General features: G+C 43.2%; 5 long non-coding RNA genes across 5 annotated transcripts; 1 reads left to right on the top strand and 4 right to left on the bottom strand.

Annotated features, from left to right (window-relative positions):
* Positions 1-1,276, bottom strand: LOC149971340 (uncharacterized). Its single transcript, XR_016492138.1, has 2 exons — positions 736-1,276; positions 1-367 (listed from the first exon to the last, which is right to left on the bottom strand). It is a non-coding gene; the product is annotated as an uncharacterized LOC149971340 (long non-coding RNA).
* An 8,837-nt stretch (positions 1,277-10,113) lies between these two features.
* Positions 10,114-11,352, bottom strand: LOC149971339 (uncharacterized). Its single transcript, XR_016492151.1, has 2 exons — positions 10,849-11,352; positions 10,114-10,480 (listed from the first exon to the last, which is right to left on the bottom strand). It is a non-coding gene; the product is annotated as an uncharacterized LOC149971339 (long non-coding RNA).
* A 2,856-nt stretch (positions 11,353-14,208) lies between these two features.
* LOC149971338 (uncharacterized) lies at positions 14,209-15,447 on the bottom strand. The gene is made up of 2 exons (XR_016492150.1): positions 14,944-15,447; positions 14,209-14,575 (listed from the first exon to the last, which is right to left on the bottom strand). It is a non-coding gene; the product is annotated as an uncharacterized LOC149971338 (long non-coding RNA).
* An 8,398-nt stretch (positions 15,448-23,845) lies between these two features.
* LOC149971336 (uncharacterized) lies at positions 23,846-59,812 on the top strand. The gene is made up of 3 exons (XR_016492149.1): positions 23,846-24,614; positions 24,983-25,044; positions 55,854-59,812. It is a non-coding gene; the product is annotated as an uncharacterized LOC149971336 (long non-coding RNA).
* On the bottom strand, positions 41,058-42,296 carry LOC149971337 (uncharacterized). The gene is made up of 2 exons (XR_016492139.1): positions 41,793-42,296; positions 41,058-41,424 (listed from the first exon to the last, which is right to left on the bottom strand). It is a non-coding gene; the product is annotated as an uncharacterized LOC149971337 (long non-coding RNA).
* Positions 59,813-72,089: the final 12,277 nt, after the last annotated feature.

Below are 72,089 nucleotides of genomic sequence, written 5' to 3'. Positions count from 1 at the left end.
GCTATTAACCTTTCTGATCTCCCCATCCCGGATCCGGGTTCGTGAATACAGACTCAAGCTCATTACCATAACGCAACGTTAACTATTCATGAAAATCGCAAATGAAATGAAATAAATATGCTAGCTCTCAAGCTTAGCCTTTTGTTAACAACACTGTCATCTCAGATTTTCAAAATATGCTTCTCAACCATTGCAAAACAAGCATTTGTGTAACAGTATTGATGGCTAACGTAGCATTTAGCATTAGCATTCAGCTGGCAACATTTACACAAAAAAACAGAAAAGCATTCAAAAAAATCATTTACCTTTGAAGAACTTCAGATGTTTTCAATGAGGAGACTCTCAGATAGCAAATGTTCAGTTTTTCCTGAAAGATTATTTGTTTAGGACAAATCGCTCCGTTTTCTGCGTCACGTTTAGCTATGAAAAAACCCCTGTATCCAGGATTGTGTAAATCTATCAGCAAGCTCATTAGCATAACACAACGTTAACTATTTATGAAAATCGCAAATGAAATGAAATAAATATGCCATCTCTCAAGCTTAGCCTTTTGTAAACAACACTGTCATCTCAGATTTTCAAAATATGCTTCTCAACCATAGGAAAACAATAATTTGTGTAAAAGTAGCTAGCTAGAGTTAGCATTTCGCGTTAGCATTTAGCGTTAGCATTAGCGTTAGCATCCAGCACGCAACATTAACAAAAACATAAAAGCCTTCAAATAAAATCATTTACCTTTGAAGAACTTCTGATGTTTTCAATGAGGATACTCTCAGTTAGATAGCAGATGCTCAGTTTTTCCAAAAAGATTCCTTGTGTATTAGAAATAGCTCCGTTTTATACATCACATTTGGCTACCAAAAAAAATCCATAAATTCAGTCCTCAAAACGCAAACTTTTTTCCAAATTAACTCCATAATATCGACTGAAAACATGGCAAACGTTGTTTAGAATCAATCATCAAGGTGTTTTTCACATATCTCTTCATTGATACATCGTTCTTGGACACATGCTTTCTCCCCTGAATCAAATGGTAAAGTAGAAGCAGCTGGCAATTGCGCACCGAATTCGACGCAGGACACCAGGCGGACACTTGGAAAATGTAGTCTCTTATGGTCAATCTTCCAATGATATGCCTACAAATACGTCACAATGCTGCTAAGACCTTGGGCGAACGACAGAAAGTGTAGGCTCATTCGTTGCGCAATCACAGCCATATAAGGAGAGAATGGAAAACAGAGCTTCAGAAATTCTGCTAATTCCTGGGTGATGCATCATCTTGGTTTCGCCTGTAGAATGAGTTCTGGGGCACTTACAGACAAAATCTTTGCAGATTCTGAAACTTCAGAGTGTTTTCTTTCCAAAACTGTCAAGAATATGCATAGTCGAGCATCTTTTCGTGACAAAATATCGCGCTTAAAACGGGAACGTTTTTTATCCAAAAATGAAATAGCGCCCCTAGAGCTCTAACAGGTTAAGTGTCTATAATCAGCATAAGTGCTTTCATTGCGTTCATTGATGGGGTGATCCTGGAAATGAGTCACTAGTTCTGTGTGTAAATGGGCCCGTTTGATATTGTATAGAATGCTGTTTAAGTCTATTTTCTATTGTATACTGGGTTTCCTCAATGTAGTGTTTTTTGCTAAATGTGCAAGTGATTATATACATATATGACATTTGGAGTGTAGAGTGAAATGAAAGACAACCCCCCTCTCCAAAAGTTGGGTCTGTGCTGTTGTGAGTTGAAAAGACTTGGATAAATTCATGATGAGAGGGGGTCAACTACCCCCTCTGCTGGGTAATCTAAGAAAGCAACTGGGGGAGGAAAGGGGGGAGTGTACAGGGGGTTGGGGGGAAAAGAAGGGTGTGGTGTGGGTCCAAATTGTGGGTAGAGCCTATTCTAAATTTAGCTGCTCACACCAATTCTTAAAAATGAGGTCTGCTGTGGTTGTTGTTCAGTGTATCAGGTCTGTTGTGTGGAATTCATCATGTGGTATCTCCAAGAGAAATGGGCCATGTGTGGTGATGTAACCGTTAATAACTTTGAGGTTCCGTTTTCGATCTGGTGAAAGGAGGTGTGAGTGGTTAATAATGGGGATGTAAATAATTGCATTAGGGAAAAAGTGACTCTTGCTTCCTTGTGCATTGATGCATTCTGTTTGATGTTTTGTATGGGTCATTATCCATATTGTTTATGCCCACCGAGAGAACCACTATGCATGCTGGTGTCTAAATGAACCTCTGTTTTCTCCAGGACCTTTTTGAAATGGTAAAATGTTGCTCCAGGGTAACTCTCCACTTGTATGGGTTATGGGTTATGAAATGGAGGGATTCTATTAACATTTGAGTCTCCCAAGACTAGTATTGGTTTATTTCCCTTCAAATTCCAATCTGCCACCTTGCCATTTGGTGTAATACTTAAAGGCCCGTAGATGTCCTCCTAGGATCATAAATTAAACTGAGGTAAGCTCCAAGTTGCCTCTTTTTCTGGGTGGCAGTGCAGAAGTCGATGTGGTGAGAGATTCATTCAACCATAGTGTTGTTAAATATGAACATAAACGCCATATTGTGCATTTAAATGGTTTCATTGTTTTGTTAAAGGAAAGGAAAAACCTAAAAGAGGAAGTGCCAAACTAAAACCAAACAAACCATAAATATATAGAGTAGAAATAAATTATGAATAAAACCATGTTCTTCTCCATCCATTTTCCTGTCTGTTAAAACCCATTTTCTAATACAGGCCATTTGGTGTTATTGTCTGTAGGTTCTGGATCCACTCCCGTGCTGCCCACAGGTCCAGAGGCCCACAGGTCCAGCCTATATGTGACTGTAACCCTGATATGGTAAGGTGAGTGATGGGGTGCTCCTGGAAGTGGGTTATGAGTAAATTGTAGGTTGATGTGGGCACTTGGCCAATGCAAGTTCAAAACAGACAGTGTGACCCAATTAAAGGCACTTCCGGTTGGCACAGGAAGCTATACGTAAACACATATCTTGCTTGGGGTATTCTCTTACAGAATCCTGAGTTTAAAGTCTTTATGTTAAAAATTGACTGATCTAGACAGGGTTGAATGCAGTCATTTTCACATTTGCAGGTTATGTACATCAAAATACCTTTTGGGTGAATTTAACCACTTCCGGATGCTCCAGGATGCTTAGATTCGACACAGGTAGACCTCATAGTGGTCTGATGGACTGTCATAGAAGACAGGTTCATAAGGCATTCATAACCCACATAGGCTTCAGGTTGAATTTAGAGGTGCAGGCAATGTATTCCTATGGGGAGAGAAGTCAATGCAAACTGTTTGAAGTAAACACCTTCTTTTAACTGCTAAGGGTTAATGCCACACGGCCAAGGTTAGGCTTGCACGGATCGGGAGGACCTCAGGAACGTACCTGAGGTCGAATTGTGCTTCTCACCCTAGCAGTTCTCTCACTGTCACCCAAAACAAATGACATTTTGGGCCTACTTTTCTCATGGTCGCTGCGCTCAGACCGAGCGAGCTACGGGATATCTCGTTGAACTCTGCACGGCCTAGAGATTATGTTTATGCCCTTGCCTGCTCTCTGTGTCTTTCAGCACCACACCTTTTCACTCCATCCTTGCTGTGTGTGTGTGTGTGAGAGCTTTTCTTTGACATCTGCTGGCGGAAATTACTGATTTACAGTTTAGGAGGGTTACCTAGTCACACATGTGAAGTTTTGGAAAGATGTGACTTTTTTAACCCTTCAAAACAGACAGTGTGACCCAATTAAAGGCACTTCCGGTTGGCACAGGAAGCTATAAGTAAACACATGTCTTTATTGACATAGCCACTTACAGAATCCTGAGTTTTAAGTCTTTAAGTTAAGAATTGACTGATCTACACAGGTTTGAATACAGTGATTTTCATAATGACAGGTTATGTGTTTCAAAACACTTTTAGGGTGAGCTAGCTTGATAGTTAACGTTTGCTTTAGTTTGCGCGCCAGCTCTGCAAATTCAGCAGGTGTGTGTGAAGGCTTCCACTGCAGGTCATTAGTTTTGTTGGATCAAACCATTGTGAGGCAAAGGGCGGGAGTCGCAATCTTTTGAAACTTAAAAACGCGCTATTAAGTGTCTATAATCAGCATAAGTGCTTTCATTGCGTTCATTGATGGGGTGATCCTGGAAATGAGTCACTAGTTCTGTGTGTAAATGGGCCCGTTTGATATTGTATAGAATGCTGTTTAAGTCTATTTTCTATTGTATACTGGGTTTCCCCAATGTAGTGTTTTTTGCTAAATGTGCAAGTGATTATATACATATATGACATTTGGAGTGTAGAGTGAAATGAAAGACAACCCCCCCTCTCCAAAAGTTGGGTCTGTGCTGTTGTGAGTTGAAAAGACTTGGATGAATTCATGATGAGAGGGGGTCAACTACCCCCTCTGCTGGGTATTCTAAGAAAGCAACTGGGAGAGGAAAGGGGGGAGTGTACAGGGGGTTGGGGGGAAAAGAAGGGTGTGGTGTGGGTCCAAATTGTGGGTAGAGCCTATTCTAAATTTAGCTGCTCACACCAATTCTTAAAAATGAGGTCTGCTGTGGTTGTTGTTCAGTGTATCAGGTCTGTTGTGTGGAATTCATCATGTGGTATCTCCAAGAGAAATGGGCCATGTGTGGTGATGTAACCGTTAATGACTTTGAGGTTCCGTTTTCGATCTGGTGAAAGGAGGTGTGAGTGGTTAATAATGGGGATGTAAATAATTGCATTAGGGAAAAAGTGACTCTTGCTTCCTTGTGCATTGATGCATTCTGTTTGATGTTTTGTATGGGTCATTATCCATATTGTTTATGCCCACCGAGAGAACCACTATGCATGCTGGTGTCTAAATGAACCTCTGTTTTCTCCAGGACCTTTTTGAAATGGTAAAATGTTGCTCCAGGGTAACTCTCCACTTGTATGGGTTATGGGTTATGAAATGGAGGGATTCTATTAACATTTGAGTCTCCCAAGACTAGTATTGGTTTATTTCCCTTAAAATTCCAATCTGCCACCTTGCCATTTGGTGTAATACTTAAAGGCCCGTAGATGTCCTCCTAGGATCATAAATTAAACTGAGGTAAGCTCCAAGTTGCCTCTTTTTCTGGGTGGCAGTGCAGAAGTCGATGTGGTGAGAGATTCATTCAACCATAGTGTTGTTAAATATGAACATAAACGCCATATTGTGCATTTAAATGGTTTCATTGTTTTGTTAAAGGAAAGGAAAAACCTAAAAGAGGAAGTGCCAAACTAAAACCAAACAAACCATAAATATATAGAGTAGAAATAAATTATGAATAAAACCATGTTCTTCTCCATCCATTTTCCTGTCTGTTAAAACCCATTTTCTAATACAGGCCATTTGGTGTTATTGTCTGTAGGTTCTGGATCCACTCCCGTGCTGCCCACAGGTCCAGAGGCCCACAGGTCCAGCCTATATGTGACTGTAACCCTGATATGGTAAGGTGAGTGATGGGGTGCTCCTGGAAGTGGGTTATGAGTAAATTGTAGGTTGATGTGGGCACTTGGCCAATGCAAGTTCAAAACAGACAGTGTGACCCAATTAAAGGCACTTCCGGTTGGCACAGGAAGATAAACACATACGTAAACACATATCTTGCTTGGGGTATTCTCTTACAGAATCCTGAGTTTAAAGTCTTTATGTTAAAAATTGACTGATCTAGACAGGGTTGAATGCAGTCATTTTCACATTTGCAGGTTATGTACATCAAAATACCTTTTGGGTGAATTTAACCACTTCCGGATGCTCCAGGATGCTTAGATTCGACACAGGTAGACCTCATAGTGGTCTGATGGACTGTCATAGAAGACAGGTTCATAAGGCATTCATAACCCACATAGGCTTCAGGTTGAATTTAGAGGTGCAGGCAATGTATTCCTATGGGGAGAGAAGTCAATGCAAACTGTTTGAAGTAAACACCTTCTTTTAACTGCTAAGGGTTAATGCCACACGGCCAAGGTTAGGCTTGCACGGATCGGGAGGACCTCAGGAACGTACCTGAGGTCGAATTGTGCTTCTCACCCTAGCAGTTCTCTCACTGTCACCCAAAACAAATGACATTTTGGGCCTACTTTTCTCATGGTCGCTGCGCTCAGACCGAGCGAGCTACGGGATATCTCGTTGAACTCTGCACGGCCTAGAGATTATGTTTATGCCCTTGCCTGCTCTCTGTGTCTTTCAGCACCACACCTTTTCACTCCATCCTTGCTGTGTGTGTGTGTGTGAGAGCTTTTCTTTGACATCTGCTGGCGGAAATTACTGATTTACAGTTTAGGAGGGTTACCTAGTCACACATGTGAAGTTTTGGAAAGATGTGACTTTTTTAACCCTTCAAAACAGACAGTGTGACCCAATTAAAGGCACTTCCGGTTGGCACAGGAAGCTATAAGTAAACACATGTCTTTATTGACATAGCCACTTACAGAATCCTGAGTTTTAAGTCTTTAAGTTAAGAATTGACTGATCTACACAGGTTTGAATACAGTGATTTTCATAATGACAGGTTATGTGTTTCAAAACACTTTTAGGGTGAGCTAGCTTGATAGTTAACGTTTGCTTTAGTTTGCGCGCCAGCTCTGCAAATTCAGCAGGTGTGTGTGAAGGCTTCCAACAAAACTAATGACCTGCAGTGGATCAAACCATTGTGAGGCAAAGGGCGGGAGTCGCAATCTTTTGAAACTTAAAAACGCGCTATTAAGTGTCTATAATCAGCATAAGTGCTTTCATTGCGTTCATTCATATTATTGAAATTACATAGATATGTTTACAGTGATATATTGGGGGGGGAAATCATATTTTTCCCAGGATAGGGGGGTCGTGTCCCCCCCTGGGATTTCTGCCTATGCACGTGATATCTCCTCACTCACGTGGTTGATTGAAGAACTGATTTGTGTTGATGGCAATTACCATATAAATTCAAAGATGAAGAAGGAGGGATGACTAGAAACGATTCAGTTGACCGTTTTATGTGTGGATTAATTGTCGGAGTAGAGGAATTTGTGTAATTCAGGTAAAAAAATAACGCAATGTTTATATCACAGGACAAATTAGCTAGCGGGTTAACTCGCTAAATTGCCATACATGTTTCATGCTTTTCGGCCTGTCCCCAATTTAATGCCATTGGTCACATATTTTGTTTTGATATTTTAACCTGCGTGTCTTTATCGCGTCTGCAAGCACGCAGCTGGTATGTTTATAATGAACTTTATCTGTCGAAAATGGAAATTGTGAGGTTTGAGGTCTTGTGGTGGCTTACTACTTTGTCCCGCTCCGGGATGGTCTAGCAACCATCGCGTTTTTGTCCATTTGGGATCCTGTGTATGCGGTAGATTTTTGCCGTGTTTGCGTCCACTTGGGAAATGGGAGATACGGGTCCGGAAACCTTTTTTTTTTTTTTTTTCTAGTGATTTGTTGACCGCTCGGTGTAATTGTAGGTCTCTTACGGTCCACTGCTTTTTGCCGCCCACTGGTCCACCCAGAACACGACTGTAATCCTGATATATTGAGGTAAGTGATGGGGTGATCCTGGAAATGAGTCACTAGTTCTGTGTGTAAATGGGCCCGTTTGATATTGTATAGAATGCTGTTTAAGTCTATTTTCTATTGTATACTGGGTTCCCCCAATGTAGTGTTTTTTGCTAAATGTGCAAGTGATTATATACATATATGACATTTGGAGTGTAGAGTGAAATGAAAGACAACCCCCCCTCTCCAAAAGTTGGGTCTGTGCTGTTGTGAGTTGAAAAGACTTGGATAAATTCATGATGAGAGGGGGTCAACTACCCCCTCTGCTGGGTAATCTAAGAAAGCAACTGGGGGAGGAAAGGGGGAGTGTACAGGGGGTTGGGGGGAAAAGAAGGGTGTGGTGTGGGTCCAAATTGTGGGTAGAGCCTATTCTAAATTTAGCTGCTCACACCAATTCTTAAAAATGAGGTCTGCTGTGGTTGTTGTTCAGTGTATCAGGTCTGTTGTGTGGAATTCATCATGTGGTATCTCCAAGAGAAATGGGCCATGTGTGGTGATGTAACCGTTAATGACTTTGAGGTTCCGTTTTCGATCTGGTGAAAGGAGGTGTGAGTGGTTAATAATGGGGATGTAAATAATTGCATTAGGGAAAAAGTGACTCTTGCTTCCTTGTGCATTGATGCATTCTGTTTGATGTTTTGTATGGGTCATTATCCATATTGTTTATGCCCACCGAGAGAACCACTATGCATGCTGGTGTCTAAATGAACCTCTGTTTTCTCCAGGACCTTTTTGAAATGGTCAAATGTTGCTCCAGGGTAACTCTCCACTTGTATGGGTTATGGGTTATGAAATGGAGGGATTCTATTAACATTTGAGTCTCCCAAGACTAGTATTGGTTTATTTCCCTTCAAATTCCAATCTGCCACCTTGCCATTTGGTGTAATACTTAAAGGCCCGTAGATGTCCTCCTAGGATCATAAATTAAACTGAGGTAAGCTCCAAGTTGCCTCTTTTTCTGGGTGGCAGTGCAGAAGTCGATGTGGTGAGAGATTCATTCAACCATAGTGTTGTTAAATATGAACATAAACGCCATATTGTGCATTTAAATGGTTTCATTGTTTTGTTAAAGGAAAGGAAAAACCTAAAAGAGGAAGTGCCAAACTAAAACCAAACAAACCATAAATATATAGAGTAGAAATAAATTATGAATAAAACCATGTTCTTCTCCATCCATTTTCCTGTCTGTTAAAACCCATTTTCTAATACAGGCCATTTGGTGTTATTGTCTGTAGGTTCTGGATCCACTCCCGTGCTGCCCACAGGTCCAGAGGCCCACAGGTCCAGCCTATATGTGACTGTAACCCTGATATGGTAAGGTGAGTGATGGGGTGCTCCTGGAAGTGGGTTATGAGTAAATTGTAGGTTGATGTGGGCACTTGGCCAATGCAAGTTCAAAACAGACAGTGTGACCCAATTAAAGGCACTTCCGGTTGGCACAGGAAGCTATACGTAAACACATATCTTGCTTGGGGTATTCTCTTACAGAATCCTGAGTTTAAAGTCTTTATGTTAAAAATTGACTGATCTAGACAGGGTTGAATGCAGTCATTTTCACATTTGCAGGTTATGTACATCAAAATACCTTTTGGGTGAATTTAACCACTTCCGGATGCTCCAGGATGCTTAGATTCGACACAGGTAGACCTCATAGTGGTCTGATGGACTGTCATAGAAGACAGGTTCATAAGGCATTCATAACCCACATAGGCTTCAGGTTGAATTTAGAGGTGCAGGCAATGTATTCCTATGGGGAGAGAAGTCAATGCAAACTGTTTGAAGTAAACACCTTCTTTTAACTGCTAAGGGTTAATGCCACTCGGCCAAGGTTAGGCTTGCACGGATCGGGAGGACCTCAGGAACGTACCTGAGGTCGAATTGTGCTTCTCACCCTAGCAGTTCTCTCACTGTCACCCAAAACAAATGACATTTTGGGCCTACTTTTCTCATGGTCGCTGCGCTCAGACCGAGCGAGCTACGGGATATCTCGTTGAACTCTGCACGGCCTAGAGATTATGTTTATGCCCTTGCCTGCTCTCTGTGTCTTTCAGCACCACACCTTTTCACTCCATCCTTGCTGTGTGTGTGTGTGTGTGTGTGAGAGCTTTTCTTTGACATCTGCTGGCGGAAATTACTGATTTACAGTTTAGGAGGGTTACCTAGTCACACATGTGAAGTTTTGGAAAGATGTGACTTTTTTAACCCTTCAAAACAGACAGTGTGACCCAATTAAAGGCACTTCCGGTTGGCACAGGAAGCTATAAGTAAACACATGTCTTTATTGACATAGCCACTTACAGAATCCTGAGTTTTAAGTCTTTAAGTTAAGAATTGACTGATCTACACAGGTTTGAATACAGTGATTTTCATAATGACAGGTTATGTGTTTCAAAACACTTTTAGGGTGAGCTAGCTTGATAGTTAACGTTTGCTTTAGTTTGCGCGCCAGCTCTGCAAATTCAGCAGGTGTGTGTGAAGGCTTCCAACAAAACTAATGACCTGCAGTGGATCAAACCATTGTGAGGCAAAGGGCGGGAGTCGCAATCTTTTGAAACTTAAAAACGCGCTATTAACCTTTCTGATCTCCCCATCCCGGATCCGGGTTCGTGAATACAGACTCAAGCTCATTACCATAACGCAACGTTAACTATTCATGAAAATCGCAAATGAAATGAAATAAATATGCTAGCTCTCAAGCTTAGCCTTTTGTTAACAACACTGTCATCTCAGATTTTCAAAATATGCTTCTCAACCATTGCAAAACAAGCATTTGTGTAACAGTATTGATGGCTAACGTAGCATTTAGCATTAGCATTCAGCTGGCAACATTTACACAAAAAAACAGAAAAGCATTCAAAAAAATCATTTACCTTTGAAGAACTTCAGATGTTTTCAATGAGGAGACTCTCAGATAGCAAATGTTCAGTTTTTCCTGAAAGATTATTTGTTTAGGACAAATCGCTCCGTTTTCTGCGTCACGTTTAGCTATGAAAAAACCCCTGTATCCAGGATTGTGTAAATCTATCAGCAAGCTCATTAGCATAACACAACGTTAACTATTTATGAAAATCGCAAATGAAATGAAATAAATATGCCATCTCTCAAGCTTAGCCTTTTGTAAACAACACTGTCATCTCAGATTTTCAAAATATGCTTCTCAACCATAGGAAAACAATAATTTGTGTAAAAGTAGCTAGCTAGAGTTAGCATTTCGCGTTAGCATTTAGCGTTAGCATTAGCGTTAGCATCCAGCACGCAACATTAACAAAAACATAAAAGCCTTCAAATAAAATCATTTACCTTTGAAGAACTTCTGATGTTTTCAATGAGGATACTCTCAGTTAGATAGCAGATGCTCAGTTTTTCCAAAATGATTCCTTGTGTATTAGAAATAGCTCCGTTTTATACATCACATTTGACTACCAAAAAAAATCCATAAATTCAGTCCTCAAAACGCAAACTTTTTTCCAAATTAACTCCATAATATCGACTGAAAACATGGCAAACGTTGTTTAGAATCAATCATCAAGGTGTTTTTCACATATCTCTTCATTGATACATCGTTCTTGGACACATGCTTTCTCCCCTGAATCAAATGGTAAAGTAGAAGCAGCTGGCAATTGCGCACCGAATTCGACGCAGGACACCAGGCGGACACTTGGAAAATGTAGTCTCTTATGGTCAATCTTCCAATGATATGCCTACAAATACGTCACAATGCTGCTAAGACCTTGGGCGAACGACAGAAAGTGTAGGCTCATTCGTTGCGCAATCACAGCCATATAAGGAGAGAATGGAAAACAGAGCTTCAGAAATTCTGCTAATTCCTGGGTGATGCATCATCTTGGTTTCGCCTGTAGAATGAGTTCTGGGGCACTTACAGACAAAATCTTTGCAGATTCTGAAACTTCAGAGTGTTTTCTTTCCAAAACTGTCAAGAATACGCATAGTCGAGCATCTTTTCGTGACAAAATATCGCGCTTAAAACGGGAACGTTTTTTATCCAAAAATGAAATAGCGCCCCTAGAGCTCTAACAGGTTAAGTGTCTATAATCAGCATAAGTGCTTTCATTGCGTTCATTGATGGGGTGATCCTGGAAATGAGTCACTAGTTCTGTGTGTAAATGGGCCCGTTTGATATTGTATAGAATGCTGTTTAAGTCTATTTTCTATTGTATACTGGGTTTCCCCAATGTAGTGTTTTTTGCTAAATGTGCAAGTGATTATATACATATATGACATTTGGAGTGTAGAGTGAAATGAAAGACAACCCCCCCTCTCCAAAAGTTGGGTCTGTGCTGTTGTGAGTTGAAAAGACTTGGATAAATTCATGATGAGAGGGGGTCAACTACCCCCTCTGCTGGGTAATCTAAGAAAGCAACTGGGGGAGGAAAGGGGGGAGTGTACAGGGGGTTGGGGGGAAAAGAAGGGTGTGGTGTGGGTCCAAATTGTGGGTAGAGCCTATTCTAAATTTAGCTGCTCACACCAATTCTTAAAAATGAGGTCTGCTGTGGTTGTTGTTCAGTGTATCAGGTCTGTTGTGTGGAATTCATCATGTGGTATCTCCAAGAGAAATGGGCCATGTGTGGTGATGTAACCGTTAATGACTTTGAGGTTCCGTTTTCGATCTGGTGAAAGGAGGTGTGAGTGGTTAATAATGGGGATGTAAATAATTGCATTAGGGAAAAAGTGACTCTTGCTTCCTTGTGCATTGATGCATTCTGTTTGATGTTTTGTATGGGTCATTATCCATATTGTTTATGCCCACCGAGAGAACCACTATGCATGCTGGTGTCTAAATGAACCTCTGTTTTCTCCAGGACCTTTTTGAAATGGTAAAATGTTGCTCCAGGGTAACTCTCCACTTGTATGGGTTATGGGTTATGAAATGGAGGGATTCTATTAACATTTGAGTCTCCCAAGACTAGTATTGGTTTATTTCCCTTCAAATTCCAATCTGCCACCTTGCCATTTGGTGTAATACTTAAAGGCCCGTAGATGTCCTCCTAGGATCATAAATTAAACTGAGGTAAGCTCCAAGTTGCCTCTTTTTCTGGGTGGCAGTGCAGAAGTCGATGTGGTGAGAGATTCATTCAACCATAGTGTTGTTAAATATGAACATAAACGCCATATTGTGCATTTAAATGGTTTCATTGTTTTGTTAAAGGAAAGGAAAAACCTAAAAGAGGAAGTGCCAAACTAAAACCAAACAAACCATAAATATATAGAGTAGAAATAAATTATGAATAAAACCATGTTCTTCTCCATCCATTTTCCTGTCTGTTAAAACCCATTTTCTAATACAGGCCATTTGGTGTTATTGTCTGTAGGTTCTGGATCCACTCCCGTGCTGCCCACAGGTCCAGAGGCCCACAGGTCCAGCCTATATGTGACTGTAACCCTGATATGGTAAGGTGAGTGATGGGGTGCTCCTGGAAGTGGGTTATGAGTAAATTGTAGGTTGATGTGGGCACTTGGCCAATGCAAGTTCAAAACAGACAGTGTGACCCAATTAAAGGCACTTCCGGTTGGCACAGGAAGCTATACGTAAACACATATCTTGCTTGGGGTATTCTCTTACAGAATCCTGAGTTTAAAGTCTTTATGTTAAAAATTGACTGATCTAGACAGGGTTGAATGCAGTCATTTTCACATTTGCAGGTTATGTACATCAAAATACCTTTTGGGTGAATTTAACCACTTCCGGATGCTCCAGGATGCTTAGATTTGACACAGGTAGACCTCATAGTGGTCTGATGGACTGTCATAGAAGACAGGTTCATAAGGCATTCATAACCCACATAGGCTTCAGGTTGAATTTAGAGGTGCAGGCAATGTATTCCTATGGGGAGAGAAGTCAATGCAAACTGTTTGAAGTAAACACCTTCTTTTAACTGCTAAGGGTTAATGCCACACGGCCAAGGTTAGGCTTGCACGGATCGGGAGGACCTCAGGAACGTACCTGAGGTCGAATTGTGCTTCTCACCCTAGCAGTTCTCTCACTGTCACCCAAAACAAATGACATTTTGGGCCTACTTTTCTCATGGTCGCTGCGCTCAGACCGAGCGAGCTACGGGATATCTCGTTGAACTCTGCACGGCCTAGAGATTATGTTTATGCCCTTGCCTGCTCTCTGTGTCTTTCAGCACCACACCTTTTCACTCCATCCTTGCTGTGTGTGTGTGTGTGTGTGTGAGAGCTTTTCTTTGACATCTGCTGGCGGAAATTACTGATTTACAGTTTAGGAGGGTTACCTAGTCACACATGTGAAGTTTTGGAAAGATGTGACTTTTTTAACCCTTCAAAACAGACAGTGTGACCCAATTAAAGGCACTTCCGGTTGGCACAGGAAGCTATAAGTAAACACATGTCTTTATTGACATAGCCACTTACAGAATCCTGAGTTTTAAGTCTTTAAGTTAAGAATTGACTGATCTACACAGGTTTGAATACAGTGATTTTCATAATGACAGGTTATGTGTTTCAAAACACTTTTAGGGTGAGCTAGCTTGATAGTTAACGTTTGCTTTAGTTTGCGCGCCAGCTCTGCAAATTCAGCAGGTGTGTGTGAAGGCTTCCAACAAAACTAATGACCTGCAGTGGATCAAACCATTGTGAGGCAAAGGGCGGGAGTCGCAATCTTTTGAAACTTAAAAACGCGCTATTAACCTTTCTGATCTCCCCATCCCGGATCCGGGTTCGTGAATACAGACTCAAGCTCATTACCATAACGCAACGTTAACTATTCATGAAAATCGCAAATGAAATGAAATAAATATGCTAGCTCTCAAGCTTAGCCTTTTGTTAACAACACTGTCATCTCAGATTTTCAAAATATGCTTCTCAACCATTGCAAAACAAGCATTTGTGTAACAGTATTGATGGCTAACGTAGCATTTAGCATTAGCATTCAGCTGGCAACATTTACACAAAAAAACAGAAAAGCATTCAAAAAAATCATTTACCTTTGAAGAACTTCAGATGTTTTCAATGAGGAGACTCTCAGATAGCAAATGTTCAGTTTTTCCTGAAAGATTATTTGTTTAGGACAAATCGCTCCGTTTTCTGCGTCACGTTTAGCTATGAAAAAACCCCTGTATCCAGGATTGTGTAAATCTATCAGCAAGCTCATTAGCATAACACAACGTTAACTATTTATGAAAATCGCAAATGAAATGAAATAAATATGCCATCTCTCAAGCTTAGCCTTTTGTAAACAACACTGTCATCTCAGATTTTCAAAATATGCTTCTCAACCATAGGAAAACAATAATTTGTGTAAAAGTAGCTAGCTAGAGTTAGCATTTCGCGTTAGCATTTAGCGTTAGCATTAGCGTTAGCATCCAGCACGCAACATTAACAAAAACATAAAAGCCTTCAAATAAAATAATTTACCTTTGAAGAACTTCTGATGTTTTCAATGAGGATACTCTCAGTTAGATAGCAGATGCTCAGTTTTTCCAAAATGATTCCTTGTGTATTAGAAATAGCTCCGTTTTATACATCACATTTGACTACCAAAAAAAATCCATAAATTCAGTCCTCAAAACGCAAACTTTTTTCCAAATTAACTCCATAATATCGACTGAAAACATGGCAAACGTTGTTTAGAATCAATCATCAAGGTGTTTTTCACATATCTCTTCATTGATACATCGTTCTTGGACACATGCTTTCTCCCCTGAATCAAATGGTAAAGTAGAAGCAGCTGGCAATTGCGCACCGAATTCGACGCAGGACACCAGGCGGACACTTGGAAAATGTAGTCTCTTATGGTCAATCTTCCAATGATATGCCTACAAATACGTCACAATGCTGCTAAGACCTTGGGCGAACGACAGAAAGTGTAGGCTCATTCGTTGCGCAATCACAGCCATATAAGGAGAGAATGGAAAACAGAGCTTCAGAAATTCTGCTAATTCCTGGGTGATGCATCATCTTGGTTTCGCCTGTAGAATGAGTTCTGGGGCACTTACAGACAAAATCTTTGCAGATTCTGAAACTTCAGAGTGTTTTCTTTCCAAAACTGTCAAGAATACGCATAGTCGAGCATCTTTTCGTGACAAAATATCGCGCTTAAAACGGGAACGTTTTTTATCCAAAAATGAAATAGCGCCCCTAGAGCTCTAACAGGTTAACCTGTTAGAGCTCTAGGGGCGCTATTTCATTTTTGGATAAAAAACGTTCCCGTTTTAAGCGCGATATTTTGTCACGAAAAGATGCTCGACTATGCGTATTCTTGACAGTTTTGGAAAGAAAACACTCTGAAGTTTCAGAATCTGCAAAGATTTTGTCTGTAAGTGCCCCAGAACTCATTCTACAGGCGAAACCAAGATGATGCATCACCCAGGAATTAGCAGAATTTCTGAAGCTCTGTTTTCCATTCTCTCCTTATATGGCTGTGATTGCGCAACGAATGAGCCTACACTTTCTGTCGTTCGCCCAAGGTCTTAGCAGCATTGTGACGTATTTGTAGGCATATCATTGGAAGATTGACCATAAGAGACTACATTTTCCAAGTGTCCGCCTGGTGTCCTGCGTCGAATTCGGTGCGCAATTGCCAGCTGCTTCTACTTTACCATTTGATTCAGGGGAGAAAGCATGTGTCCAAGAACGATGTATCAATGAAGAGATATGTGAAAAACACCTTGATGATTGATTCTAAACAACGTTTGCCATGTTTTCAGTCGATATTATGGAGTTAATTTGGAAAAAAGTTTGCGTTTTGAGGACTGAATTTATGGATTTTTTTTGGTAGTCAAATGTGATGTATAAAACGGAGCTATTTCTAATACACAAGGAATCATTTTGGAAAAACTGAGCATCTGCTATCTAACTGAGAGTATCCTCATTGAAAACATCAGAAGTTCTTCAAAGGTAAATGATTTTATTTGAAGGCTTTTATGTTTTTGTTAATGTTGCGTGCTGGATGCTAACGCTAATGCTAACGCTAAATGCTAACGCGAAATGCTAACTCTAGCTAGCTACTTTTACACAAATTATTGTTTTCCTATGGTTGAGAAGCATATTTTGAAAATCTGAGATGACAGTGTTGTTTACAAAAGGCTAAGCTTGAGAGATGGCATATTTATTTCATTTCATTTGCGATTTTCATAAATAGTTAACGTTGTGTTATGCTAATGAGCTTGCTGATAGATTTACACAATCCTGGATACAGGGGTTTTTTCATAGCTAAACGTGACGCAGAAAACGGAGCGATTTGTCCTAAACAAATAATCTTTCAGGAAAAACTGAACATTTGCTATCTGAGAGTCTCCTCATTGAAAACATCTGAAGTTCTTCAAAGGTAAATGATTTTTTTGAATGCTTTTCTGTTTTTTTGTGTAAATGTTGCCAGCTGAATGCTAATGCTAAATGCTACGTTAGCCATCAATACTGTTACACAAATGCTTGTTTTGCAATGGTTGAGAAGCATATTTTGAAAATCTGAGATGACAGTGTTGTTAACAAAAGGCTAAGCTTGAGAGCTAGCATATTTATTTCATTTCATTTGCGATTTTCATGAATAGTTAACGTTGCGTTATGGTAATGAGCTTGAGTCTGTATTCACGAACCCGGATCCGGGATGGGGAGATCAGAAAGGTTAATAGCGCGTTTTTAAGTTTCAAAAGATTGCGACTCCCGCCCTTTGCCTCACAATGGTTTGATCCACTGCAGGTCATTAGTTTTGTTGGAAGCCTTCACACACACCTGCTGAATTTGCAGAGCTGGCGCGCAAACTAAAGCAAACGTTAACTATCAAGCTAGCTCACCCTAAAAGTGTTTTGAAACACATAACCTGTCATTATGAAAATCACTGTATTCAAACCTGTGTAGATCAGTCAATTCTTAACTTAAAGACTTAAAACTCAGGATTCTGTAAGTGGCTATGTCAATAAAGACATGTGTTTACTTATAGCTTCCTGTGCCAACCGGAAGTGCCTTTAATTGGGTCACACTGTCTGTTTTGAAGGGTTAAAAAAGTCACATCTTTCCAAAACTTCACATGTGTGACTAGGTAACCCTCCTAAACTGTAAATCAGTAATTTCCGCCAGCAGATGTCAAAGAAAAGCTCTCACACACACACACACACACACAGCAAGGATGGAGTGAAAAGGTGTGGTGCTGAAAGACACAGAGAGCAGGCAAGGGCATAAACATAATCTCTAGGCCGTGCAGAGTTCAACGAGATATCCCGTAGCTCGCTCGGTCTGAGCGCAGCGACCATGAGAAAAGTAGGCCCAAAATGTCATTTGTTTTGGGTGACAGTGAGAGAACTGCTAGGGTGAGAAGCACAATTCGACCTCAGGTACGTTCCTGAGGTCCTCCCGATCCGTGCAAGCCTAACCTTGGCCGAGTGGCATTAACCCTTAGCAGTTAAAAGAAGGTGTTTACTTCAAACAGTTTGCATTGACTTCTCTCCCCATAGGAATACATTGCCTGCACCTCTAAATTCAACCTGAAGCCTATGTGGGTTATGAATGCCTTATGAACCTGTCTTCTATGACAGTCCATCAGACCACTATGAGGTCTACCTGTGTCGAATCTAAGCATCCTGGAGCATCCGGAAGTGGTTAAATTCACCCAAAAGGTATTTTGATGTACATAACCTGCAAATGTGAAAATGACTGCATTCAACCCTGTCTAGATCAGTCAATTTTTAACATAAAGACTTTAAACTCAGGATTCTGTAAGAGAATACCCCAAGCAAGATATGTGTTTACGTATAGCTTCCTGTGCCAACCGGAAGTGCCTTTAATTGGGTCACACTGTCTGTTTTGAACTTGCATTGGCCAAGTGCCCACATCAACCTACAATTTACTCATAACCCACTTCCAGGAGCACCCCATCACTCACCTTACCATATCAGGGTTACAGTCACATATAGGCTGGACCTGTGGGCCTCTGGACCTGTGGGCAGCACGGGAGTGGATCCAGAACCTACAGACAATAACACCAAATGGCCTGTATTAGAAAATGGGTTTTAACAGACAGGAAAATGGATGGAGAAGAACATGGTTTTATTCATAATTTATTTCTACTCTATATATTTATGGTTTGTTTGGTTTTAGTTTGGCACTTCCTCTTTTAGGTTTTTCCTTTCCTTTAACAAAACAATGAAACCATTTAAATGCACAATATGGCGTTTATGTTCATATTTAACAACACTATGGTTGAATGAATCTCTCACCACATCGACTTCTGCACTGCCACCCAGAAAAAGAGGCAACTTGGAGCTTACCTCAGTTTAATTTATGATCCTAGGAGGACATCTACGGGCCTTTAAGTATTACACCAAATGGCAAGGTGGCAGATTGGAATTTTAAGGGAAATAAACCAATACTAGTCTTGGGAGACTCAAATGTTAATAGAATCCCTCCATTTCATAACCCATAACCCATACAAGTGGAGAGTTACCCTGGAGCAACATTTTACCATTTCAAAAAGGTCCTGGAGAAAACAGAGGTTCATTTAGACACCAGCATGCATAGTGGTTCTCTCGGTGGGCATAAACAATATGGATAATGACCCATACAAAACATCAAACAGAATGCATCAATGCACAAGGAAGCAAGAGTCACTTTTTCCCTAATGCAATTATTTACATCCCCATTATTAACCACTCACACCTCCTTTCACCAGATCGAAAACGGAACCTCAAAGTCATTAACGGTTACATCACCACACATGGCCCATTTCTCTTGGAGATACCACATGATGAATTCCACACAACAGACCTGATACACTGAACAACAACCACAGCAGACCTCATTTTTAAGAATTGGTGTGAGCAGCTAAATTTAGAATAGGCTCTACCCACAATTTGGACCCACACCACACCCTTCTTTTCCCCCCAACCCCCTGTACACTCCCCCTTTCCTCCCCCAGTTGCTTTCTTAGATTACCCAGCAGAGGGGGTAGTTGACCCCCTCTCATCATGAATTTATCCAAGTCTTTTCAACTCACAACAGCACAGACCCAACTTTTGGAGAGGGGGGGTTGTCTTTCATTTCACTCTACACTCCAAATGTCATATATGTATATAATCACTTGCACATTTAGCAAAAAACACTACATTGGGGAAACCCAGTATACAATAGAAAATAGACTTAAACAGCATTCTATACAATATCAAACGGGCCCATTTACACACAGAACTAGTGACTCATTTCCAGGATCACCCCATCAATGAACGCAATGAAAGCACTTATGCTGATTATAGACACTTAACCTGTTAGAGCTCTAGGGGCGCTATTTCATTTTTGGATAAAAAACGTTCCCGTTTTAAGCGCGATATTTTGTCACGAAAAGATGCTCGACTATGCGTATTCTTGACAGTTTTGGAAAGAAAACACTCTGAAGTTTCAGAATCTGCAAAGATTTTGTCTGTAAGTGCCCCAGAACTCATTCTACAGGCGAAACCAAGATGATGCATCACCCAGGAATTAGCAGAATTTCTGAAGCTCTGTTTTCCATTCTCTCCTTATATGGCTGTGATTGCGCAACGAATGAGCCTACACTTTCTGTCGTTCGCCCAAGGTCTTAGCAGCATTGTGACGTATTTGTAGGCATATCATTGGAAGATTGACCATAAGAGACTACATTTTCCAAGTGTCCGCCTGGTGTCCTGCGTCGAATTCGGTGCGCAATTGCCAGCTGCTTCTACTTTACCATTTGATTCAGGGGAGAAAGCATGTGTCCAAGAACGATGTATCAATGAAGAGATATGTGAAAAACACCTTGATGATTGATTCTAAACAACGTTTGCCATGTTTTCAGTCGATATTATGGAGTTAATTTGGAAAAAAGTTTGCGTTTTGAGGACTGAATTTATGGATTTTTTTTGGTAGTCAAATGTGATGTATAAAACGGAGCTATTTCTAATACACAAGGAATCATTTTGGAAAAACTGAGCATCTGCTATCTAACTGAGAGTATCCTCATTGAAAACATCAGAAGTTCTTCAAAGGTAAATTATTTTATTTGAAGGCTTTTATGTTTTTGTTAATGTTGCGTGCTGGATGCTAACGCTAATGCTAACGCTAAATGCTAACGCGAAATGCTAACTCTAGCTAGCTACTTTTACACAAATTATTGTTTTCCTATGGTTGAGAAGCATATTTTGAAAATCTGAGATGACAGTGTTGTTTACAAAAGGCTAAGCTTGAGAGATGGCATATTTATTTCATTTCATTTGCGATTTTCATAAATAGTTAACGTTGTGTTATGCTAATGAGCTTGCTGATAGATTTACACAATCCTGGATACAGGGGTTTTTTCATAGCTAAACGTGACGCAGAAAACGGAGCGATTTGTCCTAAACAAATAATCTTTCAGGAAAAACTGAACATTTGCTATCTGAGAGTCTCCTCATTGAAAACATCTGAAGTTCTTCAAAGGTAAATGATTTTTTTGAATGCTTTTCTGTTTTTTTGTGTAAATGTTGCCAGCTGAATGCTAATGCTAAATGCTACGTTAGCCATCAATACTGTTACACAAATGCTTGTTTTGCAATGGTTGAGAAGCATATTTTGAAAATCTGAGATGACAGTGTTGTTAACAAAAGGCTAAGCTTGAGAGCTAGCATATTTATTTCATTTCATTTGCGATTTTCATGAATAGTTAACGTTGCGTTATGGTAATGAGCTTGAGTCTGTATTCACGAACCCGGATCCGGGATGGGGAGATCAGAAAGGTTAATAGCGCGTTTTTAAGTTTCAAAAGATTGCGACTCCCGCCCTTTGCCTCACAATGGTTTGATCCACTGCAGGTCATTAGTTTTGTTGGAAGCCTTCACACACACCTGCTGAATTTGCAGAGCTGGCGCGCAAACTAAAGCAAACGTTAACTATCAAGCTAGCTCACCCTAAAAGTGTTTTGAAACACATAACCTGTCATTATGAAAATCACTGTATTCAAACCTGTGTAGATCAGTCAATTCTTAACTTAAAGACTTAAAACTCAGGATTCTGTAAGTGGCTATGTCAATAAAGACATGTGTTTACTTATAGCTTCCTGTGCCAACCGGAAGTGCCTTTAATTGGGTCACACTGTCTGTTTTGAAGGGTTAAAAAAGTCACATCTTTCCAAAACTTCACATGTGTGACTAGGTAACCCTCCTAAACTGTAAATCAGTAATTTCCGCCAGCAGATGTCAAAGAAAAGCTCTCACACACACACACACACACACAGCAAGGATGGAGTGAAAAGGTGTGGTGCTGAAAGACACAGAGAGCAGGCAAGGGCATAAACATAATCTCTAGGCCGTGCAGAGTTCAACGAGATATCCCGTAGCTCGCTCGGTCTGAGCGCAGCGACCATGAGAAAAGTAGGCCCAAAATGTCATTTGTTTTGGGTGACAGTGAGAGAACTGCTAGGGTGAGAAGCACAATTCGACCTCAGGTACGTTCCTGAGGTCCTCCCGATCCGTGCAAGCCTAACCTTGGCCGTGTGGCATTAACCCTTAGCAGTTAAAAGAAGGTGTTTACTTCAAACAGTTTGCATTGACTTCTCTCCCCATAGGAATACATTGCCTGCACCTCTAAATTCAACCTGAAGCCTATGTGGGTTATGAATGCCTTATGAACCTGTCTTCTATGACAGTCCATCAGACCACTATGAGGTCTACCTGTGTCAAATCTAAGCATCCTGGAGCATCCGGAAGTGGTTAAATTCACCCAAAAGGTATTTTGATGTACATAACCTGCAAATGTGAAAATGACTGCATTCAACCCTGTCTAGATCAGTCAATTTTTAACATAAAGACTTTAAACTCAGGATTCTGTAAGAGAATACCCCAAGCAAGATATGTGTTTACGTATAGCTTCCTGTGCCAACCGGAAGTGCCTTTAATTGGGTCACACTGTCTGTTTTGAACTTGCATTGGCCAAGTGCCCACATCAACCTACAATTTACTCATAACCCACTTCCAGGAGCACCCCATCACTCACCTTACCATATCAGGGTTACAGTCACATATAGGCTGGACCTGTGGGCCTCTGGACCTGTGGGCAGCACGGGAGTGGATCCAGAACCTACAGACAATAACACCAAATGGCCTGTATTAGAAAATGGGTTTTAACAGACAGGAAAATGGATGGAGAAGAACATGGTTTTATTCATAATTTATTTCTACTCTATATATTTATGGTTTGTTTGGTTTTAGTTTGGCACTTCCTCTTTTAGGTTTTTCCTTTCCTTTAACAAAACAATGAAACCATTTAAATGCACAATATGGCGTTTATGTTCATATTTAACAACACTATGGTTGAATGAATCTCTCACCACATCGACTTCTGCACTGCCACCCAGAAAAAGAGGCAACTTGGAGCTTACCTCAGTTTAATTTATGATCCTAGGAGGACATCTACGGGCCTTTAAGTATTACACCAAATGGCAAGGTGGCAGATTGGAATTTGAAGGGAAATAAACCAATACTAGTCTTGGGAGACTCAAATGTTAATAGAATCCCTCCATTTCATAACCCATAACCCATACAAGTGGAGAGTTACCCTGGAGCAACATTTTACCATTTCAAAAAGGTCCTGGAGAAAACAGAGGTTCATTTAGACACCAGCATGCATAGTGGTTCTCTCGGTGGGCATAAACAATATGGATAATGACCCATACAAAACATCAAACAGAATGCATCAATGCACAAGGAAGCAAGAGTCACTTTTTCCCTAATGCAATTATTTACATCCCCATTATTAACCACTCACACCTCCTTTCACCAGATCGAAAACGGAACCTCAAAGTCATTAACGGTTACATCACCACACATGGCCCATTTCTCTTGGAGATACCACATGATGAATTCCACACAACAGACCTGATACACTGAACAACAACCACAGCAGACCTCATTTTTAAGAATTGGTGTGAGCAGCTAAATTTAGAATAGGCTCTACCCACAATTTGGACCCACACCACACCCTTCTTTTCCCCCCAACCCCCTGTACACTCCCCCCTTTCCTCCCCCAGTTGCTTTCTTAGATTACCCAGCAGAGGGGGTAGTTGACCCCCTCTCATCATGAATTTATCCAAGTCTTTTCAACTCACAACAGCACAGACCCAACTTTTGGAGAGGGGGGGTTGTCTTTCATTTCACTCTACACTCCAAATGTCATATATGTATATAATCACTTGCACATTTAGCAAAAAACACTACATTGGGGAAACCCAGTATACAATAGAAAATAGACTTAAACAGCATTCTATACAATATCAAACGGGCCCATTTACACACAGAACTAGTGACTCATTTCCAGGATCACCCCATCAATGAACGCAATGAAAGCACTTATGCTGATTATAGACACTTAACCTGTTAGAGCTCTAGGGGCGCTATTTCATTTTTGGATAAAAAACGTTCCCGTTTTAAGCGCGATATTTTGTCACGAAAAGATGCTCGACTATGCGTATTCTTGACAGTTTTGGAAAGAAAACACTCTGAAGTTTCAGAATCTGCAAAGATTTTGTCTGTAAGTGCCCCAGAACTCATTCTACAGGCGAAACCAAGATGATGCATCACCCAGGAATTAGCAGAATTTCTGAAGCTCTGTTTTCCATTCTCTCCTTATATGGCTGTGATTGCGCAACGAATGAGCCTACACTTTCTGTCGTTCGCCCAAGGTCTTAGCAGCATTGTGACGTATTTGTAGGCATATCATTGGAAGATTGACCATAAGAGACTACATTTTCCAAGTGTCCGCCTGGTGTCCTGCGTCGAATTCGGTGCGCAATTGCCAGCTGCTTCTACTTTACCATTTGATTCAGGGGAGAAAGCATGTGTCCAAGAACGATGTATCAATGAAGAGATATGTGAAAAACACCTTGATGATTGATTCTAAACAACGTTTGCCATGTTTTCAGTCGATATTATGGAGTTAATTTGGAAAAAAGTTTGCGTTTTGAGGACTGAATTTATGGATTTTTTTTGGTAGTCAAATGTGATGTATAAAACGGAGCTATTTCTAATACACAAGGAATCATTTTGGAAAAACTGAGCATCTGCTATCTAACTGAGAGTATCCTCATTGAAAACATCAGAAGTTCTTCAAAGGTAAATGATTTTATTTGAAGGCTTTTATGTTTTTGTTAATGTTGCGTGCTGGATGCTAACGCTAATGCTAACGCTAAATGCTAACGCGAAATGCTAACTCTAGCTAGCTACTTTTACACAAATTATTGTTTTCCTATGGTTGAGAAGCATATTTTGAAAATCTGAGATGACAGTGTTGTTTACAAAAGGCTAAGCTTGAGAGATGGCATATTTATTTCATTTCATTTGCGATTTTCATAAATAGTTAACGTTGTGTTATGCTAATGAGCTTGCTGATAGATTTACACAATCCTGGATACAGGGGTTTTTTCATAGCTAAACGTGACGCAGAAAACGGAGCGATTTGTCCTAAACAAATAATCTTTCAGGAAAAACTGAACATTTGCTATCTGAGAGTCTCCTCATTGAAAACATCTGAAGTTCTTCAAAGGTAAATGATTTTTTTGAATGCTTTTCTGTTTTTTTGTGTAAATGTTGCCAGCTGAATGCTAATGCTAAATGCTACGTTAGCCATCAATACTGTTACACAAATGCTTGTTTTGCAATGGTTGAGAAGCATATTTTGAAAATCTGAGATGACAGTGTTGTTAACAAAAGGCTAAGCTTGAGAGCTAGCATATTTATTTCATTTCATTTGCGATTTTCATGAATAGTTAACGTTGCGTTATGGTAATGAGCTTGAGTCTGTATTCACGAACCCGGATCCGGGATGGGGAGATCAGAAAGGTTAATAGCGCGTTTTTAAGTTTCAAAAGATTGCGACTCCCGCCCTTTGCCTCACAATGGTTTGATCCACTGCAGGTCATTAGTTTTGTTGGAAGCCTTCACACACACCTGCTGAATTTGCAGAGCTGGCGCGCAAACTAAAGCAAACGTTAACTATCAAGCTAGCTCACCCTAAAAGTGTTTTGAAACACATAACCTGTCATTATGAAAATCACTGTATTCAAACCTGTGTAGATCAGTCAATTCTTAACTTAAAGACTTAAAACTCAGGATTCTGTAAGTGGCTATGTCAATAAAGACATGTGTTTACTTATAGCTTCCTGTGCCAACCGGAAGTGCCTTTAATTGGGTCACACTGTCTGTTTTGAAGGGTTAAAAAAGTCACATCTTTCCAAAACTTCACATGTGTGACTAGGTAACCCTCCTAAACTGTAAATCAGTAATTTCCGCCAGCAGATGTCAAAGAAAAGCTCTCACACACACACACACACACACAGCAAGGATGGAGTGAAAAGGTGTGGTGCTGAAAGACACAGAGAGCAGGCAAGGGCATAAACATAATCTCTAGGCCGTGCAGAGTTCAACGAGATATCCCGTAGCTCGCTCGGTCTGAGCGCAGCGACCATGAGAAAAGTAGGCCCAAAATGTCATTTGTTTTGGGTGACAGTGAGAGAACTGCTAGGGTGAGAAGCACAATTCGACCTCAGGTACGTTCCTGAGGTCCTCCCGATCCGTGCAAGCCTAACCTTGGCCGAGTGGCATTAACCCTTAGCAGTTAAAAGAAGGTGTTTACTTCAAACAGTTTGCATTGACTTCTCTCCCCATAGGAATACATTGCCTGCACCTCTAAATTCAACCTGAAGCCTATGTGGGTTATGAATGCCTTATGAACCTGTCTTCTATGACAGTCCATCAGACCACTATGAGGTCTACCTGTGTCGAATCTAAGCATCCTGGAGCATCCGGAAGTGGTTAAATTCACCCAAAAGGTATTTTGATGTACATAACCTGCAAATGTGAAAATGACTGCATTCAACCCTGTCTAGATCAGTCAATTTTTAACATAAAGACTTTAAACTCAGGATTCTGTAAGAGAATACCCCAAGCAAGATATGTGTTTACGTATAGCTTCCTGTGCCAACCGGAAGTGCCTTTAATTGGGTCACACTGTCTGTTTTGAACTTGCATTGGCCAAGTGCCCACATCAACCTACAATTTACTCATAACCCACTTCCAGGAGCACCCCATCACTCACCTTACCATATCAGGGTTACAGTCACATATAGGCTGGACCTGTGGGCCTCTGGACCTGTGGGCAGCACGGGAGTGGATCCAGAACCTACAGACAATAACACCAAATGGCCTGTATTAGAAAATGGGTTTTAACAGACAGGAAAATGGATGGAGAAGAACATGGTTTTATTCATAATTTATTTCTACTCTATATATTTATGGTTTGTTTGGTTTTAGTTTGGCACTTCCTCTTTTAGGTTTTTCCTTTCCTTTAACAAAACAATGAAACCATTTAAATGCACAATATGGCGTTTATGTTCATATTTAACAACACTATGGTTGAATGAATCTCTCACCACATCGACTTCTGCACTGCCACCCAGAAAAAGAGGCAACTTGGAGCTTACCTCAGTTTAATTTATGATCCTAGGAGGACATCTACGGGCCTTTAAGTATTACACCAAATGGCAAGGTGGCAGATTGGAATTTTAAGGGAAATAAACCAATACTAGTCTTGGGAGACTCAAATGTTAATAGAATCCCTCCATTTCATAACCCATAACCCATACAAGTGGAGAGTTACCCTGGAGCAACATTTTACCATTTCAAAAAGGTCCTGGAGAAAACAGAGGTTCATTTAGACACCAGCATGCATAGTGGTTCTCTCGGTGGGCATAAACAATATGGATAATGACCCATACAAAACATCAAACAGAATGCATCAATGCACAAGGAAGCAAGAGTCACTTTTTCCCTAATGCAATTATTTACATCCCCATTATTAACCACTCACACCTCCTTTCACCAGATCGAAAACGGAACCTCAAAGTCATTAACGGTTACATCACCACACATGGCCCATTTCTCTTGGAGATACCACATGATGAATTCCACACAACAGACCTGATACACTGAACAACAACCACAGCAGACCTCATTTTTAAGAATTGGTGTGAGCAGCTAAATTTAGAATAGGCTCTACCCACAATTTGGACCCACACCACACCCTTCTTTTCCCCCCAACCCCCTGTACACTCCCCCTTTCCTCCCCCAGTTGCTTTCTTAGATTACCCAGCAGAGGGGGTAGTTGACCCCCTCTCATCATGAATTTATCCAAGTCTTTTCAACTCACAACAGCACAGACCCAACTTTTGGAGAGGGGGGGTTGTCTTTCATTTCACTCTACACTCCAAATGTCATATATGTATATAATCACTTGCACATTTAGCAAAAAACACTACATTGGGGAAACCCAGTATACAATAGAAAATAGACTTAAACAGCATTCTATACAATATCAAACGGGCCCATTTACACACAGAACTAGTGACTCATTTCCAGGATCACCCCATCAATGAACGCAATGAAAGCACTTATGCTGATTATAGACACTTAAGTGTCTATAATCAGCATAAGTGCTTTCATTGCGTTCATTGATGGGGTGATCCTGGAAATGAGTCACTAGTTCTGTGTGTAAATGGGCCCGTTTGATATTGTATAGAATGCTGTTTAAGTCTATTTTCTATTGTATACTGGGTTTCCCCAATGTAGTGTTTTTTGCTAAATGTGCAAGTGATTATATACATATATGACATTTGGAGTGTAGAGTGAAATGAAAGACAACCCCCCCTCTCCAAAAGTTGGGTCTGTGCTGTTGTGAGTTGAAAAGACTTGGATAAATTCATGATGAGAGGGGGTCAACTACCCCCTCTGCTGGGTAATCTAAGAAAGCAACTGGGGGAGGAAAGGGGGGAGTGTACAGGGGGTTGGGGGGAAAAGAAGGGTGTGGTGTGGGTCCAAATTGTGGGTAGAGCCTATTCTAAATTTAGCTGCTCACACCAATTCTTAAAAATGAGGTCTGCTGTGGTTGTTGTTCAGTGTATCAGGTCTGTTGTGTGGAATTCATCATGTGGTATCTCCAAGAGAAATGGGCCATGTGTGGTGATGTAACCGTTAATGACTTTGAGGTTCCGTTTTCGATCTGGTGAAAGGAGGTGTGAGTGGTTAATAATGGGGATGTAAATAATTGCATTAGGGAAAAAGTGACTCTTGCTTCCTTGTGCATTGATGCATTCTGTTTGATGTTTTGTATGGGTCATTATCCATATTGTTTATGCCCACCGAGAGAACCACTATGCATGCTGGTGTCTAAATGAACCTCTGTTTTCTCCAGGACCTTTTTGAAATGGTAAAATGTTGCTCCAGGGTAACTCTCCACTTGTATGGGTTATGGGTTATGAAATGGAGGGATTCTATTAACATTTGAGTCTCCCAAGACTAGTATTGGTTTATTTCCCTTCAAATTCCAATCTGCCACCTTGCCATTTGGTGTAATACTTAAAGGCCCGTAGATGTCCTCCTAGGATCATAAATTAAACTGAGGTAAGCTCCAAGTTGCCTCTTTTTCTGGGTGGCAGTGCAGAAGTCGATGTGGTGAGAGATTCATTCAACCATAGTGTTGTTAAATATGAACATAAACGCCATATTGTGCATTTAAATGGTTTCATTGTTTTGTTAAAGGAAAGGAAAAACCTAAAAGAGGAAGTGCCAAACTAAAACCAAACAAACCATAAATATATAGAGTAGAAATAAATTATGAATAAAACCATGTTCTTCTCCATCCATTTTCCTGTCTGTTAAAACCCATTTTCTAATACAGGCCATTTGGTGTTATTGTCTGTAGGTTCTGGATCCACTCCCGTGCTGCCCACAGGTCCAGAGGCCCACAGGTCCAGCCTATATGTGACTGTAACCCTGATATGGTAAGGTGAGTGATGGGGTGCTCCTGGAAGTGGGTTATGAGTAAATTGTAGGTTGATGTGGGCACTTGGCCAATGCAAGTTCAAAACAGACAGTGTGACCCAATTAAAGGCACTTCCGGTTGGCACAGGAAGCTATACGTAAACACATATCTTGCTTGGGGTATTCTCTTACAGAATCCTGAGTTTAAAGTCTTTATGTTAAAAATTGACTGATCTAGACAGGGTTGAATGCAGTCATTTTCACATTTGCAGGTTATGTACATCAAAATACCTTTTGGGTGAATTTAACCACTTCCGGATGCTCCAGGATGCTTAGATTCGACACAGGTAGACCTCATAGTGGTCTGATGGACTGTCATAGAAGACAGGTTCATAAGGCATTCATAACCCACATAGGCTTCAGGTTGAATTTAGAGGTGCAGGCAATGTATTCCTATGGGGAGAGAAGTCAATGCAAACTGTTTGAAGTAAACACCTTCTTTTAACTGCTAAGGGTTAATGCCACACGGCCAAGGTTAGGCTTGCACGGATCGGGAGGATCTCAGGAACGTACCTGAGGTCGAATTGTGCTTCTCACCCTAGCAGTTCTCTCACTGTCACCCAAAACAAATGACATTTTGGGCCTACTTTTCTCATGGTCGCTGCGCTCAGACCGAGCGAGCTACGGGATATCTCGTTGAACTCTGCACGGCCTAGAGATTATGTTTATGCCCTTGCCTGCTCTCTGTGTCTTTCAGCACCACACCTTTTCACTCCATCCTTGCTGTGTGTGTGTGTGTGTGTGAGAGCTTTTCTTTGACATCTGCTGGCGGAAATTACTGATTTACAGTTTAGGAGGGTTACCTAGTCACACGTGAAGTTTTGGAAAGATGTGACTTTTTTAACCCTTCAAAACAGACAGTGTGACCCAATTAAAGGCACTTCCGGTTGGCACAGGAAGCTATAAGTAAACACATGTCTTTATTGACATAGCCACTTACAGAATCCTGAGTTTTAAGTCTTTAAGTTAAGAATTGACTGATCTACACAGGTTTGAATACAGTGATTTTCATAATGACAGGTTATGTGTTTCAAAACACTTTTAGGGTGAGCTAGCTTGATAGTTAACGTTTGCTTTAGTTTGCGTGCCAGCTCTGCAAATTCAGCAGGTGTGTGTGAAGGCTTCCAACAAAACGAATGACCTGCAGTGGATCAAACCATTGTGAGGCAAAGGGCGGGAGTCGCAATCTTTTGAAACTTAAAAACGCGCTATTAAGTGTCTATAATCAGCATAAGTGCTTTCATTGCGTTCATTGATGGGGTGATCCTGGAAATGAGTCACTAGTTCTGTGTGTAAATGGGCCCGTTTGATATTGTATAGAATGCTGTTTAAGTCTATTTTCTATTGTATACTGGGTTTCCCCAATGTAGTGTTTTTTGCTAAATGTGCAAGTGATTATATACATATATGACATTTGGAGTGTAGAGTGAAATGAAAGACAACCCCCCTTCTCCAAAAGTTGGGTCTGTGCTGTTGTGAGTTGAAAAGACTTGGATAAATTCATGATGAGAGGGGGTCAACTACCCCCTCTGCTGGGTAATCTAAGAAAGCAACTGGGGGAGGAAAGGGGGAGTGTACAGGGGGTTGGGGGGAAAAGAAGGGTGTGGTGTGGGTCCAAATTGTGGGTAGAGCCTATTCTAAATTTAGCTGCTCACACCAATTCTTAAAAATGAGGTCTGCTGTGGTTGTTGTTCAGTGTATCAGGTCTGTTGTGTGGAATTCATCATGTGGTATCTCCAAGAGAAATGGGCCATGTGTGGTGATGTAACCGTTAATGACTTTGAGGTTCCGTTTTCGATCTGGTGAAAGGAGGTGTGAGTGGTTAATAATGGGGATGTAAATAATTGCATTAGGGAAAAAGTGACTCTTGCTTCCTTGTGCATTGATGCATTCTGTTTGATGTTTTGTATGGGTCATTATCCATATTGTTTATGCCCACCGAGAGAACCACTATGCATGCTGGTGTCTAAATGAACCTCTGTTTTCTCCAGGACCTTTTTGAAATGGTAAAATGTTGCTCCAGGGTAACTCTCCACTTGTATGGGTTATGGGTTATGAAATGGAGGGATTCTATTAACATTTGAGTCTCCCAAGACTAGTATTGGTTTATTTCCCTTAAAATTCCAATCTGCCACCTTGCCATTTGGTGTAATACTTAAAGGCCCGTAGATGTCCTCCTAGGATCATAAATTAAACTGAGGTAAGCTCCAAGTTGCCTCTTTTTCTGGGTGGCAGTGCAGAAGTCGATGTGGTGAGAGATTCATTCAACCATAGTGTTGTTAAATATGAACATAAACGCCATATTGTGCATTTAAATGGTTTCATTGTTTTGTTAAAGGAAAGGAAAAACCTAAAAGAGGAAGTGCCAAACTAAAACCAAACAAACCATAAATATATAGAGTAGAAATAAATTATGAATAAAACCATGTTCTTCTCCATCCATTTTCCTGTCTGTTAAAACCCATTTTCTAATACAGGCCATTTGGTGTTATTGTCTGTAGGTTCTGGATCCACTCCCGTGCTGCCCACAGGTCCAGAGGCCCACAGGTCCAGCCTATATGTGACTGTAACCCTGATATGGTAAGGTGAGTGATGGGGTGCTCCTGGAAGTGGGTTATGAGTAAATTGTAGGTTGATGTGGGCACTTGGCCAATGCAAGTTCAAAACAGACAGTGTGACCCAATTAAAGGCACTTCCGGTTGGCACAGGAAGCTATACGTAAACACATATCTTGCTTGGGGTATTCTCTTACAGAATCCTGGGTTTAAAGTCTTTATGTTAAAAATTGACTGATCTAGACAGGGTTGAATGCAGTCATTTTCACATTTGCAGGTTATGTACATCAAAATACCTTTTGGGTGAATTTAACCTCTTCCGGATGCTCCAGGATGCTTAGATTCGACACAGGTAGACCTCATAGTGGTCTGATGGACTGTCATAGAAGACAGGTTCATAAGGCATTCATAACCCACATAGGCTTCAGGTTGAATTTAGAGGTGCAGGCAATGTATTCCTATGGGGAGAGAAGTCAATGCAAACTGTTTGAAGCAAACACCTTATTTTAACTGCTAAGGGTTAATGCCACACGGCCAAGGTTAGGCTTGCACGGATCGGGAGGACCTCAGGAACGTACCTGAGGTCGAATTGTGCTTCTCACCCTAGCAGTTCTCTCACTGTCACCCAAAACAAATGACATTTTGGGCCTACTTTTCTCATGGTCGCTGCGCTCAGACCGAGCGAGCTACGGGATATCTCGTTGAACTCTGCACGGCCTAGAGATTATGTTTATGCCCTTGCCTGCTCTCTGTGTCTTTCAGCACCACACCTTTTCACTCCATCCTTGCTGTGTGTGTGTGTGTGTGTGAGAGCTTTTCTTTGACATTTGCTGGCGGAAATTACTGATTTACAGTTTAGGAGGGTTACCTAGTCACACATGTGAAGTTTTGGAAAGATGTGACTTTTTTAACCCTTCAAAACAGACAGTGTGACCCAATTAAAGGCACTTCCGGTTGGCACAGGAAGCTATAAGTAAACACATGTCTTTATTGACATAGCCACTTACAGAATCCTGAGTTTTAAGTCTTTAAGTTAAGAATTGACTGATCTACACAGGTTTGAATACAGTGATTTTCATAATGACAGGTTATGTGTTTCAAAACACTTTTAGGGTGAGCTAGCTTGATAGTTAACGTTTGCTTTAGTTTGCGCGCCAGCTCTGCAAATTCAGCAGGTGTGTGTGAAGGCTTCCAACAAAACGAATGACCTGCAGTGGATCAAACCATTGTGAGGCAAAGGGCGGGAGTCGCAATCTTTTGAAACTTAACAACGCGCTATTAAGTGTCTATAATCAGCATAAGTGCTTTCATTGCGTTCATTGATGGGGTGATCCTGGAAATGAGTCACTAGTTCTGTGTGTAAATGGGCCCGTTTGATATTGTATAGAATGCTGTTTAAGTCTATTTTCTATTGTATACTGGGTTTCCCCAATGTAGTGTTTTTTGCTAAATGTGCAAGTGATTATATACATATATGACATTTGGAGTGTAGAGTGAAATGAAAGACAACCCCCCCTCTCCAAAAGTTGGGTCTGTGCTGTTGTGAGTTGAAAAGACGTGGATAAATTCATGATGAGAGGGGGTCAACTACCCCCTCTGCTGGGTAATCTAAGAAAGCAACTGGGGGAGGAAAGGGGGGAGTGTACAGGGGGTTGGGGGGAAAAGAAGGGTGTGGTGTGGGTCCAAATTGTGGGTAGAGCCTATTCTAAATTTAGCTGCTCACACCAATTCTTAAAAATGAGGTCTGCTGTGGTTGTTGTTCAGTGTATCAGGTCTGTTGTGTGGAATTCATCATGTGGTATCTCCAAGAGAAATGGGCCATGTGTGGTGATGTAACCGTTAATGACTTTGAGGTTCCGTTTTCGATCTGGTGAAAGGAGGTGTGAGTGGTTAATAATGGGGATGTAAATAATTGCATTAGGGAAAAAGTGACTCTTGCTTCCTTGTGCATTGATGCATTCTGTTTGATGTTTTGTATGGGTCATTATCCATATTGTTTATGCCCACCGAGAGAACCACTATGCATGCTGGTGTCTAAATGAACCTCTGTTTTCTCCAGGACCTTTTTGAAATGGTAAAATGTTGCTCCAGGGTAACTCTCCACTTGTATGGGTTATGGGTTATGAAATGGAGGGATTCTATTAACATTTGAGTCTCCCAAGACTAGTATTGGTTTATTTCCCTTCAAATTCCAATCTGCCACCTTGCCATTTGGTGTAATACTTAAAGGCCCGTAGATGTCCTCCTAGGATCATAAATTAAACTGAGGTAAGCTCCAAGTTGCCTCTTTTTCTGGGTGGCAGTGCAGAAGTCGATGTGGTGAGAGATTCATTCAACCATAGTGTTGTTAAATATGAACATAAACGCCATATTGTGCATTTAAATGGTTTCATTGTTTTGTTAAAGGAAAGGAAAAACCTAAAAGAGGAAGTGCCAAACTAAAACCAAACAAACCATAAATATATAGAGTAGAAATAAATTATGAATAAAACCATGTTCTTCTCCATCCATTTTCCTGTCTGTTAAAACCCATTTTCTAATACAGGCCATTTGGTGTTATTGTCTGTAGGTTCTGGATCCACTCCCGTGCTGCCCACAGGTCCAGAGGCCCACAGGTCCAGCCTATATGTGACTGTAACCCTGATATGGTAAGGTGAGTGATGGGGTGCTCCTGGAAGTGGGTTATGAGTAAATTGTAGGTTGATGTGGGCACTTGGCCAATGCAAGTTCAAAACAGACAGTGTGACCCAATTAAAGGCACTTCCGGTTGGCACAGGAAGCTATACGTAAACACATATCTTGCTTGGGGTATTCTCTTACAGAATCCTGAGTTTAAAGTCTTTATGTTAAAAATTGACTGATCTAGACAGGGTTGAATGCAGTCATTTTCACATTTGCAGGTTATGTACATCAAAATACCTTTTGGGTGAATTTAACCACTTCCGGATGCTCCAGGATGCTTAGATTCGACACAGGTAGACCTCATAGTGGTCTGATGGACTGTCATAGAAGACAGGTTCATAAGGCATTCATAACCCACATAGGCTTCAGGTTGAATTTAGAGGTGCAGGCAATGTATTCCTATGGGGAGAGAAGTCAATGCAAACTGTTTGAAGTAAACACCTTCTTTTAACTGCTAAGGGTTAATGCCACACGGCCAAGGTTAGGCTTGCACGGATCGGGAGGATCTCAGGAACGTACCTGAGGTCGAATTGTGCTTCTCACCCTAGCAGTTCTCTCACTGTCACCCAAAACAAATGACATTTTGGGCCTACTTTTCTCATGGTCGCTGCGCTCAGACCGAGCGAGCTACGGGATATCTCGTTGAACTCTGCACGGCCTAGAGATTATGTTTATGCCCTTGCCTGCTCTCTGTGTCTTTCAGCACCACACCTTTTCACTCCATCCTTGCTGTGTGTGTGTGTGTGTGTGAGAGCTTTTCTTTGACATCTGCTGGCGGAAATTACTGATTTACAGTTTAGGAGGGTTACCTAGTCACACATGTGAAGTTTTGGAAAGATGTGACTTTTTTAACCCTTCAAAACAGACAGTGTGACCCAATTAAAGGCACTTCCGGTTGGCACAGGAAGCTATAAGTAAACACATGTCTTTATTGACATAGCCACTTACAGAATCCTGAGTTTTAAGTCTTTAAGTTAAGAATTGACTGATCTACACAGGTTTGAATACAGTGATTTTCATAATGACAGGTTATGTGTTTCAAAACACTTTTAGGGTGAGCTAGCTTGATAGTTAACGTTTGCTTTAGTTTGCGTGCCAGCTCTGCAAATTCAGCAGGTGTGTGTGAAGGCTTCCAACAAAACGAATGACCTGCAGTGGATCAAACCATTGTGAGGCAAAGGGCGGGAGTCGCAATCTTTTGAAACTTAAAAACGCGCTATTAAGTGTCTATAATCAGCATAAGTGCTTTCATTGCGTTCATTGATGGGGTGATCCTGGAAATGAGTCACTAGTTCTGTGTGTAAATGGGCCCGTTTGATATTGTATAGAATGCTGTTTAAGTCTATTTTCTATTGTATACTGGGTTTCCCCAATGTAGTGTTTTTTGCTAAATGTGCAAGTGATTATATACATATATGACATTTGGAGTGTAGAATGAAATGAAAGACAACCCCCCTTCTCCAAAAGTTGGGTCTGTGCTGTTGTGAGTTGAAAAGACTTGGATAAATTCATGATGAGAGGGGGTCAACTACCCCCTCTGCTGGGTAATCTAAGAAAGCAACTGGGGGAGGAAAGGGGGAGTGTACAGGGGGTTGGGGGGAAAAGAAGGGTGTGGTGTGGGTCCAAATTGTGGGTAGAGCCTATTCTAAATTTAGCTGCTCACACCAATTCTTAAAAATGAGGTCTGCTGTGGTTGTTGTTCAGTGTATCAGGTCTGTTGTGTGGAATTCATCATGTGGTATCTCCAAGAGAAATGGGCCATGTGTGGTGATGTAACCGTTAATGACTTTGAGGTTCCGTTTTCGATCTGGTGAAAGGAGGTGTGAGTGGTTAATAATGGGGATGTAAATAATTGCATTAGGGAAAAAGTGACTCTTGCTTCTTTGTGCATTGATGCATTCTGTTTGATGTTTTGTATGGGTCATTATCCATATTGTTTATGCCCACCGAGAGAACCACTATGCATGCTGGTGTCTAAATGAACCTCTGTTTTCTCCAGGACCTTTTTGAAATGGTAAAATGTTGCTCCAGGGTAACTCTCCACTTGTATGGGTTATGGGTTATGAAATGGAGGGATTCTATTAACATTTGAGTCTCCCAAGACTAGTATTGGTTTATTTCCCTTAAAATTCCAATCTGCCACCTTGCCATTTGGTGTAATACTTAAAGGCCCGTAGATGTCCTCCTAGGATCATAAATTAAACTGAGGTAAGCTCCAAGTTGCCTCTTTTTCTGGGTGGCAGTGCAGAAGTCGATGTGGTGAGAGATTCATTCAACCATAGTGTTGTTAAATATGAACATAAACGCCATATTGTGCATTTAAATGGTTTCATTGTTTTGTTAAAGGAAAGGAAAAACCTAAAAGAGGAAGTGCCAAACTAAAACTAAACAAACCATAAATATATAGAGTAGAAATAAATTATGAATAAAACCATGTTCTTCTCCATCCATTTTCCTGTCTGTTAAAACCCATTTTCTAATACAGGCCATTTGGTGTTATTGTCTGTAGGTTCTGGATCCACTCCCGTGCTGCCCACAGGTCCAGAGGCCCACAGGTCCAGCCTATATGTGACTGTAACCCTGATATGGTAAGGTGAGTGATGGGGTGCTCCTGGAAGTGGGTTATGAGTAAATTGTAGGTTGATGTGGGCACTTGGCCAATGCAAGTTCAAAACAGACAGTGTGACCCAATTAAAGGCACTTCCGGTTGGCACAGGAAGCTATACGTAAACACATATCTTGCTTGGGGTATTCTCTTACAGAATCCTGAGTTTAAAGTCTTTATGTTAAAAATTGACTGATCTAGACAGGGTTGAATGCAGTCATTTTCACATTTGCAGGTTATGTACATCAAAATACCTTTTGGGTGAATTTAACCACTTCCGGATGCTCCAGGATGCTTAGATTCGACACAGGTAGACCTCATAGTGGTCTGATGGACTGTCATAGAAGACAGGTTCATAAGGCATTCATAACCCACATAGGCTTCAGGTTGAATTTAGAGGTGCAGGCAATGTATTCCTATGGGGAGAGAAGTCAATGCAAACTGTTTCAAGTAAAAAACCTTCTTTTAACTGCTAAGGGTTAATGCCACACGGCCAAGGTTAGGCTTGCACGGATCGGGAGGACCTCAGGAACCTACCTGAGGTCGAATTGTGCTTCTCACCCTAGCAGTTCTCTCACTGTCACCCAAAACAAATGACATTTTGGGCCTACTTTTCTCATGGTCGCTGCGCTCAGACCGAGCGAGCTACGGGATATCTCGTTGAACTCTGCACGGCCTAGAGATTATGTTTATGCCCTTGCCTGCTCTCTGTGTCTTTCAGCACCACACCTTTTCACTCCATCCTTGCTGTGTGTGTGTGTGTGTGTGAGAGCTTTTCTTTGACATCTGCTGGCGGAAATTACTGATTTACAGTTTAGGAGGGTTACCTAGTCACACATGTGAAGTTTTGGAAAGATGTGACTTTTTTAACCCTTCAAAACAGACAGTGTGACCCAATTAAAGGCACTTCCGGTTGGCACAGGAAGCTATAAGTAAACACATGTCTTTATTGACATAGCCACTTACAGAATCCTGAGTTTTAAGTCTTTAAGTTAAGAATTGACTGATCTACACAGGTTTGAATACAGTGATTTTCATAATGACAGGTTATGTGTTTCAAAACACTTTTAGGGTGAGCTAGCTTGATAGTTAACGTTTGCTTTAGTTTGCGTGCCAGCTCTGCAAATTCAGCAGGTGTGTGTGAAGGCTTCCAACAAAACGAATGACCTGCAGTGGATCAAACCATTGTGAGGCAAAGGGCGGGAGTCGCAATCTTTTGAAACTTAAAAACGCGCTATTAAGTGTCTATAATCAGCATAAGTGCTTTCATTGCGTTCATTGATGGGGTGATCCTGGAAATGAGTCACTAGTTCTGTGTGTAAATGGGCCCGTTTGATATTGTATAGAATGCTGTTTAAGTCTATTTTCTATTGTATACTGGGTTTCCCCAATGTAGTGTTTTTTGCTAAATGTGCAAGTGATTATATACATATATGACATTTGGAGTGTAGAGTGAAATGAAAGACAACCCCCCCTCTCCAAAAGTTGGGTCTGTGCTGTTGTGAGTTGAAAAGACTTGGAAAAATTCATGATGAGAGGGGGTCAACTACCCCCTCTGCTGGGTAATCTAAGAAAGCAACTGGGGGAGGAAAGGGGGAGTGTACAGGGGGTTGGGGGGAAAAGAAGGGTGTGGTGTGGGTCCAAATTGTGGGTAGAGCCTATTCTAAATTTAGCTGCTCACACCAATTCTTAAAAATGAGGTCTGCTGTGGTTGTTGTTCAGTGTATCAGGTCTGTTGTGTGGAATTCATCATGTGGTATCTCCAAGAGAAATGGGCCATGTGTGGTGATGTAACCGTTAATGACTTTGAGGTTCCGTTTTCGATCTGGTGAAAGGAGGTGTGAGTAGTTAATAATGGGGATGTAAATAATTGCATTAGGGAAAAAGTGACTCTTGCTTCCTTGTGCATTGATGCATTCTGTTTGATGTTTTGTATGGGTCATTATCCATATTGTTTATGCCCACCGAGAGAACCACTATGCATGCTGGTGTCTAAATGAACCTCTGTTTTCTCCAGGACCTTTTTGAAATGGTAAAATGTTGCTCCAGGGTAACTCTCCACTTGTATGGGTTATGAAATGGAGGGATTCTATTAACATTTGAGTCTCCCAAGACTAGTATTGGTTTATTTCCCTTAAAATTCCAATCTGCCACCTTGCCATTTGGTGTAATACTTAAAGGCCCGTAGATGTCCTCCTAGGATCATAAATTAAACTGAGGTAAGCTCCAAGTTGCCTCTTTTTCTGGGTGGCAGTGCAGAAGTCGATGTGGTGAGAGATTCATTCAACCATAGTGTTGTTAAATATGAACATAAACGCCATATTGTGCATTTAAATGGTTTCATTGTTTTGTTAAAGGAAAGGAAAAACCTAAAAGAGGAAGTGCCAAACTAAAACCAAACAAACCATAAATATATAGAGTAGAAATAAATTATGAATAAAACCATGTTCTTCTCCATCCATTTTCCTGTCTGTTAAAACCCATTTTCTAATACAGGCCATTTGGTGTTATTGTCTGTAGGTTCTGGATCCACTCCCGTGCTGCCCACAGGTCCAGAGGCCCACAGGTCCAGTTTATATGTGACTGTAACCCTGATATGGTAAGGTGAGTGATGGGGTGCTCCTGGAAGTGGGTTATGAGTAAATTGTAGGTTGATGTGGGCACTTGGCAAATGCAAGTTCAAAACAGACAGTGTGACCCAATTAAAGGCACTTCCGGTTGGCACAGGAAGCTATACGTAAACACATATCTTGCTTGGGGTATTCTCTTACAGAATCCTGAGTTTAAAGTCTTTATGTTAAAAATTGACTGATCTAGACAGGGTTGAATGCAGTCATTTTCACATTTGCAGGTTATGTACATCAAAATACCTTTTGGGTGAATTTAACCACTTCCGGATGCTCCAGGATGCTTAGATTCGACACAGGTAGACCTCATAGTGGTCTGATGGACTGTCATAGAAGACAGGTTCATAAGGCATTCATAACCCACATAGGCTTCAGGTTGAATTTAGAGGTGCAGGCAATGTATTCCTATGGGGAGAGAAGTCAATGCAAACTGTTTGAAGTAAACACCTTCTTTTAACTGCTAAGGGTTAATGCCACACGGCCAAGGTTAGGCTTGCACGGATCGGGAGGACCTCAGGAACGTACCTGAGGTCGAATTGTGCTTCTCACCCTAGCAGTTCTCTCACTGTCACCCAAAACAAATGACATTTTGGGCCTACTTTTCTCATGGTCGCTGCGCTCAGACCGAGCGAGCTACGGGATATCTCGTTGAACTCTGCACGGCCTAGAGATTATGTTTATGCCCTTGCCTGCTCTCTGTGTCTTTCAGCACCACACCTTTTCACTCCATCCTTGCTGTGTGTGTGTGAGAGCTTTTCTTTGACATCTGCTGGCGGAAATTACTGATTTACAGTTTAGGAGGGTTACCTAGTCACACATGTGAAGTTTTGGAAAGATGTGACTTTTTTAACCCTTCAAAACAGACAGTGTGACCCAATTAAAGGCACTTCCGGTTGGCACAGGAAGCTATAAGTAAACACATGTCTTTATTGACATAGCCACTTACAGAATCCTGAGTTTTAAGTCTTTAAGTTAAGAATTGACTGATCTACACAGGTTTGAATACAGTGATTTTCATAATGACAGGTTATGTGTTTCAAAACACTTTTAGGGTGAGCTAGCTTGATAGTTAACGTTTGCTTTAGTTTGCGCGCCAGCTCTGCAAATTCAGCAGGTGTGTGTGAAGGCTTCCAACAAAACTAATGACCTGCAGTGGATCAAACCATTGTGAGGCAAAGGGCGGGAGTCGCAATCTTTTGAAACTTAAAAACGCGCTATTAACCTTTCTGATCTCCCCATCCCGGATCCGGGTTCGTGAATACAGACTCAAGCTCATTACCATAACGCAACGTTAACTATTCATGAAAATCGCAAATGAAATGAAATAAATATGCTAGCTCTCAAGCTTAGCCTTTTGTTAACAACACTGTCATCTCAGATTTTCAAAATATGCTTCTCAACCATTGCAAAACAAGCATTTGTGTAACAGTATTGATGGCTAACGTAGCATTTAGCATTAGCATTCAGCTGGCAACATTTACACAAAAAAACAGAAAAGCATTCAAAAAAATCATTTACCTTTGAAGAACTTCAGATGTTTTCAATGAGGAGACTCTCAGATAGCAAATGTTCAGTTTTTCCTGAAAGATTATTTGTTTAGGACAAATCGCTCCGTTTTCTGCGTCACGTTTAGCTATGAAAAAACCCCTGTATCCAGGATTGTGTAAATCTATCAGCAAGCTCATTAGCATAACACAACGTTAACTATTTATGAAAATCGCAAATGAAATGAAATAAATATGCCATCTCTCAAGCTTAGCCTTTTGTAAACAACACTGTCATCTCAGATTTTCAAAATATGCTTCTCAACCATAGGAAAACAATAATTTGTGTAAAAGTAGCTAGCTAGAGTTAGCATTTCGCGTTAGCATTTAGCGTTAGCATTAGCGTTAGCATCCAGCACGCAACATTAACAAAAACATAAAAGCCTTCAAATAAAATCATTTACCTTTGAAGAACTTCTGATGTTTTCAATGAGGATACTCTCAGTTAGATAGCAGATGCTCAGTTTTTCCAAAATGATTCCTTGTGTATTAGAAATAGCTCCGTTTTATACATCACATTTGACTACCAAAAAAAATCCATAAATTCAGTCCTCAAAACGCAAACTTTTTTCCAAATTAACTCCATAATATCGACTGAAAACATGGCAAACGTTGTTTAGAATCAATCATCAAGGTGTTTTTCACATATCTCTTCATTGATACATCGTTCTTGGACACATGCTTTCTCCCCTGAATCAAATGGTAAAGTAGAAGCAGCTGGCAATTGCGCACCGAATTCGACGCAGGACACCAGGCGGACACTTGGAAAATGTAGTCTCTTATGGTCAATCTTCCAATGATATGCCTACAAATACGTCACAATGCTGCTAAGACCTTGGGCGAACGACAGAAAGTGTAGGCTCATTCGTTGCGCAATCACAGCCATATAAGGAGAGAATGGAAAACAGAGCTTCAGAAATTCTGCTAATTCCTGGGTGATGCATCATCTTGGTTTCGCCTGTAGAATGAGTTCTGGGGCACTTACAGACAAAATCTTTGCAGATTCTGAAACTTCAGAGTGTTTTCTTTCCAAAACTGTCAAGAATACGCATAGTCGAGCATCTTTTCGTGACAAAATATCGCGCTTAAAACGGGAAAGTTTTTTATCCAAAAATGAAATAGCGCCCCTAGAGCTCTAACAGGTTAAGTGTCTATAATCAGCATAAGTGCTTTCATTGCGTTCATTGATGGGGTGATCCTGGAAATGAGTCACTAGTTCTGTGTGTAAATGGGCCCGTTTGATATTGTATAGAATGCTGTTTAAGTCTATTTTCTATTGTATACTGGGTTTCCCCAATGTAGTGTTTTTTGCTAAATGTGCAAGTGATTATATACATATATGACATTTGGAGTGTAGAGTGAAATGAAAGACAACCCCCCCTCTCCAAAAGTTGGGTCTGTGCTGTTGTGAGTTGAAAAGACTTGGATAAATTCATGATGAGAGGGGGTCAACTACCCCCTCTGCTGGGTAATCTAAGAAAGCAACTGGGGGAGGAAAGGGGGGAGTGTACAGGGGGTTGGGGGGAAAAGAAGGGTGTGGTGTGGGTCCAAATTGTGGGTAGAGCCTATTCTAAATTTAGCTGCTCACACCAATTCTTAAAAATGAGGTCTGCTGTGGTTGTTGTTCAGTGTATCAGGTCTGTTGTGTGGAATTCATCATGTGGTATCTCCAAGAGAAATGGGCCATGTGTGGTGATGTAACCGTTAATGACTTTGAGGTTCCGTTTTCGATCTGGTGAAAGGAGGTGTGAGTGGTTAATAATGGGGATGTAAATAATTGCATTAGGGAAAAAGTGACTCTTGCTTCCTTGTGCATTGATGCATTCTGTTTGATGTTTTGTATGGGTCATTATCCATATTGTTTATGCCCACCGAGAGAACCACTATGCATGCTGGTGTCTAAATGAACCTCTGTTTTCTCCAGGACCTTTTTGAAATGGTAAAATGTTGCTCCAGGGTAACTCTCCACTTGTATGGGTTATGGGTTATGAAATGGAGGGATTCTATTAACATTTGAGTCTCCCAAGACTAGTATTGGTTTATTTCCCTTCAAATTCCAATCTGCCACCTTGCCATTTGGTGTAATACTTAAAGGCCCGTAGATGTCCTCCTAGGATCATAAATTAAACTGAGGTAAGCTCCAAGTTGCCTCTTTTTCTGGGTGGCAGTGCAGAAGTCGATGTGGTGAGAGATTCATTCAACCATAGTGTTGTTAAATATGAACATAAACGCCATATTGTGCATTTAAATGGTTTCATTGTTTTGTTAAAGGAAAGGAAAAACCTAAAAGAGGAAGTGCCAAACTAAAACCAAACAAACCATAAATATATAGAGTAGAAATAAATTATGAATAAAACCATGTTCTTCTCCATCCATTTTCCTGTCTGTTAAAACCCATTTTCTAATACAGGCCATTTGGTGTTATTGTCTGTAGGTTCTGGATCCACTCCCGTGCTGCCCACAGGTCCAGAGGCCCACAGGTCCAGCCTATATGTGACTGTAACCCTGATATGGTAAGGTGAGTGATGGGGTGCTCCTGGAAGTGGGTTATGAGTAAATTGTAGGTTGATGTGGGCACTTGGCCAATGCAAGTTCAAAACAGACAGTGTGACCCAATTAAAGGCACTTCCGGTTGGCACAGGAAGCTATACGTAAACACATATCTTGCTTGGGGTATTCTCTTACAGAATCCTGAGTTTAAAGTCTTTATGTTAAAAATTGACTGATCTAGACAGGGTTGAATGTAGTCATTTTCACATTTGCAGGTTATGTACATCAAAATACCTTTTGGGTGAATTTAACCACTTCCGGATGCTCCAGGATGCTTAGATTCGACACAGGTAGACCTCATAGTGGTCTGATGGACTGTCATAGAAGACAGGTTCATAAGGCATTCATAACCCACATAGGCTTCAGGTTGAATTTAGAGGTGCAGGCAATGTATTCCTATGGGGAGAGAAGTCAATGCAAACTGTTTGAAGTAAACACCTTCTTTTAACTGCTACGGGTTAATGCCACACGGCCAAGGTTAGGCTTGCACGGATCGGGAGGACCTCAGGAACGTACCTGAGGTCGAATTGTGCTTCTCACCCTAGCAGTTCTCTCACTGTCACCCAAAACAAATGACATTTTGGGCCTACTTTTCTCATGGTCGCTGCGCTCAGACCGAGCGAGCTACGGGATATCTCGTTGAACTCTGCACGGCCTAGAGATTATGTTTATGCCCTTGCCTGCTCTCTGTGTCTTTCAGCACCACACCTTTTCACTCCATCCTTGCTGTGTGTGTGTGTGTGTGTGTGTGAGAGCTTTTCTTTGACATCTGCTGGCGGAAATTACTGATTTACAGTTTAGGAGGGTTACCTAGTCACACATGTGAAGTTTTGGAAAGATGTGACTTTTTTAACCCTTCAAAACAGACAGTGTGACCCAATTAAAGGCACTTCCGGTTGGCACAGGAAGCTATAAGTAAACACATGTCTTTATTGACATAGCCACTTACAGAATCCTGAGTTTTAAGTCTTTAAGTTAAGAATTGACTGATCTACACAGGTTTGAATACAGTGATTTTCATAATGACAGGTTATGTGTTTCAAAACACTTTTAGGGTGAGCTAGCTTGATAGTTAACGTTTGCTTTAGTTTGCGCGCCAGCTCTGCAAATTCAGCAGGTGTGTGTGAAGGCTTCCACTGCAGGTCATTAGTTTTGTTGGATCAAACCATTGTGAGGCAAAGGGCGGGAGTCGCAATCTTTTGAAACTTAAAAACGCGCTATTAAGTGTCTATAATCAGCATAAGTGCTTTCATTGCGTTCATTCATATTATTGAAATTACATAGATATGTTTACAGTGATATATTGGGGGGGGAAATCATATTTTTCCCAGGATAGGGGGGTCGTGTCCCCCCCTGGGATTTCTGCCTATGCACGTGATATCTCCTCACTCACGTGGTTGATTGAAGAACTGATTTGTGTTGATGGCAATTACCATATAAATTCAAAGATGAAGAAGGAGGGATGACTAGAAACGATTCAGTTGACCGTTTTATGTGTGGATTAATTGTCGGAGTAGAGGAATTTGTGTAATTCAGGTAAAAAAATAACGCAATGTTTATATCACAGGACAAATTAGCTAGCGGGTTAACTCGCTAAATTGCCATACATGTTTCATGCTTTTCGGCCTGTCCCCAATTTAATGCCATTGGTCACATATTTTGTTTTGATATTTTAACCTGCTGGTATGTTTATAATGAACTTTATCTGTCGAAAATGGAAATTGTGAGGTTTGAGGTCTTGTGGTGGCTTTACTACTTTGTCCCGCTCCGGGATGGTCTAGCAACCATCGCGTTTTTGTCCATTTGGGATCCTGTGTATGCGGTAGATTTTTGCCGTGTTTGCGTCCACTTGGGAAATGGGAGATACGGGTCCGGAAACCTTTTTTTTTTTTTTTTTTTTCTAGTGATTTGTTGACCGCTCGGTGTAATTGTAGGTCTCTTACGGTCCACTGCTTTTTGCCGCCCACTGGTCCACCCAGAACACGACTGTAATCCTGATATATTGCGTTCATTGATGGGGTGATCCTGGAAATGAGTCACTAGTTCTGTGTGTAAATGGGCCCGTTTGATATTGTATAGAATGCTGTTTAAGTCTATTTTCTATTGTATACTGGGTTTCCCCAATGTAGTGTTTTTTGCTAAATGTGCAAGTGATTATATACATATATGACATTTGGAGTGTAGAGTGAAATGAAAGACAACCCCCCCTCTCCAAAAGTTGGGTCTGTGCTGTTGTGAGTTGAAAAGACTTGGATAAATTCATGATGAGAGGGGGTCAACTACCCCCTCTGCTGGGTAATCTAAGAAAGCAACTGGGGGAGGAAAGGGGGAGTGTACAGGGGGTTGGGGGGAAAAGAAGGGTGTGGTGTGGGTCCAAATTGTGGGTAGAGCCTATTCTAAATTTAGCTGCTCACACCAATTCTTAAAAATGAGGTCTGCTGTGGTTGTTGTTCAGTGTATCAGGTCTGTTGTGTGGAATTCATCATGTGGTATCTCCAAGAGAAATGGGCCATGTGTGGTGATGTAACCGTTAATGACTTTGAGGTTCTGTTTTCGATCTGGTGAAAGGAGGTGTGAGTGGTTAATAATGGGGATGTAAATAATTGCATTAGGGAAAAAGTGACTCTTGCTTCCTTGTGCATTGATGCATTCTGTTTGATGTTTTGTATGGGTCATTATCCATATTGTTTATGCCCACCGAGAGAACCACTATGCATGCTGGTGTCTAAATGAACCTCTGTTTTCTCCAGGACCTTTTTGAAATGGTAAAATGTTGCTCCAGGGTAACTCTCCACTTGTATGGGTTATGGGTTATGAAATGGAGGGATTCTATTAACATTTGAGTCTCCCAAGACTAGTATTGGTTTATTTCCCTTAAAATTCCAATCTGCCACCTTGCCATTTGGTGTAATACTTAAAGGCCCGTAGATGTCCTCCTAGGATCATAAATTAAACTGAGGTAAGCTCCAAGTTGCCTCTTTTTCTGGGTGGCAGTGCAGAAGTCGATGTGGTGAGAGATTCATTCAACCATAGTGTTGTTAAATATGAACATAAACGCCATATTGTGCATTTAAATGGTTTCATTGTTTTGTTAAAGGAAAGGAAAAACCTAAAAGAGGAAGTGCCAAACTAAAACCAAACAAACCATAAATATATAGAGTATAAATAAATTATGAATAAAACCATGTTCTTCTCCATCCATTTTCCTGTCTGTTAAAACCCATTTTCTAATACAGGCCATTTGGTGTTATTGTCTGTAGGTTCTGGATCCACTCCCGTGCTGCCCACAGGTCCAGAGGCCCACAGGTCCAGCCTATATGTGACTGTAACCCTGATATGGTAAGGTGAGTGATGGGGTGCTCCTGGAAGTGGGTTATGAGTAAATTGTAGGTTGATGTGGGCACTTGGCAAATGCAAGTTCAAAACAGACAGTGTGACCCAATTAAAGGCACTTCCGGTTGGCACAGGAAGCTATACGTAAACACATATCTTGCTTGGGGTATTCTCTTACAGAATCCTGAGTTTAAAGTCTTTATGTTAAAAATTGACTGATCTAGACAGGGTTGAATGCAGTCATTTTCACATTTGCAGGTTATGTACATCAAAATACCTTTTGGGTGAATTTAACCTCTTCCGGATGCTCCAGGATGCTTAGATTCGACACAGGTAGACCTCATAGTGGTCTGATGGACTGTCATAGAAGACAGGTTCATAAGGCATTCATAACCCACATAGGCTTCAGGTTGAATTTAGAGGTGCAGGCAATGTATTCCTATGGGGAGAGAAGTCAATGCAAACTGTTTGAAGCAAACACCTTCTTTTAACTGCTAAGGGTTAATGCCACACGGCCAAGGTTAGGCTTGCACGGATCGGGAGGACCTCAGGAACGTACCTGAGGTCGAATTGTGCTTCTCACCCTAGCAGTTCTCTCACTGTCACCCAAAACAAATGACATTTTGGGCCTACTTTTCTCATGGTCGCTGCGCTCAGACCGAGCGAGCTACGGGATATCTCGTTGAACTCTGCACGGCCTAGAGATTATGTTTATGCCCTTGCCTGCTCTCTGTGTCTTTCAGCACCACACCTTTTCACTCCATCCTTGCTGTGTGTGTGTGTGTGTGTGAGAGCTTTTCTTTGACATCTGCTGGCGGAAATTACTGATTTACAGTTTAGGAGGGTTACCTAGTCACACATGTGAAGTTTTGGAAAGATGTGACTTTTTTAACCCTTCAAAACAGACAGTGTGACCCAATTAAAGGCACTTCCGGTTGGCACAGGAAGCTATAAGTAAACACATGTCTTTATTGACATAGCCACTTACAGAATCCTGAGTTTTAAGTCTTTAAGTTAAGAATTGACTGATCTACACAGGTTTGAATACAGTGATTTTCATAATGACAGGTTATGTGTTTCAAAACACTTTTAGGGTGAGCTAGCTTGATAGTTAACGTTTGCTTTAGTTTGCGCGCCAGCTCTGCAAATTCAGCAGGTGTGTGTGAAGGCTTCCACTGCAGGTCATTAGTTTTGTTGGATCAAACCATTGTGAGGCAAAGGGCGGGAGTCGCAATCTTTTGAAACTTAAAAACGCGCTATTAAGTGTCTATAATCAGCATAAGTGCTTTCATTGCGTTCATTCATATTATTGAAATTACATAGATATGTTTACAGTGATATATTGGGGGGGGAAATCATATTTTTCCCAGGATAGGGGGGTCGTGTCCCCCCCTGGGATTTCTGCCTATGCACGTGATATCTCCTCACTCACGTGGTTGATTGAAGAACTGATTTGTGTTGATGGCAATTACCATATAAATTCAAAGATGAAGAAGGAGGGATGACTAGAAACGATTCAGTTGACCGTTTTATGTGTGGATTAATTGTCGGAGTAGAGGAATTTGTGTAATTCAGGTAAAAAAATAACGCAATGTTTATATCACAGGACAAATTAGCTAGCGGGTTAACTCGCTAAATTGCCATACATGTTTCATGCTTTTCGGCCTGTCCCCAATTTAATGCCATTGGTCACATATTTTGTTTTGATATTTTAACCTGCTGGTATGTTTATAATGAACTTTATCTGTCGAAAATGGAAATTGTGAGGATTGAGGTCTTGTGGTGGCTTTACTACTTTGTCCCGCTCCGGGATGGTCTAGCAACCATCGCGTTTTTGTCCATTTGGGATCCTGTGTATGCGGTAGATTTTTGCCGTGTTTGCGTCCACTTGGGAAATGGGAGATACGGGTCCGGAAACCTTTTTTTTTTTTTTTTTTTTCTAGTGATTTGTTGACCGCTCGGTGTAATTGTAGGTCTCTTACGGTCCACTGCTTTTTGCCGCCCACTGGTCCACCCAGAACACGACTGTAATCCTGATATATTGCGTTCATTGATGGGGTGATCCTGGAAATGAGTCACTAGTTCTGTGTGTAAATGGGCCCGTTTGATATTGTATAGAATGCTGTTTAAGTCTATTTTCTATTGTATACTGGGTTTCCCCAATGTAGTGTTTTTTGCTAAATGTGCAAGTGATTATATACATATATGACATTTGGAGTGTAGAGTGAAATGAAAGACAACCCCCCCTCTCCAAAAGTTGGGTCTGTGCTGTTGTGAGTTGAAAAGACTTGGATAAATTCATGATGAGAGGGGGTCAACTACCCCCTCTGCTGGGTAATCTAAGAAAGCAACTGGGGGAGGAAAGGGGGGAGTGTACAGGGGGTTGGGGGGAAAAGAAGGGTGTGGTGTGGGTCCAAATTGTGGGTAGAGCCTATTCTAAATTTAGCTGCTCACACCAATTCTTAAAAATGAGGTCTGCTGTGGTTGTTGTTCAGTGTATCAGGTCTGTTGTGTGGAATTCATCATGTGGTATCTCCAAGAGAAATGGGCCATGTGTGGTGATGTAACCGTTAATGACTTTGAGGTTCCGTTTTCGATCTGGTGAAAGGAGGTGTGAGTGGTTAATAATGGGGATGTAAATAATTGCATTAGGGAAAAAGTGACTCTTGCTTCCTTGTGCATTGATGCATTCTGTTTGATGTTTTGTATGGGTCATTATCCATATTGTTTATGCCCACCGAGAGAACCACTATGCATGCTGGTGTCTAAATGAACCTCTGTTTTCTCCAGGACCTTTTTGAAATGGTAAAATGTTGCTCCAGGGTAACTCTCCACTTGTATGGGTTATGGGTTATGAAATGGAGGGATTCTATTAACATTTGAGTCTCCCAAGACTAGTATTGGTTTATTTCCCTTAAAATTCCAATCTGCCACCTTGCCATTTGGTGTAATACTTAAAGGCCCGTAGATGTCCTCCTAGGATCATAAATTAAACTGAGGTAAGCTCCAAGTTGCCTCTTTTTCTGGGTGGCAGTGCAGAAGTCGATGTGGTGAGAGATTCATTCAACCATAGTGTTGTTAAATATGAACATAAACGCCATATTGTGCATTTAAATGGTTTCATTGTTTTGTTAAAGGAAAGGAAAAACCTAAAAGAGGAAGTGCCAAACTAAAACCAAACAAACCATAAATATATAGAGTATAAATAAATTATGAATAAAACCATGTTCTTCTCCATCCATTTTCCTGTCTGTTAAAACCCATTTTCTAATACAGGCCATTTGGTGTTATTGTCTGTAGGTTCTGGATCCACTCCCGTGCTGCCCACAGGTCCAGAGGCCCACAGGTCCAGCCTATATGTGACTGTAACCCTGATATGGTAAGGTGAGTGATGGGGTGCTCCTGGAAGTGGGTTATGAGTAAATTGTAGGTTGATGTGGGCACTTGGCAAATGCAAGTTCAAAACAGACAGTGTGACCCAATTAAAGGCACTTCCGGTTGGCACAGGAAGCTATACGTAAACACATATCTTGCTTGGGGTATTCTCTTACAGAATCCTGAGTTTAAAGTCTTTATGTTAAAAATTGACTGATCTAGACAGGGTTGAATGCAGTCATTTTCACATTTGCAGGTTATGTACATCAAAATACCTTTTGGGTGAATTTAACCTCTTCCGGATGCTCCAGGATGCTTAGATTCGACACAGGTAGACCTCATAGTGGTCTGATGGACTGTCATAGAAGACAGGTTCATAAGGCATTCATAACCCACATAGGCTTCAGGTTGAATTTAGAGGTGCAGGCAATGTATTCCTATGGGGAGAGAAGTCAATGCAAACTGTTTGAAGCAAACACCTTCTTTTAACTGCTAAGGGTTAATGCCACACGGCCAAGGTTAGGCTTGCACGGATCGGGAGGACCTCAGGAACGTACCTGAGGTCGAATTGTGCTTCTCACCCTAGCAGTTCTCTCACTGTCACCCAAAACAAATGACATTTTGGGCCTACTTTTCTCATGGTCGCTGCGCTCAGACCGAGCGAGCTACGGGATATCTCGTTGAACTCTGCACGGCCTAGAGATTATGTTTATGCCCTTGCCTGCTCTCTGTGTCTTTCAGCACCACACCTTTTCACTCCATCCTTGCTGTGTGTGTGTGTGTGTGTGAGAGCTTTTCTTTGACATCTGCTGGCGGAAATTACTGATTTACAGTTTAGGAGGGTTACCTAGTCACACGTGAAGTTTTGGAAAGATGTGACTTTTTTAACCCTTCAAAACAGACAGTGTGACCCAATTAAAGGCACTTCCGGTTGGCACAGGAAGCTATAAGTAAACACATGTCTTTATTGACATAGCCACTTACAGAATCCTGAGTTTTAAGTCTTTAAGTTAAGAATTGACTGATCTACACAGGTTTGAATACAGTGATTTTCATAATGACAGGTTATGTGTTTCAAAACACTTTTAGGGTGAGCTAGCTTGATAGTTAACGTTTGCTTTAGTTTGCGCGCCAGCTCTGCAAATTCAGCAGGTGTGTGTGAAGGCTTCCAACAAAACGAATGACCTGCAGTGGATCAAACCATTGTGAGGCAAAGGGCGGGAGTCGCAATCTTTTGAAACTTAAAAACGCGCTATTAAGTGTCTATAATCAGCATAAGTGCTTTCATTGCGTTCATTGATGGGGTGATCCTGGAAATGAGTCACTAGTTCTGTGTGTAAATGGGCCCGTTTGATATTGTATAGAATGCTGTTTAAGTCTATTTTCTATTGTATTCTGGGTTTCCCCAATGTAGTGTTTTTTGCTAAATGTGCAAGTGATTATATACATATATGACATTTGGAGTGTAGAGTGAAATGAAAGACAACCCCCCCTCTCCAAAAGTTGGGTCTGTGCTGTTGTGAGTTGAAAAGACTTGGATAAATTCATGATGAGAGGGGGTCAACTACCCCCTCTGCTGGGTAATCTAAGAAAGCAACTGGGGGAGGAAAGGGGGAGTGTACAGGGGGTTGGGGGGAAAAGAAGGGTGTGGTGTGGGTCCAAATTGTGGGTAGAGCCTATTCTAAATTTAGCTGCTCACACCAATTCTTAAAAATGAGGTCTGCTGTGGTTGTTGTTCAGTGTATCAGGTCTGTTGTGTGGAATTCATCATGTGGTATCTCCAAGAGAAATGGGCCATGTGTGGTGATGTAACCGTTAATGACTTTGAGGTTCCGTTTTCGATCTGGTGAAAGGAGGTGTGAGTGGTTAATAATGGGGATGTAAATAATTGCATTAGGGAAAAAGTGACTCTTGCTTCTGTAGCCGGTGCTATACTACACCGCTGTAACTCTGCGTTGTGTGTGGTTGATAGAGACCATAAACGTGGACTTTGGAGATCAGGTAGTTTTAATCAAGCAGAACTGACTCTCTGCATCTTGCATCTGCATCCAAAAGGAAATAAAACATTTGTAGAGCACATCTGTTCTGAGAATCGTCGCCTCTTTCTCTCTCAGTGCATCAAAATGATTTGAATACAAAAATTAATACACTCTCTCCTTATTATACATAACATATTTTACATTGATAAAACCACATACCTGCATCCAAAAGGAAATAAAACATTTGTAGAGCACATCTGTTCTGAGAATCGTCGCCTCTTTCTACAACAGATGCACAATAGGAGGGACTGGGATCATTCGAGGAGCTAGCCATCGTTCACACATACAATAGCCTGCTAGTACCTTAGCTAGCTATTAACCACATGTTGAATTCAGAATATTGATATCATCCTAAAAAGTACAATTACAAGTGCATCTTAACAATACCATCCATTTATGAGTAACCTCTAAATATACATCATTATTCATGAACAAAACATTGTGTGTATGACTTTGTACTTAATAGAATCAAACTTTTCTGAAGACAGAAAAAGCGTGCCTACCTCTCTCAGTGCATCAAAATGATTTGAGCACGAGCACGCCGGGCAAAACGTAAGTACACACTCCCCTTCTCCCAGGATGCAGGCATGCATAACAAATCAACACAACATATTGATATATGAACCTGGTGAAATTCACATAGTACTTCAACAACTGTTACATTCACCCCTCCTGAATTTCACCAACCTTGTAAAACAACAAAATAACCTACCAAGCTCAAGGCTTAATTCTGAATTCAGCTCAAAGCTACCCATAGGGTTCAGGGCAAGTGAAAGTTGGTCAGGCCTTCAACTGCCCCTAGATGCATAGTGCCTCTTACACTATATCTACATTCTTAGCCTTAAAAAAAAATCCTGTACTAAATCATCTCTGTACTATGTTAAACTTACACCTTCTGGTGGGTTGACTCTATTAGTCTCTTTACTGGTTTAACTACCCTCCCCGCCCTTGTGCGACCTGCCACTGGGCTAGGGGCCATAGTAACTAACGGTGGCTCTGGCCTTAGATCATTGATCAGAGGTGAGTTTGAAGGAATCAGCTCCAGAATCTCAGAGGTGCTTCCCCGGTCATTTTCCTCAAGAAAACAAGGTTCTTCTGGGTCTGACTTTCCATCCGATGTCCAGAGTTCGGAGTAATCGCTTGAATCCTCCGCCAGCCAGGATGCACTTTCCTCCCCAGAGTCCTCCATGTCTTCCCTGTCCAGTCCATCGCCGGAGTGGGTGGCCTCTCCTGCATCTACATTGATTGAAGGCCCTGCAGCATCACTGTCATTGAAGTGTACTGAATCATCAATTTCAAATGGCAGGAAATTCACCTGCAGCAGTAGATTCCTGTGAACCACTTTCTCTCTGCCATAACGATCTTGGATTATGTACGTGTGAGTTTGTGGATTGACTGAAGTCACTGTGAAAATCTCGGGGTTCCACTTGTCAGCCAACTTGCGGCGGCCCCTTTCACCCTTGTTGGCGATGAGGACACGATCCCCCATGGACAAACCGATGCCTTTAACCCGCTTGTCATACTCCCGACCTTGTCGTCTCTGTTGCTTGTCAGTGTGCCTTTGGGCAACACTCATAGCTTCCTTCAGCCCAGTGATCAGAGTCTCGACATACTTGTTGCAATCCACAACACTGGAGTCATCCAAAACATTGCGGAACATAACATCCACTGGTAGCCGAGGGACTCTACCAAACATGAGAAAGAATGGAGCATAGCCCGTAGTCTCGTGAACAGTGGCATTGTAGGCAAATGTTAATGACTGGATTTGTTCAGGCCAATGTTCTTTGGTTTTCAAGGGCAGACTCCTGAGCATGCTACCTAAAGTCCTGTTGAAGCGTTCAGTTTCTCCATTCCCCATTGGGTGATATGCTGTGGTTCTGGACTTTTGGACACCGGAGAGCTTAAGCAGTTCTGCTATTAGCTCACTCTCAAAATTTGCGCCTTGATCAGTATGGATCCTTGATGCAAAGCCGTAGACACAGAAGACATGATCCCACAGTTTACGAGCTACTTGCTTGGCTGTCTGGTTTCTGCATGGCCATGCATGGGCAAGTTTAGTGAAGTGGTCAGTCACCACCAGAACATCAACTGAGTTCTTCTTACTGTCTTCCGCTGTCCAAAAATCCAAACACACCAACTCCATGGGAGAGCAAGTTTTGATGCTCTCTAACGGGGCTCTAGCCGCTGGCTCTGGTGTCTTTGCTAGAACGCATCTCTGGCAGCAGCGCACATACTCCTTGATGTCTCTCTCCATTGCCGGCCAGAAAAATCTCTGCCTGGCCAGAGCTAGAGTTCTAGCTTGGCCTTGATGTCCTGCAAGGTCGTGAATGCCAGTCATCGCTTTGAGTCTCAACACCTCTGGCAAGACATACTGGAACCTTCTCCGGTTTGTGTGACTCTCCTTAATGACACGATACAGAACTCCCTCTCTTAGGATCAAGCGATCCCACTGTTTCATCAGCAACAACACTTTAGAAGAAACACTGTATCGATCTCGTCTGGTGGGCCGTTTCTTATTGAAGACGAAAGGGATGACCTTGGAAGTCACAGAGTCTTGCAGCTGGAAATCTCGAAGTTCCTCGTGCGAGAGTTCAGGCAAAGTGTCAATACCAGGAGAAAGCAGCCGTTGGGTGTTGGAACCAAGCTGGATTGCTTGCATCTCCATTGAACATTCCCAGTCAATATGGAGCTGACATATGGCCTTCACTTCAGCAGTGGTCAAAGAGGTTATCTCCTGGGGATAAGAAGCCCAACGGAAGGCATCTTGGACATCATCATTCAGTGTCCCAACAGCCTCAGACAGAAGTGCTAGGTAGGACTCCCTCATCAGTCTCTGCGCGACAGTCACTGCAAAGGGATCGCGGCTCAGTGCATCTGCTACTGTGTTCTTGCTGCCTGGGATACGCTTCAAATCAAAGTTGTACGGTGCCAGCTTGGCAACCCATCTTTGCTCGCAAGCGTCCAGCTTGGGTTTTGTCATGATGTACGTTAACGGGTTACTATCTGTCCAGACAGTGAACTCGTGCCCCTTAAGCCAGTGACTGAATTTCTCACACACACTCCATTTCAGTGCTAGAAATTCAAGTCTGTGTGCCGGGTACCTTCTCTGCGACTTACTCAGTGTCTTGCTCGCAAATGCTATGGGCCTTGCCTTATCTTCACCTTCAGGTACTTGGCAAAGCACAGCCCCAAGACCATCCAAGGAAGCGTCAGTGAAGAGAATGAACGGCCTCTCGAAATCAGGGTGAGCTAGCATGACACAATTCAAAAGAGCATCCTTCAGCTTCTGGAATGCAACGACACACTCCTCAGTCCAATCCGATAGCGTCAGCTTCCGGAAAATCCCACTGTTGCCCTTCTTCCCATCTCTTCCTCTTCTCTTTTGACCCCCAGTGAGTGCAAACAAAGGTCTGGCTATAGCAGAACAGTCAGGAATGAAGTGCTGGTAATATAATACCATACCCAAGAAGGATTTCAGCCTCCGAGCAGAGGGAGTGCATCCATCTGCCTCCATCAGCTGAGCTTGGCTCATCTTGGCAATGGCCTCCACCTTCTCAGGATCCACTGACACACCGTCCTCTTTAATGATATGTCCGAGGAATTTCACTGTTCTTCGTAGAAAGTGGCATTTTTTGGGTGCTAGCTTGAGATTGTTGGCTCTTAGACGGCTAAACACAACTTCAAGTCGCTGTAGAGCCTGTTCCTCGGTGGGTGCAAAGACCAACAAGTCATCTAAGTAACAAAGGAGATTTGAGAAGTTTAGGTCCCCAAATATACTCAACATCATTCTCATGAAAGAGGCCGGGCTGTTACACAGACCTTGTGGCATGCGATTGTACTCATAAAGTCCCATTGGTGTGGTAAAGGCTGTGTACTTCTTGTCCTCTTCGTGAACTGGAATGTTATAAAATCCTGAGGTCAAGTCCATGGTGCTGAAAAATGCACTGCCACCAAGGGCTGCGAGGCAATCTGCTTGATGAGGAAGGGGATGAGCGTCCTTCACCGTTCGTGCATTCATCCACCTGAAGTCAGTGCATAACCTCAGACTCCCGTCTTTCTTCCATACCATACCCTTTTGTCCAAATCAGGGGGGTATTCCCTTACATGACTAAAGGGGAGGCATACTCACTAACTGACTTGCGTATAAGACCTACTTCTTCCATATCTGTCAATACCTTCCTCAGCTTCAGGTAATGAGCAGGCTGTATGGTAGCCGGAAGGGTCTGTCATCAACCAGGTGGATACGGTGAACATAACCCCTGGCTTCTCCGCAGTCCAGATTATGTCTTGAGAAGATGTCTTCATATTTTGTGATGGTATTCACAAGCTTTTCCTTCCACTGGTCAGCTACCTGGCATCCATCAATGTCAATGTCTACTAATCCTAGATCAGACAGTCTTTGTTTCAGATTGTGGCAGCCATTGTCATCCTGCTTCTGTTCCATTGGGGTTTTCCTCACCTCATGAAGGCCCTGAAATATTGTTGCATCCTCAACAGCCAAGCATGTAGACACATCTGCCAACTTCATGTTACGTCTTAGGGTGAGATGTTTGTCAGAACAGTTTACTACCTTTAAAGGCACCCAGCCATCTCCCCACATGGGTGTAATAACTCTACCCACGAGTATGTTTCTGGGCATGACCTTTGACCTGGTAGGTTCGACTATTACAGTGCTGCCTGGAGACAATGCCACATTTTTAGGAAGTTTACCCCAAACTAAGTGTTCAGTCTTGGGCGAAAGAGTCACAGCTTGAGTGAGCTTCACTGTCCCAATCTTGCCATCGACTTGCTGTCCCTTCCATCTTGTGACACTTGTCATCATCTGCAGAAACTGCTCACCCTCTGGTGAGTGGGTCTGGCCATCCATGTTGTTGACGAGCTTCCAGTATTCATCCGTGCCTTTCATCTCATGCAATAGATGCTTAATGACATTCGATCCCAGGATGAGATCATCACGCTGTCCAGGAACAACTAGAGTGGGCACTTTAACATCAATCCCATAGATTTGCATCTCCAAATCATAGAAACACTTTGTTGAGGTCTTCTTCCCCCCACACCCCACTAATACTAACTCTGTGGGAGGCTGATAATGCTGAGGAAGGGCACCTGCTTCCAAAAGTCTCTGCTCCGCATGTTCACTTAATGTACAGGCCATAGACCCAGTGTCAAGCATGCCCTTAAGCTGCACTTTCCCATGTACAGACACAGAGGTGTAAAACAAATCTGAAAAAGCCTCAACTTCTTGTGAACCTAACATAACAATTTTCTCTCCTTCTTTCGCATCAGAGCACAAAATCTCATACGTTTTCTCAAGATCATCAAATTCTTTCTTGGGGGTAGACAGTTGAACACCCACATTTCCCCCCTTCACCTGTGGGCGTGTCAGTTTAACGGTTGCTGCTGTGGTGGTGAGTTTCTCTGCTGTTGTGGTGGGCGTCTTTCACCACCGGGATTGGCATAGCGTTCCCCCGGTTTAGGACAATTTGACTTCCAATGATCTGGGGAAAAGCACAGGAGGCACAGGTTCTCATGTCTACAGTGCATCACAGTGGAGTGATCTGTTGAGCCACAAACCCTGCATTCCCTACGCCTGAAGGGCTGGGTGGGGAAAGATGGTGCCTTGGCCTGTGTCTGTGAAACCATAACGGGTGGTATGCTCTTCTCTAAGGTACGTTCAAGCAGGTGAATGAGTCTCTCGATACTTGCACTCTGCCCGTCTTGTTTGGCGCTTGATGTGAGAGAAGTGTCACTGCACGTACCAGCATTGACCCCGCCTTCACATGGAGTTATCTGGGGATGTACTGTTACTTGCTTTGAGGATACAGCGGTAGATTGACACATGGTGGCCTTCCTGCGGCGTTCATGTTCATAGATTCTCTCCTGTACTTCACTCGCAGTCCATTTCTCAGCAGACTTGTATTGGAATACTGCTGCCAGTTTGGGGTCAGGGCAGTATGTTACAAACATCCTAACGACATCAGAGTTGGAGCTGTCAATCTTCTTACCTTGTCTCTTAAGGCCCTCGTCAGCGACATCTACAGCCTTGTTCAATCGAACCCAGTACTCCATAACAGCCTCTCCGGGTACAGGTTTAGTATTGTAAAAATCAGCCAAGGGCATGCACGAATAGGCCAATTCACTGAAATTCTGTTTCAGAATGTCAAATACAATCTCTGGCTTCTCTGTAGGATCAACTGTTGTCTCATTGCGTAAATTTATCTTTACCATGTCTCTTGCTTTGCCAGATAATCGACTAATCAACTCATCTGATTGTTCCCCAACAAGACAACCCTTTCTCCTCAAGTATATTCTCATCAACTCCTCCCATTCATGAATGGAGCATTTGTCTGTACCATCTCCTCTATATGTAGGAGGTTCCTTTATGTCTGATTGCATGATGAACTTAATTTGACTGAGATCTACATATCCTACTGAGTCTGAATGATGATCACTTATCTTTTCTGTACTTACTGGTGGCTCATAAGTACTGGACCTGCCACTCTGTAGTTCTTCCCTAATGGAGCTCCCTATTTCCCGGGCTAGCTGAGTGACCAGCTCAGCTAGACCATCTACAGGGGCATTTGGATTAACACTAGATGAAGGGCTTTCATCCAATTTTTTTGTGGAGCAAAACATGGGGGAACCTCCTGCACCTACACACTTTACCGGGGTTTGATCAGAGTATGAGAAAAACCTCCCCCTCCCAGCAGTGAATTTGGGTTCATCACCATTATAAGATGCCATGCCACTAAAGTTACGTTAAAATGTCTGTTAATGAACACACTTCTATGTTGGTTAACGATAAACAGCGCTCTCAATACATCGTTGTCAGAAAAAAGAAAAGAAAAAAAAACTGTAGTTCCGATTTCTGCCACAAGGCGGCAAGAGTACCTCAATGATATTTTTAGTCTCTAGAGCAGCAGCGCCGCGGTGATTGAGCTGACGTCGATCAACGATGAATCCGGGTCTAGAAGGCACCAATGTAGCCGGTGCTATACTACACCGCTGTAACTCTGCGTTGTGTGTGGTTGATAGAGACCATAAACGTGGACTTTGGAGATCAGGTAGTTTTAATCAAGCAGAACTGACTCTCTGCATCTTGCATCTGCATCCAAAAGGAAATAAAACATTTGTAGAGCACATCTGTTCTGAGAATCGTCGCCTCTTTCTCTCTCAGTGCATCAAAATGATTTGAATACAAAAATTAATACACTCTCTCCTTATTATACATAACATATTTTACATTGATAAAACCACATACCTGCATCCAAAAGGAAATAAAACATTTGTAGAGCACATCTGTTCTGAGAATCGTCGCCTCTTTCTACAACAGATGCACAATAGGAGGGACTGGGATCATTCGAGGAGCTAGCCATCGTTCACACATACAATAGCCTGCTAGTACCTTAGCTAGCTATTAACCACATGTTGAATTCAGAATATTGATATCATCCTAAAAAGTACAATTACAAGTGCATCTTAACAATACCATCCATTTATGAGTAACCTCTAAATATACATCATTATTCATGAACAAAACATTGTGTGTATGACTTTGTACTTAAAAGAATCAAACTTTTCTGAAGACAGAAAAAGCGTGCCTACCTCTCTCAGTGCATCAAAATGATTTGAGCACGAGCACGCCGGGCAAAACGTAAGTACACACTCCCCTTCTCCCAGGATGCAGGCATGCATAACAAATCAACACAACATATTGATATATGAACCTGGTGAAATTCACATAGTACTTCAACAACTGTTACACTTCCTTGTGCATTGATGCATTCTGTTTGATGTTTTGTATGGGTCATTATCCATATTGTTTATGCCCACCGAGAGAACCACTATGCATGCTGGTGTCTAAATGAACCTCTGTTTTCTCCAGGACCTTTTTGAAATGGTAAAATGTTGCTCCAGGGTAACTCTCCACTTGTATGGGTTATGGGTTATGAAATGGAGGGATTCTATTAACATTTGAGTCTCCCAAGACTAGTATTGGTTTATTTCCCTTAAAATTCCAATCTGCCACCTTGCCATTTGGTGTTATACTTAAAGGCCCGTAGATGTCCTCCTAGGATCATAAATTAAACTGAGGTAAGCTCCAAGTTGCCTCTTTTTCTGGGTGGCAGTGCAGAAGTCGATGTGGTGAGAGATTCATTCAACCATAGTGTTGTTAAATATGAACATAAACGCCATATTGTGCATTTAAATGGTTTCATTGTTTTGTTAAAGGAAAGGAAAAACCTAAAAGAGGAAGTGCCAAACTAAAACCAAACAAACCATAAATATATAGAGTAGAAATAAATTATGAATAAAACCATGTTCTTCTCCATCCATTTTCCTGTCTGTTAAAACCCATTTTCTAATACAGGCCATTTGGTGTTATTGTCTGTAGGTTCTGGATCCACTCCCGTGCTGCCCACAGGTCCAGAGGCCCACAGGTCCAGCCTATATGTGACTGTAACCCTGATATGGTAAGGTGAGTGATGGGGTGCTCCTGGAAGTGGGTTATGAGTAAATTGTAGGTTGATGTGGGCACTTGGCCAATGCAAGTTCAAAACAGACAGTGTGACCCAATTAAAGGCACTTCCGGTTGGCACAGGAAGCTATACGTAAACACATATCTTGCTTGGGGTATTCTCTTACAGAATACTGAGTTTAAAGTCTTTATGTTAAAAATTGACTGATCTAGACAGGGTTGAATGCAGTCATTTTCACATTTGCAGGTTATGTACATCAAAATACCTTTTGGGTGAATTTAACCACTTCCGGATGCTCCAGGATGCTTAGATTCGACACAGGTAGACCTCATAGTGGTCTGATGGACTGTCATAGAAGACAGGTTCATAAGGCATTCATAACCCACATAGGCTTCAGGTTGAATTTAGAGGTGCAGGCAATGTATTCCTATGGGGAGAGAAGTCAATGCAAACTGTTTGAAGTAAACACCTTCTTTTAACTGCTAAGGGTTAATGCCACACGGCCAAGGTTAGGCTTGCACGGATCGGGAGGATCTCAGGAACGTACCTGAGGTCGAATTGTGCTTCTCACCCTAGCAGTTCTCTCACTGTCACCCAAAACAAATGACATTTTGGGCCTACTTTTCTCATGGTCGCTGCGCTCAGACCGAGCGAGCTACGGGATATCTCGTTGAACTCTGCACGGCCTAGAGATTATGTTTATGCCCTTGCCTGCTCTCTGTGTCTTTCAGCACCACACCTTTTCACTCCATCCTTGCTGTGTGTGTGTGTGTGTGTGTGAGAGCTTTTCTTTGACATCTGCTGGCGGAAATTACTGATTTACAGTTTAGGAGGGTTACCTAGTCACACATGTGAAGTTTTGGAAAGATGTGACTTTTTTAACCCTTCAAAACAGACAGTGTGACCCAATTAAAGGCACTTCCGGTTGGCACAGGAAGCTATAAGTAAACACATGTCTTTATTGACATAGCCACTTACAGAATCCTGAGTTTTAAGTCTTTAAGTTAAGAATTGACTGATCTACACAGGTTTGAATACAGTGATTTTCATAATGACAGGTTATGTGTTTCAAAACACTTTTAGGGTGAGCTAGCTTGATAGTTAACGTTTGCTTTAGTTTGCGCGCCAGCTCTGCAAATTCAGCAGGTGTGTGTGAAGGCTTCCAACAAAACGAATGACCTGCAGTGGATCAAACCATTGTGAGGCAAAGGGCGGGAGTCGCAATCTTTTGAAACTTAAAAACGCGCTATTAAGTGTCTATAATCAGCATAAGTGCTTTCATTGCGTTCATTGATGGGGTGATCCTGGAAATGAGTCACTAGTTCTGTGTGTAAATGGGCCCGTTTGATATTGTATAGAATGCTGTTTAAGTCTATTTTCTATTGTATACTGGGTTTCCCCAATGTAGTGTTTTTTGCTAAATGTGCAAGTGATTATATACATATATGACATTTGGAGTGTAGAGTGAAATGAAAGACACTTCCCCCCTCTCCAAAAGTTGGGTCTGTGCTGTTGTGAGTTGAAAAGACTTGGATAAATTCATGATGAGAGGGGGTCAACTACCCCCTCTGCTGGGTAATCTAAGAAAGCAACTGGGGGAGGAAAGGGGGAGTGTACAGGGGGTTGGGGGGAAAAGAAGGGTGTGGTGTGGGTCCAAATTGTGGGTAGAGCCTATTCTAAATTTAGCTGCTCACACCAATTCTTAAAAATGAGGTCTGCTGTGGTTGTTGTTCAGTGTATCAGGTCTGTTGTGTGGAATTCATCATGTGGTATCTCCAAGAGAAATGGGCCATGTGTGGTGATGTAACCGTTAATGACTTTGAGGTTCCGTTTTCGATCTGGTGAAAGGAGGTGTGAGTGGTTAATAATGGGGTTGTAAATAATTGCATTAGGGAAAAAGTGACTCTTGCTTCCTTGTGCATTGATGCATTCTGTTTGATGTTTTGTATGGGTCATTATCCATATTGTTTATGCCCACCGAGAGAACCACTATGCATGCTGGTGTCTAAATGAACCTCTGTTTTCTCCAGGACCTTTTTGAAATGGTAAAATGTTGCTCCAGGGTAACTCTCCACTTGTATGGGTTATGGGTTATGAAATGGAGGGATTCTATTAACATTTGAGTCTCCCAAGACTAGTATTGGTTTATTTCCCTTCAAATTCCAATCTGCCACCTTGCCATTTGGTGTAATACTTAAAGGCCCGTAGATGTCCTCCTAGGATCATAAATTAAACTGAGGTAAGCTCCAAGTTGCCTCTTTTTCTGGGTGGCAGTGCAGAAGTCGATGTGGTGAGAGATTCATTCAACCATAGTGTTGTTAAATATGAACATAAACGCCATATTGTGCATTTAAATGGTTTCATTGTTTTGTTAAAGGAAAGGAAAAACCTAAAAGAGGAAGTGCCAAACTAAAACCAAACAAACCATAAATATATAGAGTAGAAATAAATTATGAATAAAACCATGTTCTTCTCCATCCATTTTCCTGTCTGTTAAAACCCATTTTCTAATACAGGCCATTTGGTGTTATTGTCTGTAGGTTCTGGATCCACTCCCGTGCTGCCCACAGGTCCAGAGGCCCACAGGTCCAGCCTATATGTGACTGTAACCCTGATATGGTAAGGTGAGTGATGGGGTGCTCCTGGAAGTGGGTTATGAGTAAATTGTAGGTTGATGTGGGCACTTGGCCAATGCAAGTTCAAAACAGACAGTGTGACCCAATTAAAGGCACTTCCGGTTGGCACAGGAAGCTATACGTAAACACATATCTTGCTTGGGGTATTCTCTTACAGAATCCTGAGTTTAAAGTCTTTATGTTAAAAATTGACTGATCTAGACAGGGTTGAATGCAGTCATTTTCACATTTGCAGGTTATGTACATCAAAATACCTTTTGGGTGAATTTAACCACTTCCGGATGCTCCAGGATGCTTAGATTCGACACAGGTAGACCTCATAGTGGTCTGATGGACTGTCATAGAAGACAGGTTCATAAGGCATTCATAACCCACATAGGCTTCAGGTTGAATTTAGAGGTGCAGGCAATGTATTCCTATGGGGAGAGAAGTCAATGCAAACTGTTTGAAGTAAACACCTTCTTTTAACTGCTAAGGGTTAATGCCACACGGCCAAGGTTAGGCTTGCACGGATCGGGAGGACCTCAGGAACGTACCTGAGGTCGAATTGTGCTTCTCACCCTAGCAGTTCTCTCACTGTCACCCAAAACAAATGACATTTTGGGCCTACTTTTCTCATGGTCGCTGCGCTCAGACCGAGCGAGCTACGGGATATCTCGTTGAACTCTGCACGGCCTAGAGATTATGTTTATGCCCTTGCCTGCTCTCTGTGTCTTTCAGCACCACACCTTTTCACTCCATCCTTGCTGTGTGTGTGTGTGTGTGTGAGAGCTTTTCTTTGACATCTGCTGGCGGAAATTACTGATTTACAGTTTAGGAGGGTTACCTAGTCACACATGTGAAGTTTTGGAAAGATGTGACTTTTTTAACCCTTCAAAACAGACAGTGTGACCCAATTAAAGGCACTTCCGGTTGGCACAGGAAGCTATAAGTAAACACATGTCTTTATTGACATAGCCACTTACAGAATCCTGAGTTTTAAGTCTTTAAGTTAAGAATTGACTGATCTACACAGGTTTGAATACAGTGATTTTCATAATGACAGGTTATGTGTTTCAAAACACTTTTAGGGTGAGCTAGCTTGATAGTTAACGTTTGCTTTAGTTTGCGCGCCAGCTCTGCAAATTCAGCAGGTGTGTGTGAAGGCTTCCAACAAAACAAATGACCTGCAGTGGATCAAACCATTGTGAGGCAAAGGGCGGGAGTCGCAATCTTTTGAAACTTAAAAACGCGCTATTAAGTGTCTATAATCAGCATAAGTGCTTTCATTGCGTTCATTCATATTATTGAAATTACATAGATATGTTTACAGTGATATATTGGGGGGGGAAATCATATTTTTCCCAGGATAGGGGGGTCGTGTCCCCCCCTGGGATTTCTGCCTATGCACGTGATATCTCCTCACTCACGTGGTTGATTGAAGAACTGATTTGTGTTGATGGCAATTACCATATAAATTCAAAGATGAAGAAGGAGGGATGACTAGAAACGATTCAGTTGACCGTTTTATGTGTGGATTAATTGTCGGAGTAGAGGAATTTGTGTAATTCAGGTAAAAAAATAACGCAATGTTTATACCACAGGACAAATTAGCTAGCGGGTTAACTCGCTAAATTGCCATACATGTTTCATGCTTTTTGGCCTGTCCCCAATTTAATGCCATTGGTCACATATTTTGTTTTGATATTTTAACCTGCGTGTCTTTATCGCGTCTGCAAGCACGCAGCTGGTATGTTTATAATGAACTTTATCTGTCGAAAATGGAAATTGTGAGGTTTGAGGTCTTGTGGTGGCTTACTACTTTGTCCCGCTCCGGGATGGTCTAGCAACCATCGCGTTTTTGTCCATTTGGGATCCTGTGTATGCGGTAGATTTTTGCCGTGTTTGCGTCCACTTGGGAAATGGGAGATACGGGTCCGGAAACCTTTTTTTTTTTTTTTTTTCTAGTGATTTGTTGACCGCTCGGTGTAATTGTAGGTCTCTTACGGTCCACTGCTTTTTGCCGCCCACTGGTCCACCCAGAACACGACTGTAATCCTGATATATTGAGGTAAGTGATGGGGTGATCCTGGAAATGAGTCACTAGTTCTGTGTGTAAATGGGCCCGTTTGATATTGTATAGAATGCTGGTCTGGTCTGGTCTGGTATGGTCTGGTTCGGTCTGGTCTGGTTCGGTTCGGTCTGGTCTGGTTCGGTCTGGTCTGGTTCGGTCTGGTCTGGTCTGGTCTGGTTCGTTCTGGTTCGGTCTGGTTCGGTCTGGTCTGGTTCGGTCTGGTCTGGTCTGGTTCGTTCTGGTTCGCTCTGGTTCGCTCTGGTCCGGTCTGGTCTGGTCTGGTCTGGTCTGGTTTGGTCTGGTTCGGTCTGGTCTGGTCTGGTTCGGTCTGGTCTGGTTCGGTCTGGTCTGGTCTGGTCTGGTTCGGTCTAGTCTGATCTGGTTCGGTCTGGTCTGGTCCGGTCTGGTTCGGTCTGGTTCGGTCTGGTTCGGTCTGGTCTGGTCTGGTTCGGTCTAGTCTGGTCTGGTTCGGTCTGGTTCGGTCTGGTCTGGTTCGGTCTGGTTCGGTCTGGTCTGGTTCGGTCTGGTCTGGTTCAGTCTGGTCTGTTTCAGTCTGGTTCGGTCTGGTCTGGTTCGGTCTGGTCTGGTCTGGTTCGGTCTGGTCTGGTTCGGTCTGGTCCGGTCTGGTTCGGTCTGGTCTGGTTCGGTCTGGTCTCGTCTGGTTCGGTCTGGTCTGGTTCGTTCTGGTCTGGTCTGGTTCGGTCTGGTTCGGTCTGGTCTGGTTCGGTCTGGCCTGTTCTGGTCTGGTTCGTTCTGGTTCGCTCTGGTTCGGTCTGGTCCGGTCTGGTTCGGTCTGGTCTGGTTCGGTCTGGTTCGGTTCGGTCTGGTCTGGTCTGGTTCGGTCTGTTCTGGTCTGGTCTGGTTCGCTCTGGTCTGGTCTGGTTCGGTCTGGTCTGGTTTGGTCCGGTCTGGTTCGGTCTGGTCTGGTCTGGTTCGTTCTGGTTCGCTCTGGTTCGGTCTGGTCTGGTCTGGTTCGGTCTGGTCTGGTTCGGTCTGGTCTGGTTCGGTCTGGTCTGGTCCGGTCTGGTCTGGTCTGGTTCGTTCTGGTTCGGTTTGGTTCGGTCTGGTCTGGTTCGGTCTGGTCTGGTTCGTTCTGGTTCGCTCTGGTTCGGTCTGGTCTGGTTCGGGTCTGGTTCGGGTCTGGTTCGGGTCTGGTTCGGTCTGGTTCGCTCTGGTCTGGTTCGGTCTGGTCTGGTTCGGTCTGGTATGGTCTGGTCTGGTTCGTTCTGGTTCGCTCCGGTTCGGTCTGGTCCGGTCTGGTCTGGTTCGGTCTGGTTTGGTCTGGTCCGCTCTGGTTCGGTCTGGTCTGATCTGGTCTGGTTCGGTCTGGTTCGGTCTGGTACGGTCTGGTCTGGTCTGGTTCGGTCTGGTCTGGTCTTGTTCGGTCTGGTCTGGTTCGGTCTGGTTCGGTCTGGTCTGGTCCTGTCTGGTCTGGTTCGGTCTGGTCTGGTTCGGTCTGGTTCGGTCTGGTCTGATCTGGTCTGGTTCGGTCTGGTTCGGTCTGGTACGGTCTGGTCTGGTTCGGTCTGGTCTGGTCCTGTCTGGTCTGGTTCGGTCTGGTCTGGTTCGGTCTGGTTCGGTCTGGTCTGGTCTGGTCTGGTCTGGTCCGGTCTGGTCCGGTTTGGTCCGGTCTGGTTCGGTCTGGTCTGGTTCGGTATGGTCTGGTCTGGTCTGGTTCGGTCTGGTCTGGTTCGGTCTGGTTCGGTCTTGTCTGGTCTGGTCTGGTTCGGTCTGGTCTGGTTCGGTCTGGTCTGGTTCGGTCTGGTCTGGTTCGGTCTGGTCTGGTCCGGTCTGGTCTGGTCCGGTCTGGTCCGGTTTGGTCTGGTTCGGTCTGGTTCGGTCTGGTCTGCTCTGGTCTGGTCTGGTTCGGTCTGGTCTGGTCTGGTCCGGTCTGGTCCCGTTTGTTTCGGTCTGGTCTGGTCTGGTCTGGTCTGGTTCGGTCTGGTCTGGTTCGGTCTGGTCTGGTTCGGTCTGGTCTGGTCTGGTTCGGTCTGGTCTGGTCTGGTTCGGTCTGGTCTGGTTCGATCTGGTCTGGTTCGGTCTGGTTCGATCTGGTCCGGTTCGGTCTGGTTCGGTCTGGTTCGATCTGGTCCGGTTCGGTCTGGTTCGGTCTGGTTCGGTCTGGTTCGGTCTGGTCTGGTCTGGTCTGGTTCGGTCTGGTTCAGTCTGGTCTGGATCAGTCTGGTCTGGTTCGATCTGGTCTGGTTCGGTCTGGTCTGGTTCGGTCTGGTCTGGTTCGGTCTGGCCTGGTCTGGTCTGGTTCGTTCTGGTTCGCTCTGGTTCGGTCTGGTCCGGAAGGTCTGGTTCGGTCTGGTCTGGTCTGGTCTGGTCTGGTTCGGTCTGGTCTGGTTCGGTCTGGTCTGGTTCAGTCTGGTCTGGTCTGGTTCGGTCTGTTCTGGTCTGGTCTGGTTCGGTCTGGTCTGGTCTGGTTCGGTATGGTCTGGTATGGTCTGGTCTGGTTCGTTCTGGTCTGGTCTGGTTCGGTCTGGTCTGGTCTGGTTCAGTCTGGTCTGGTTCGGTCTGGTCTGGTTCAGTCTGGTTCGGTCTGGTCTGGTTCAGTCTGGTCTGGTTCGGTCTGGTCTGGTTCAGTCTGGTCTGGTCTGGTTCGGTCTGGTTCAGTCTGGTCTGGTCTGGTTCGGTCTGGTCTGGTTCGGTCTGGTCTGGTTCGGTATGGTCTGGTATGGTCTGGTCTGGTTCGTTCTGGTCTGGTCTGGTCTGGTTCGTTCTGGTTCGCTCTGGTCCGGTCTGGTCTGGTTCGCTCTGGTTCGGTCTGGTCTGGTTCGGTCTGGTCTGGTTCGGTCTGGTCTGGTCTGGTTCGTTCTGGTTCGCTCTGGTTCAGTCTGGTCCGGTCTGGTTCGGTCTGGTCTGGTTCGGTATGGTCTGGTCTGGTTCGGTCTGTTCTGATTCGGTCTGGTTCGGTCTGGTCTGGTCTGGTTCGGTCTGGTCTGGTTCGTTCTGGTTCGCTCTGGTCTGGTCTGGTCTGGTTCGGTATGGGCTGGTCTGGTTCGGTTCTGGTTCGGTCAGGTTCGGGTCTGGTTCGGTCTGGTTCGCTCTGGTTCGGTCTGGTCTGGTTCGGTCTGGTCTGGTCTGGTTCGTTCTGGTTCGCTCCGGTTCGGTCTGGTCCGGTCTGGTCTGGTCTGGTTCGGTCTGGTTCGGTCGGGTCTGGCCAGGTCTGGTCTGGTTCGGTCTGGTCTGGTCTGGTCCGCTCTGGTTCGGTCTGGTTCGGTCTGGTTCGGTCTGGTCCGGTTCGGTCTGGTCTGGTTCGGTCTGGTCTGGTTCGGTCTGGTCTGGTCTGGTCTGGTCCGGTCTGGTTCGGTATGGTCTGGTCTGGTTCGGTCTGGTCTGGTTCGGTCTGGTCTGGTTCGGTCTGGTCTGGTCCGGTTTGGTCTGGTCTGGTCCGGTTTGGTCCGGTCTGGTTCGGTCTGGTCTGGTCTGGTCTGGTTCGTTCTGTTCTGGTCTGGTCTGGTTCGGTCTGGTTCGGTTCGGTCTGGTCTGGTTCGGTCTGGCCTGGAATGGTCTGGTTCGTTCTGGTTGGCTCTGGTTGGCTCTGGTTCGGTCTGGTTCGGTCTGGTCTGGTTCGGTCTGGTTCGGTTCGGTCTGGTTCGGTTCGGTCTGGTCTGGTTCGGTCTGGTTCGGTCTGGTTCGGTCTGGTTCGGTCTGGTTCGGTCTGGTTCGGTCTGGTCTGGTTCAGTCTGGTTCGGTCTGGTCTTGTTCGGTCTGGTCTGGTTCGGTCTGGTCTGGTCTGGTTCGGTATGGTCTGGTCTGGTCTGGTTCGGTCTGGTCTGGTCCGGTCTGGTTCGTTCTGGTTCGTTCTGGTTCGGTCTGGTTCGGTCTGGTCTGGTTCGGTCTGGTCTGGTTCGGTCTGGTCCGGTCTGGTCTGGTTCGTTCTGGTTCGGTCTGGTCTGGTCTGGTCTGGTCTGGTTCGGTCTGGTCTGGTCTGGTTCGTTCTGGTTCGCTCTGGTCCGGTCTGGTCCGGTCTGGTCCGGTCTGGTCTGGTTCGGTCTGGTTCGGTCTGGTCTGGTTCGGTTCGGTCTAGTCTGGTCTGGTTCGGTCTGGTCTGGTTCGGTTCGGTCTGGTCTGGTTCGGTCTGGTCTGGTTCGGTAAGTCTGGTCTGGTATGGTCTGGTTCGGTCTGGTCTGGTTCGGTCTGGTCTGGTTCGGTCTGGTCTGGTCTGGTTCGGTCTGGTCTGGTCTGGTTCGGTCTGGTCTGGTTCGGTCTGGTCCGGTCTGGTCTGGTTCGTTCTGGTTCGGTCTGGTCTGGTCTGGTCTGGTCTGGTTCGGTCTGGTTCGGTCTGGTTCGGTCTGGTTCGGTCTGGTCCGGTCTGGTCCGGTCTGGTCCGGTCTGGTCTGGTTCGGTCTGGTTCGGTTCGGTCTAGTCTGGTCTGGTTCGGTCTGGTCTGGTCTGGTTCGGTCTGGTCTGGTCTGGTTCGGTCTGGTCTGGTCTGGTTCGGTCTGGTCTGGTTCGGTCTGGTCTGGTTCGGTACGGTCTGGTCTGGTTCGGTCTGGTCTGGTTCGGTTCGGTCTGGTCTGGTTCGGTCTGGTCTGGTCTGGTTCGGTCTGGTCTGGTTCGGTCTGGTCTGGTCTGGTTCGGTCTGGTCCGGTCTGGTCTGGTTCGTTCTGGTTCGGTCTGGTTCGGTCTGGTCTGGTTCGGACTGGCCTGGTCTGGTCTGGTTCGTTCTGGTTCGCTCTGGTTACGCTCTGGTCCGGTCTGGTCTGGTCTGGTCTGGTTCGGTCTGGTCTGGTTCGGTCTGGTTCGGTTCGGTCTAGTCTGGTCTGGTTCGGTCTGGTCTGGTTTTTCTGGTCTGGTCTGGTTCGGTCTGGTCTGGTCTGGTTCGGTCTAGTCTGGTCTGGTTCGATCTGGTCTGGTTCGGTCTGGTTCGGTTCGGTCTGGTCTGGTTCGGTCTGGTTCGGTCTGGTCCGGTCTGGTCTGGTTCGGTCTGGTCTGGTTCGGTCTGGTCTGGTTCAGTCTGGTCTGTTTCAGTCTGGTTCGGTCTGGTCTGGTCTGGTTCGGTCTGGCCTGGTCTGGTCTGGTTCGTTCTGGTTCGCTCTGGTTCGGTCTGGTCCGGTCTGGTCCGGTCTGGTCCGGTCTGGTTCGGTCTGGTCTGGTTCGGTCTGGTTCGGTCTGGTCTGGTCTGGTTCGGTCTGGTTCGGTCTGGTCTGGTTCGGTCTGGTCTGGTTCGGTCTGGTCTGGTTCGGTCTGGTCTGGTTCGGTCTGGTCTGGTTCGTTCTGGTCTGGTCTGGTTCGGTCTGGTTCGGTCTGGCCTGTTCTGGTCTGGTTCGTTCTGGTTCGCTCTGGTTCGGTCTGGTCCGGTCTGTTTCGGTCTGTTCTGGTCTGGTCTGGTCTGGTTCGTTCTGGTTCGCTCTGGTTCGGTCTGGTCTGGTTCGGTCTGGTCTGGTTTGGTCCGGTCTGGTTCGGTCTGGTCTGGTCTGGTTCGTTCTGGTTCGCTCTAGTTCGGTCTGGTCTGGTCTGGTTCGGTCTGGTCTGGTTCTGGTTCGGTTTGGTTCGGTCTGGTCTGGTCTGGTTCGGTATGGTCTGGTTCGTTCTGGTTCGCTCTGGTTCGGTCTGGTCTGGTTCGGGTCTGGTTCGGTCTGGTTCCGGTCTGGTTCGCTCTGGTCTGGTTCGGTCTGGTTTGGTCTGGTATCGTCTGGTTTTGGTTCGTTCTGGTTCGCTCCGGTTCGGTCTGGTCCGGTCTGGTTCGGTCTGGTCTGGTCTGGTTCGTTCTGGTTCGGTCTGGTCTGGTCTGGCCAGGTCTGGTCTGGTTCGGTCTGGTTCGGTCTGGTCTGGTCTGGTCCGCTCTGGTTCGGTCTGGTCTGGTCTGGTCTGGTTCGGTCTGGTTCGGTCTGGTACGGTCTGGTACGGTCTGGTCTGGTCTGGTCCGGTCTGGTCTGGTTCGGTCTGGTCTGGTCTGGTTCGGTCTGGTCTGGTTCGGTCTGGTCTGGTCTGGTCTGGTCTGGTCCGGTCTGGTCCGGTTTGGTCCGGTCTGGTTCGGTCTGGTCTGGTTCGGTATGGTCTGGTCTGGTCTGGTTCGGTCTGGTCTGGTTCGGTCTGGTTCGTTCTGGTCTGGTCTGGTCTGGTCTGGTTCGGTCTGGTCTGGTTCGGTCTGGTCTGGTCCGGTCCGGTCTGGTTCGGTCTGGTCTGGTTCGGTTTGGTCTGGTTCGGTCTGGTCTGGTTCGTTCTGGTTCGGTCTGGTTCGGTCTGGTCTGGTTCGTTCTGGTTCGGTCTGGTTCGGTCTGGT

This window comes from Oncorhynchus mykiss, chromosome 26 (assembly GCF_057628025.1).
Source record: "Oncorhynchus mykiss isolate SJ-2025 chromosome 26, ASM5762802v1, whole genome shotgun sequence".
Lineage (NCBI taxonomy): Eukaryota > Metazoa > Chordata > Actinopteri > Salmoniformes > Salmonidae > Oncorhynchus > Oncorhynchus mykiss.
The sequence above is the reverse complement of the archived record's forward strand: the minus strand, read 5'-3'. Positions and strand labels throughout refer to the sequence as shown.